The 72089-nt window shown below is 40.0% G+C and overlaps 1 non-coding gene across 1 annotated transcript; it reads left to right on the forward strand.

Annotated features, from left to right (window-relative positions):
- Positions 1-20027: 20027 nt before the first annotated feature.
- Positions 20028-20177, forward strand: LOC129406136 (U12 minor spliceosomal RNA). Its single transcript, XR_008630810.1, has one exon. It is a non-coding gene; the product is annotated as a U12 minor spliceosomal RNA (small nuclear RNA).
- The last annotated feature ends 51912 nt before the right edge of the window (positions 20178-72089 follow it).

The raw sequence follows: 72089 nt of genomic DNA on the forward strand, positions 1-72089 counted from the left end.
GATGAAAATTAGGGTGAAATTTTAATTGACATAGAAGTCTCCCATTACATGCAAACAAAGCTGACTTTTGTAACACACATTTTGCTTATTTGTAATTTACACAGGGACACATTCATTTGCTCCATTCCTTTAAATGCTGTTATCTTTAAAATATATGGAGACACTCAAGCTTCTGCATCAGGTAAATAGCCTGTGGAGGCATCCCAGGAGATATGGAGTAGGCGGTTGGATATATGGCTCCAAACCCTAGGAGAGCGATCTAGACGAGAGAGATGTATTTGGGAATCATTAAGTTTGCAGATGACAATTGAATTTATGGGGATCATTCAGGTCACCCAGAAGAGAGCAGAGAGTGAAAGAGCAGAAAGCTCGTGGCCAAGCCTAAGAGCCAGTTTTTCTTCACTTTTTAATAGGCTTCCTGCCCCATAAACAAGTCAATCGAATTTGTCTCTATGCACTATCGCACACTAACTGCCACCTCTTTTCTCGGAATTGCTGATCTGTTGCTACTTTTCAGTAGACAATATGGGATAGTGGAAAAGGCATTTGTTTCAGGTTCCCAAATCTTGAGTTTGACTCGTGGGTTGACATAACGTCACGATTCTGGTGCTGAGTAACTGGGAGTTCTATAACTTTTTAAGAGGCTGGGTTTCTCCTTTAGAATACAATAATAATTGTTGTTTTCTCTCAGAGTCATTGTATGCATTGAGTTGAACACTTGCTGGCCAGCTGCTAAATGCTGGTTACTTTTAGGTTGTCATAGTAGGAAAAAGAGCAAGAAGTTTTTCCAAGAGAGGGAGACAAAGTGGGTATCATTTGATGGTTGCGTCCATGCCTTATCCTGGGATTAATGCTCCATACTGCAAGCATCATCAACAAAGAGGGAGGCAGTGCAAAAACTGAAGCATGGAGACTTCTGAGAAAGTTTTTAACCTTTAAGTTGAATTTTCAGGAGAGACACAGAAAATACAGAAGTATAAAACTTAAAATTTGTCTAAAGTGTTGACTGGTGTTGTGTTCCATCCCTTTTCACTTTTGTGGAACTATAATTGCCCTTGTATTATTTAGCAGGTTCTTCCTGTCTATTTGAATGGAAAAAAAAACTTAATAGGAAAAGGTCTTTTTCATAGTGCTTTCATATCTGTCAGTGTTCACCAAACATGATAAAAGTTTCTCCCATCATTTTTATCATACAAGTAGCAGATTCATAATGTCGATGAGAAGCACATTTACCAAATGATTCTTAACTCACATCCATGTTAGTTTACATAAATCATAGAAGACCACGAGTGAGTGATCAAACCATGAAGACTCTTGAGGATGTGACAAGAATAGCTGTGAATCGAGAAGTTTTGAGCTGATGCTTGTACTCTCTATGAGGACTGAAAATCTCTATGGATAATTGTCCCCCAGTTTATCTTCAGCAGTAGCAGAGGGATATCATCGTATTTAAGGAGAAATAGGCTATTAAAATTTTTTTTAATTTAGAAGACTTTACAACAGGATTTTGTGTTCATAAGAGTGTTCCAGGAGAGAAGGGCAAATTGATGATGTGGAATGAAGCCGTAATACCTATGATAAGCAACTTCCCCCTTTCCTGTAAAATTTGGGATCTAAAACGGATTACCAAACTGTTTTTAGTTTATAAATTCTTCAGTGCTGAGATTACTTTCATTCCTCCCACAGGTGGACCAAGGTCACTTGCCCCCCTGTGGAAGGAGGCTACAATGCTGGACTTCAAAGGTAGAGTCTGGGACTTAGCTCAAGCAGTAGAGCACATGTTGCCCAAGTGTGAGGCACTGAGCTGGTCCCTACCCTGAGCACCTATCCTCAGACCCATGTGACCCTGATAACCAGGAATCTGACCCCCAGATAATCAAACAGAACTGCATTCCTAACAGAATATGAGCACAGCATGTAGTCAAATGTTACCCTGGTTTTAGTGGCTACATCTTTCCCAGGTCATTTCGAGCAAGACTGTGAGGCTCAATGAAATCTCTTTGGCGTATGAAATACCAAAGGCCTGAAAGAATAGATGACTTGAAGAAACTTGAAGCAGAAAGGACAGTGTTTTCAGGACTGAGCCGTAGATGATAATTCAGCAGGGTTATTTTTGCTGCTTCTTGAGGGATTCGGAGCAGCTCACCTGACAGGCTTCTTATCGCTCACAGCATGGAGTTGGTAATGCAGCCCACTTTTCAGGAACCTGCTCCACAACCTGTGACAAGGTGTCAAGACCCTTGACTTTAAGGGAGGAAGGAGGGTGAGTGTTTTCATTCCTCCACATGGAAGGTGCATACCAGCTATGGGATCTTTCAGCTCATGCATGGTCCATGTTTTTGCCTTCTATTTGACTGCAGATGTGTCTGGGTGAGCCCAGCTCTTAGCATCTTAGGAAGACACTGAGAAGGAGTACATCTGAGCTATGTGCCTTTTTTCCCTTTTTGGGGTCACACCGGTGATGCACAGGGGTTACGCCTGGCTCATGCACTCAGGAATTCCTCCTGGTGGTGCTTGGGGGACCAGATGGGATGCTGGGAATCGAACCTAGGTGAGCAGCATGCAAACACTCTACCCTCTATGCTATCGCTCCAGCACCTGAGCTTGTGCTATTTAGGTACAAAATAGAATCTACTTGATTTATAAGGAAAGCAGAGAGGACTCTGAGTTCTTTGCATACTTTGGCCTCCCTTTGACCTCTGAAAGAGTTTTGAAAACTCTGTCCGGAGTGCACTCCAAACCACACTCACCTTCACCCCAAAATTATGCCCTATGAAAGCGACCAGTACAAAGCACCATCACTAAAAATGTCTTCAAGTGATCAGTGGTTTCAATTTGGAATCTGATGCTAGTTTGTGGAAGGGATGAGAAGGGAATTTTTCCTGTCCTGGGGATTTTGTGTGTTTTTCTGTCTCATAGATTTTATTCCCCCTTAAAATGTGGTTGTGAAAAGCAGATGTTTTGTAAAGCTGGAAGTCTTGGAAATATTCATTATAGCACAGTAATTCAATACCTCAGGGTACACATTGTCTGTAGTAGCAAAATAGATATTTTTTTCTATGGTGGAATTATAGAAATAAACCGGCACAAACTATGCCCTCTAAATTTAGTCTTCATTCAGTTCCTTTATTGTTTAAAGAAATCATACAATGCCAATTAAAGGTTTTCCCCAAATCTTCCATAAATCAACTACATATTTATTTTACTGACTGGAGAAAGTCAGATAAAACACCCCAAATTAAATTTCTGCCCTAAATATCACAAAATGAATGCCAAGCTCTATATAAAAACTTAATGAGATCCCAACTGTGCTCATAATAGCAGTGCAAAATGTCTTGAACTTGGCATTATGTAGAGAAAAGTCATCTTAACTGCTACTTTGGTGTTTATGTCACAGATAACCAGAAGTGCCTAAGATATGGATCGTATCATATTGTTTTAGGGTGGTCTTGAATTCCGTTTAATGAGTTGCTCACATTCCAGTATTTTGCCGCTGAAGTACAGTCAAAACCTGGAGAGCTTGTTCAAAGTATGTTCTAGTGATGTTAATGCATTGAAGCCACTCCCTCACCCCACCCCACCCCCCGAGTTAGTCTGTGTAAGGTTTGTGATTCATTGCATGGTTTTATGGTGAAGAAATAAATTGAGATGAATAATTTGTTTCTGCAGAGCCTGATATTCATACATGGTTTCTTGAACATCACAGTGAGAAATCAGTCATGTATAGATTGACAAGTTAATCATATTTTTTGTATTCACTATGAAGTAAATAATAAAGAGACCCTTTGGCTTGGGTATCCTGTGGTATTATAATGATAGAGTGCTGGTAATGATTTCTACTGGGGAAATATAGTAGCTGTCTTTACATTCACCAAACTAATAAATAAGCAAAGTTCCTTCCAGCTTATATATACATTCTTTCTTCAGTAACTTACTTCTGAAAATTGCTTTGAAAGTTAATTCAAATCATGTAAAATATAGCCAGCATACCAATCCCTAAGGATAATACATAGTTGGTGATACTTTATTTTTTAAAAAAGCAGAATGTTTATTTCACTGGTTAGATTTGGCAGTGTTCCTTACGGCTGCAACTCAATCTTTTTTTGAGTAACCCAGGCTTCTCTTCTCCATTTACTCTTAAATTTATGCATTGAGCATTGTGGTTGTAGATGTGTGGACATAGATGTGTCTCCGAATTCAGCAGTATTACGTTGACCAGCTACATTATCCATAACAACCAAGATAACGCCTCCTCCCACAATGCATTGTGTTCCTAACCTACCTTGTTTTGCTTTTCTACTAATTTATTATTTGGTATGTTCTCTTTTTACACGGCACCTGGTGCATGGGAGAGCCTGGCAAGCTCCTCGTGGTGTATTCATATGCCAAAACCAGTAACAATGGTGGGTCTCATTCTCCTGACCCCAAAAGAGCCTCCAATGAGGCACCGTTGTGAAGGACAAGTAAAGAGAGGCTTCTAAAGCTTCAGGGCTAGGACGAATGGAGACGGTACTGAGACTGCTCGAGAAAAATCAACAATCAACGGGATGATGATAATGATGATGATGATTCTATGTTTAGTATAATCATCTAATATTGAGTCATAAATATATAGTTTTGGTCAACCCTTAAATAATACTCTTGGGTACTTACATATGGCACAGAAAAATGAGGGCCATTTTCCTCTCCCTGGCACAGCTGATGAGCACTTGAAATCTGTTATACAGAAGGGGTAGGAAGGACTGTAACCAAGGGAAAAAGGACAGAAGGAGACCCAAAGACAAAACAGTACTGCATGTGCCTGATTTCATAGATCAATCATCATCTTTTCTTTAGGTATCTTTTGAGAGAAGAATTATGTTGTGATTTTATCTTGTATGCATATACAAAATGCTGACAAAAAATTTCTAATAGCTTGTCAAAACCCCGTAAGTCTGTAAAACTCCCTACTGACAAATGGTGTGAGGGTTTCAGAGAAGAAAAAAAGGATGATGATCATTATTTTAACCTAGCAGGAATCTCTGAGATAGTAAAGACAATGATTTATTAATTAGGGAAAAACAAAAGAGTTCTTGGCAATGGAAAACATGGAGTTGAACTAATAATAATAATAGCAAGTTCAAGTGAAAAACAGAACAGCAGAGAAATGATCTGGAAAATTTGTTTTCTTACATGGCATTAAACTGTTGGGGAATGTGCCCTGAATAACTGAAACATTTCCAGAACTTACTCTGAAGGAGACATATTTTTAATGGATTTTGAGGGTTCTTGGCAAACATAGAGATGCTTGATATGACTGACTCCATCAGCATCAGCAGGGCTGTGGCAGATCTTGATAAAATAGTTTGTGAAGGAAAGAGAAGCTTCATATCACCTGGAGCTTGGGAACTACTGGAAGAGAAATTTGGGAGGTGGATTTTACACAGGTGCATGCTCAGATCATAGATGAAAACAAATAGTTGAAGAGTCTTTTCACTAACCAATGTAAAGGAATGCATGAATCGGAGGTGGGAATATCTAACTGAGCTGAAGGCAGGACATGGCGAGGTTTTAAGTTGGTGACACAAGAATCAATAGATTCAAATGCCATCTCTACATTTCCTGTGATCTCACCTAAGAACTTGAGTTGTAATCATCTTCTCTGACTCTCCTTGTTAGGAAAAAAGGCAACAGCAGTCCTCAGTAATGTCTAAGATTTTGTCGAGTCTAAAATTCTCTGGCTCCTGCAAAGAACTGTAATGAAAAGAAGAACCACATGAATCAAAAGCACTTTCTTTATTTTCAGAAACATACTTTGTTTTCACCAGCTCAGTTAGCGGCACTGTGTAGCTTAATAATTTTAGGTAGATTCGTATCCATTTCCTGAAATAAGAACAGTGGCAGTTCTCTCAGGGAAATCTTGACAATTCTGTAGTCTTGCCAATGGATGGAAAGCAGCCATGTTGGTTAACTCCTTCAGAAGTAAGTGCTACATTCACTTATTTTGTGTGCAGTATGGAAATGTACCACTTCCAGTTTCAGCCATGGAACATTCTTTAAGAAGCAGTTGTGGTCTCCAGATGAGGGCAAATGGTCAGCATTTCCCGAGGCTGCTTCCGGAACATCTGAGATATTTCAGCACTTAGCACATCCTGGAACAGTGAAGCTGTTATGATTTCTCTGGTCCTGACAGTTTGTCCCTACCTCCTTTATTACTTTCTTTTTCTGGCAGATAAGAATAAATAACTGAGAACTTGTGTGGGTTGAAAGAGCTGGTCTCAATGATCTTCTATTGGATCATTTTTGCCAAAGGAGGCAGGAAATACCACCTAGACAATCTTATTCTAATCTTGGACTTAAACAAAAATTCAGCTTCTTGTATTTTATGGCTGGATTCGGGGCTCCCATACTGCCACTTAGTTTTTCTTAGGTGGAGCCAAGATTATGCTGATAAAAAGTAAAGAATACCAATTTCATGTGTATTTAGTGTTATTAGCATGACCTATTGCTGCTCAAACCACACATTAGTTATGCAAATATTTTTTAAAAAATCCTTGGTAATTGTCTTATACCATTTAAAGTAGGAAGCAATTGTTATTGCCCAAATACTGTTTGTTTCTAGGGTGGGAACTTGGAGGAGGGAGATAGAATATCATGGTATGGCAGCTGAAGTCTTAACTCACTTGGAGGTGAAAGTGTGGATCAAACACTAAAAGTTATGTGAAACTAGACCTACACAAAAGTTCTTCATTCTATTCCACTCTGTACTGGTCAGATGCCGGTCAGTGTAGAGCTCAGCCTGGGTTATCTGGATCTCTGAGGAGTTGTAACTCCAGAGTTATATAGCATTATCTGTTACTCAGTATGCATAAGAACTAATGACTTCAGAGTGACTGAATGACAGACTTTATCAGTTCTTGAAGTAAAAGTGTTACTGCATGAAGATTCTTGTCTCTGGCTGCTAATAGTTGGAAGTAAGAGACAATGAAAATGGTTGAAACCAAGTAGATTTTTATTAGAAAGGGGAAGATAGAAATAAGGGGAAGGGAGATAAGTAGGGAGGGAGGGAGAGAAGGAAGGAAGAAAGGAAGGAAGGAAGGAAGAAAGGAAGGAAGGAAGGAAGGAAGGAAGGAAGGAAGGAAGGAAGGAAGGAAGGAAGGAAGGAAGGAAGGAAGGAAGGGAGGGAGAGAGGGAGGGAGGGAGGGAGGGAGGGAGGGAGGGAGGGAGGGAGGAAGGAAGGAAGGAAGGAAGGAAGGAAGGAAGGAAGGAAGGAAGGAAGGAAGGAAGGAAGGAAGGAAGGAAGGAAGGAAGGAAGGAAGAGAGGGAGGGAGGGAGGGATGGAGGGAGGGAGGGAGGGAGGGAGGAAGGATGAGAGGGAGGGCTATCCCCTCATAGCATGTGTGAGGGGATCTCAAGAGCGAAACTCCCACGTGAAGGGGCTCTTCTCTCTTTTTTTTATACCCAACAGGGAAGTAAGCCAGAATTTTTTCAATATTTTTTCAATATTTTTCACTAAGCCTACATGAACCTAGTCTTGTTTCTTCAAGGCCCCTCTAACCTTGTTGCCAAGAGAAATGCAGAAAGAGCATAAAGATGGGAGTCCTTTGCCTGGCCCATCATGCTATCTGGCCCAGATCCCATCCTCACATTCCACTCTCAAGGCAATTCCCTAATTTTACCTTACCCATTTTTTTTCTTGTTCTTGTTCTTTTCTATATCAGAGGGCCAATGCAATTGTTTTGTTTCAAGGAAATATAATTTTCATGACATATAGTTTCAGTTGCCATGCTTTAATTGTGTTAAAATATAGACTTTTGCTAGATAGCAAAGGCCCTGGTGTTGCCGCATTTACATTAGAACTATAGTTATTTTAATTGTCCATGCATGTCAGCGAATTGGGTCTTTTGCCTTTACTAATCCATCTGATGATAATTTTTCTAGGTGCAGAAATATCTGGGGGAATTTCCCCTCATACCCTGACAATATTTAACAACAAAAGGTGATTTCTTTTCTTATTTAAAAATGCCATAGCATTTTATCACTTGTTTTCAAGTTCATAATTTCTCTCTCTCTTTCTCCCTGTCTCTGTCTCTCTCACTCTCTATCTCTCCAAATTTGTGGGTTGGGTGTCATACTCTGTGGTGCTCAGGATTTACTCCTGACTCTGAACTCAGGAATCACTCCTGATAGGCTATGAGGTGACAGGGATTGAACTCGGGTTGGTGGCATGTAAAGCAAACACCCTACCTGCTCTACTTTCTCTCTGGACCCTCTTTTCTTTCTTTTGAGTACACACCTGGTGGTAGTCAGGGCTTATTCTTGGTTGCGCACTCAGGGATCAGTCCCAGCAGTGTTTGAGGGTCATATCTGGTGCAAGGGATCTAATGCTACTTAGGCATGTGCAAGGCAAGTGCCTTATCTGCTATACTGTCTCTCAAGACCCAAGTTCATACTTTTTTAATGACAGTTCCTGCTTACTGTTATTGTCAAATAAACCAAATATTTTCTTTATACTTTCTTCTCTTTAATTTACATGATAATTATATTTCTCTTATGAATTTCTTAAAAGTTAATCTTGATATCAAATACAGATATTACTATGTAAGCATAAATACTGCTCACAGAGATGGTTCCTTTTAAAGGAAGTTCAGCAATTTTTCTCTTTCTTTTCTGTGGTTTGTAAATGTGACATTATGAGTGAAATTGCTCTAATTCTTAAATAAAAATGTTCCCATGGTGTTATCAATTATTGAACTCTTTAATTGTAATATGAAATTCAGTTGGAAAGTTACATAATTGGGAACTGCAATGCAGGTGGGTGCTCTGATACTATCGCTTCTGGCACTACTGCTCAAATGTAATTATACAGGAGTCGCTCTCAATAGTGTGGCTGTGCCGTGAATATTCTTAGATGAGAATTTATTTCTTAATTTGCTGACTCTGATAAACCATTCAGGAGAGGACAATAGTGAGCCCAGTATGATAGTGTTTTAATGGAATAAACTCAGAAACAAAAGTTTTTGTATCATGGGAGAATTTCATGGTAAAATAGGCTTTTCTGAATGTCTATTTATTTTATTATTATTATTATTACTAATTTTTTTAATGAATCACCATGAAATGGAGCATTACAAAATAGTTCATGATTGCTTTTCAGTCACTCGATGTTCCAACACCCATTTCGCAACCAGTGTAATTTCCCCGCACCAGCGTCCCCAGTTTTCCTCCCACCTCTTCAAGCCACTCCCCACCCCAGCCTGCTTCTATGGCAGGCACATCTCTTATCTCTCTCTCTTTCTCTTTCTCTCATTTTAAGCATTATGGTTGGCAATACAGATGCTGAAAGGTTATCATGTATATCCCTTTACCTCCTTTCCACACTCTGTTCTTGTCCTGAGTGATCATTTCCAACTAGTATTGTCATAATGGACCCTCTTCTATCTTAACTACCCTCCATCTCCTATACCATTGACCAATCATTGGAATGTCAATTTCTTTAGAAGTAGATGCTGCTTCCTTGGAGGTAATAATGCTCTTGCGTCAGGGTTTAGAGTGCTTTTCAGTAGGGACCATACGACTTGACAGTGAACCCCCATGATATGCCACAGGTGAACATCACATACTGGGGGGACCTTGGTACAAGTTTAGAACCATAAACCGGTAGGATAGGGACCACAGGAAGGAAATGACATCAGAAGGTGCAACAGATGGGAAAAGACCATGAAGAACTTATCTTGAAAATGTATTTATTTGAGGATGGAATCAATCCACTAATTATTTTTTCTCTCTATTGGGTTTCATATGATGTGGAATCTCTTAATTAGAAGCCATACATAAGCTTCAAAATTGGCGGTCTTCATTTTTTATTTTAGAACATCTTTGAAATTGTTAGTTTTCCTCCACATAAACTTTGAGCAAACTATAAAACAATGCAAGGAATTGCTTCCATTTTTAAATCATTTTATAATTCTGCTTCTTCATAATTCATACTTATTTGCATAACAAGCCAAAAACACAGATGAAACAACTTATAAAGTTCTAACATGGTTCTAAATGGCAGGAATCTGGGGTTACTTCAACTAAAATTAGGCATTCTTTCTGTTACCTAGATGCATTTTCGTTTCTCAGTGCTCAGGAAATATGGTATACTTTCTATCTTTAAATTCGGTTAAAGGGATAGACCTATAATTTTGTAATGCGCCTGGCCACCCTGTGGCTTTTCCATTAAAAGACCATTGAAAGGCAATTTAATTCCGTTTAACAGCAGTTGAGCATCTTAATAGTTGTAATAAAGAAAGTCATAAGGATGCTCATAGTCTCTGCATAATCTCAATGGATCCCTCCAGAATTTTAGAGAAAAAATAATTTAAGTTAGCAGTTTGTGTTAAGGGTTTATTTTTGGTGGGGGAGATGTTATGTACACTCCACAACATGCATCTATAGCTTCAGAGAAGGATGATTGAACTGCTAAAGAATGATTAAGAGCAGAAGATCACGTACCTGAGATCTTTAAATATGTGAAATGCTTAACTTAGTGAGGTACAGAGTGAAATTGGGAAGACTTTAATGATAGCAGGGTTATTTTTAAGGAAAGTAAGTAGTGTTTTACAGTACCAGGTAGGATGAATTATAATTATAGAACCCCACTTCATGCCTTGTAACACAAGTCATTTCATCAAAAGTGCACTTCTCTGTCTAAATTGCCAACAGTAGCACCATGTTGATGTGGAATTTATACGTCCTGTTAAAAAGAGAATTCAACAGAAACAAATATATTTTTATCCCAACTAGATCTGAACTACTCATGGAGATGAAGACCTTTCGAGTCCTTTATTTGTACAGGGTATTATTTAAGATAAAAGGACCAGAGTTACCTAATGGAGACTCTGTAGATTGCTGTTTCTCACTGAGATTGTCTCTATCCCAGAGTCTCTTCCTGAGTTATGTGAATTCTGTATCTTTTTTTTAATTTATTTTTTAATAAGTGAATCACTGTGAGGGTACAGTTACAGATTTATACATTTTTGTGCTCATGTTTCCCTCATACAAAGTTTGAGAACCCATCCCTTCACCAGTGCCCATTCTCCACCGGCAAATAAACCCAGCATCCCTCCAACCCTCCCCAATCCCATCTCCCCCCCCCCCACCCCACCCTGCCACTGTGGCAGGGTATTCCCTTTTGTTCTCTCTCTCTAATTAGGTGTTGTGGTTTGCAATAAAGGTGTTGAGTGGCCATTGTGTTCAGTCTCTAGTCTACATTCAGCAAGCATCACCCATCCCCCGCATGCCTTCCAACCACATTTTTACTTGGTGTTCCCTTCTCTATCTGAGTTGCCTTCTCCCCAGAATGTGGGGCCAGCTTCCAAGCCATGGAGTCAACCTCCTGGTACTTATTTCTACTATTATTGGGTGTTAGTCTCCTACTCTGTTATTCTATATTCCACAGATGAGTGCAATCTTTCTATGTCTGTCTCTCTCTTTCTGACTCATTTCACTTAGCATGATACTTTCCATGCTGATCCACTTATATGCAAAGTTCATGACCTCATTTTTTCTAACAGCTGCATAGTATTCCATTGTATAGATGTACCAAAGTTTCTTCAACCAGTAGTCTGTTCCAGGGCATTCAGGTTTTTTCCAGATTCTGGTTATTGTAAACAGTGCTGTGATGAACATATAAGTGCAGATGTCATTTCGACTATACTTTTTTGTTTCTTTGGGATATATTCCCAGCAGTGGTATTGCTGGGTCAAATGGGAGCTCAATTTCTAATTTTTTGAGAATTGTCCATATTGTTTTCCAAAAGGGCTGAACCAGTTGGCATTCCCACCAGCAGTGTAGAAGGGTCCCTTTCTCCCCACATCTTCTCCAACAGTGGTTGGTTTTGTTCTTTTGGATGTGTGCTAGTCTCTGTGGTGTGAGGTGGTATCTCATGGTTGTTTTGATCTGCATCTCCCTGATGATTAGTGATGTAGAACATGAAGTCTGTATCTTGATGGCCAGTTTATCCTTGCTGTTCAGGAAACCAAATTCAGACAACTCTGACTTCCTGTAGAAACGTAATAACTGTCGAGCATGATGAAAATATCATGTTCTTTTCCTTTTCTTGGAGACATTGAACAAAACTCAGAAGTGTTGCATTTACTACAGAATCAGAATAGTACTGGAAAATTTTCAACCGAGATTGAATATCCATCCCAGTGACCCATCCTTCTCTGTTATAGGGAAATATTAGTTAAAGGCCCTGCAGATTCTGATGAGAAAACTAGAGTCAGTACGTCTCCAAAAATTGGTACTATCAGGGGCCAGAGAGATAGTTCAAGGAGTTGAGCAGAGGCATTGCAGGTTGGGGCCCTGGTTCAGTACCTGGTACCACATACTTCCTCTCTCCTCTGAGCATATGAGGAGGGAGCCCTGAATCCAGAGCTGGGAGTGGTCCCTGAGCCATCTCTGGATATGGCTCTAAAACCAAAATACCACCACCATCACTAACAAAAACAAGCGGATTCATTCTGATACCTTTAACCTTCTTTGCCTAGAATTTCAGGATACTGTAATAAAGCACATTTATAACATTGTATTATGATAATTTTCAAGCATTGTTGTCATCAAAAAATAATACAGCAGGAGAGCACTTGTCTTGCATTATGACAACCCAAGTTCAATCCCTGGTATCCCATATGATCCTTTGAGCCCTCTAGGAATGATTCCTGAGCACAGCAGCAGGAGTTATTCCTGAGCACTACTTATTGTGCCCCCAAAAAAACAAAAAAATCAATAAAATTTAAAGAATCTGAGAGTAATCACACTCTTCTCTGAGATTATATTTACCAACATTTTGTGATGCTGTGCTTTTTTCTCGTCTCTGTGAACTGAGATATCCCACAATTCAGGCAAACCTGTGTCACATATACTGTAGCACTGTAGCACTGTCATTCCTTTTTTCATATATTTGCTTGAGAGGGCACCAGTAATGACTCCATTGTGAGACTTGTTGTTATTGTTTTTGGCATATTGAACACACCACGGGTAGCTTGCCAGGTTCTGCCATGCTGGCGGGATACTCTTGGTAGCTTGCCGGGCTCTCCAAGAGGGACAGAGGAATCGAGCGTGGGTCAGCTGTGTGCAAGGCAAACACCCTACCTGCTGTGCTATTGCTCCATAATTTTACAACATTGGCTCTGTTTCAATTGAAGGAATTAATTACAATGGTCAGATTGATGCTAACATACAAAATCTATTTTTCTTACCTTTCTCCCTCCCACATATCTTTACTGCATCTTTCTTTCTTAAGCATTCCTTTTGCCACACTCAGACAAAGGGGCCATGCTAAAGTTACCATAACAGCTATTAATTTTAAATTTTGTTTGGGGGGCCACATCTAACTTAATGCTGCTGGGAACCAAACCCAGGAATTCCAAATGTCAAGAAATGCTCTAACTCTCTGAGCCAACTCCCCAATTGCATCATTGCCAATGTCTTTTGGTAACAATGACTTTTTCCTTGCAATTTCATTCTGATTAAACAGAAGCAAATAACCACAGTTCAATTCATATTGTTATAAAACACGTTAAAGTCAGGATTAACCTTAAATTAAAAAAGCACAAGAATATTATTATTATTATTATGAGATATAAATTATGCTGCTTGAAGAACTGACCCTACTGAACAGGCTCAACAAAAACTTGAAATCATTCTGAAAATTGTGTTTTCCTTCTTTGAGAATACCTTAAGTATGATATATTCTAAAACCTCTCATTTATTTTAAAATTTTAGAGCACATTAGGAAAAAATCTGAGCGTCAGTTATTAAATGAAGGCTTTCTGTATTACTGTGTGTTTATCTAATTAATATTCACTCATATACACTGTAGGACAGTATTTTTGTTAATTATTACAGTGTAGGCCCTGTAGGCTAGGGACCAGAGAGATAGCTCAAAGGATTGGGATCTCTGCTTTGCATGTTGGAAATCTGATGTCAGTCCCCAGCACTGAATGGCCTAGAGCACTGTACAGGGAATAGCTCCCAGATCACTGTTGGTTGTGACCCAACCACCAAAGTTTGCTAAGCTGAACTCTGATCACTGGACAAGACCAGATTGCTAAGGGGAGAAGCATTTCTGGAAGGCTCATAAGGGAACTCTTAGATCTGATACTGGGCTTGTTTCTTGGTCTAAGTATTTGGAGACAGTGGTTCAATTTCTCAAAATACATTGAAGTATATGCACACTTTGTGCAGGTTTGGCTTTTCTCTTGACTTCAACAAGTAGAAAATACAAAACTATTTTGAAGATATTAAGCTCATAAAATACAGAGATCACCAGAGAGGATGAAAACCAGACAGAAAGAGAAATCTAATATATTCTGCTTGTAAGATAAATGTTCAAAGCCAACTTAACTCTGAGAATTGAAAAGGAAGGGGTGAAATAGATGAACCAAATACTGATCAAAGGAAAATAAATCCATTGATTTTTCTAGCACTTTGTCTGGCCTATCCAAAATTTGACATTCTGAACTACATTAGCATGAGCGTGTACCCAATGTATTAAGGAAAGTTGATTAAAAACTGGTCAAGATAGTAGATAATTAAGTATTCTTAAGGAGAAAGAGAACATTTGCAGAATAATCATTTATCAGACTATCATGAAAGAAGGATCACTTTGTTACAGCAATCCCAGTAAAATGAGTAAAATGGCCAATAAACCTACTTTAAATATCTTTAAATTGTTTAACAGCTCCTATTGTGTTATAAAAATACAAATTCCATCTTTAATGTGGCTTTATTATAGTTTTCAGTGTCCTGTACCCCATTTTGGTGATGCTGTCTCATGCTTCTGAGTTTCCCTACCAGCCACACCTTGAGTTTCTGACCCAGGACCAGCAATCACCACAGAACCAGAAAGGAAAGAACTCCATTGATGCATGCCATTTTCTGCAGAACTGTTTTCTATTTTACTAGAAAAAATATTAAATTAGATACCTGATATCATCTCTCAAACTATAAAGGATCAAATTAATTACAGCATACAGATTTTCTGCTTTTATGATATGATCACATATCATAAATTTATAAATTTAAATTTATAAATTTATAAATTTAAAAATTTAAATATAAATCACATAAATTTAAAGAGTTTCAAATATTTGCTTACAGTCCACGGGATACTTGGTCACAGAAGAAGAACCTAAACTCTGAAGAGGGCTGAGGCACTCTGGGAGTTTCATTGGAAATTAAATAGCAGTAGGCATGTCATTATTGGAATAAATAGCTATGTCTTTTCAAAAAGATTTTTAACCAACTCTAAAGCTAAAACACTGGAAGATTGTGCTTCCTACTTTAAAATGACATTGTCAATCACCAACCCTTATCTCTAAATAGCCCATCTACAAATATTGGCAAGCTACCAAGAGTATCCCGCCCACACAGGCAGAGCCTGGCAAGCTACCCATCGTGTATTTGTTAGGCCAAAAACAGTAAGGATAAGTCTCATTCCCCTGACCCTAAAAGAGCCTCCAATCATTGGGAAAGACAAGTAAGGAGAGGCTGCTAAAATCTCAGGGCTCGTAGGAAGAGAGATGTTACTGGTGCCCGCTTGAGTAAATCGATGAACAACGGGATGACAGTGATTCAGTGATAAAATGTTGTACAAAACTCGGTCAACTAACTGTTTTTCTAAAGATTATGAAAATATATATATATATATGTATATATATATATATATATATATATTTGCTTTGTGGGTCACACCCAGCGATGTTCAGGGGTTACTCCTGGCTCTGCACTCAGGAATTTCTCCTGGCAGTGCTTGGGGGACCATATGGGATGCCAGGGATCGAACCCTCCCCGCTGTGCTCCAGCCCCATGAAAATATATTTTAAGCTTTGAGATCCATCAACATTTACTCAGAGATTATATGGCATAAATATCTTTCATAAAAAACAAAAATAATTATGATGTTTAACCCAATAAAATTGTAGAAAGTGATAAAATTAGCACTGGTTGGTGAGAAGCTAGCTAAGAAAAACACTTTGTTATTCATCAGTGTCCCTCTAGAAAGGAAACTATGCTGCCTTGGTCCCAGACAGTGTGGTCCCCTTTCTAAGGACATTATCCAAGCACACTTTCTCTTCGGGATGGACAGACATGTGAAACTTTGAGCATATTACCCTGCGTGGGGGACTGGAGTGCATGGGGGAATGCATGGGGCACAGTGGGTAGGGTCTTTGGCTTGCACGCGGCAGACCCGGGTTTGATTCCTCCGTCCCTCTCAGAGAGCCCAGCAAATGACCAAGAGTATCCCACCCCATGGCAGAGCCTGGCAAGCTCCCCTTGGCATGTTCGATATGCCAAAAGCAGTAACAACAAGTCTCACAATGGAGACATTACTGGTGCCTGCTCGAGCAAATCAATGAACAACGGGATGACAGTGCGGCAGTGCTACTCTGCACAGGGAAGAGAAGGCCCAGTCACCATTTTCTCTCTCCTCCTGCTATCTTGGCAGTCTCGGGCCTTTTCAGTGGAAAGGCAATTTCCCTGCCCACCTTCCCCCATGCGCACTCCTTCTACGGTTCACAACAGTCTCTTACTAGCCAAAAACCTGTGTATGTGTCAAAGGTTTTGCATTTTGTGAAATTTTGATAAAACTACTTTTTATTTTATCCCTACCCATTTTCCATAAAATCATAGGGGGAAATATATATATCAAAGAGCCTGGCAATCTACTGAGAGTATCCTGCCCACACAACAGAGCCTGGCAAGCTCTCTATGGTGTATTTGATATGCCAAATACAGTAACAATAACAGGTCTCAATTCCCTGACCCTGAAAGAGCCTCCAATTGTTGTGAAAGATGAGTTAGGAGAGGCTGCTAAAATCTCAGGGCTGGGACAAATGGAGACATTACTGGCGCCCGCTTGAATAAATCAATAAATAACGGGATGACAATGATACAGTGATTACTTTTTACTTGATTACCAACCAGTTCTAGTTCTAATTCTCTGGAGTGTCAAAAATATTAATGAAATTCATGCAAATAGAGATCATTGTAATGTGGAAGATGTTTCCTGCAAGTTTCCTCACAACCTTTTGTCTTTTATTATGTATGTTTTCTTAGCAAGAAGTTGCTGGTATTGAAAAGAGGTTATATACACCAAAGGGTGTAATTCAGACATGTTTAGAATTTGTGTCCCACAGAAACCTGGGGTAGATAGAACTACTCTTACTGAACACATTTGAATCTTAGGTCAGTTCTGCTCCTTTTTCTGTGTGTTTTGTCTTGGGGCTACACCCCGCTGTGCTCAGGGCTTACACCTGGATCTCCAGTCAGATATCACTCCTGGTTAGCTCAGAGTGCCATATGGAGTACCAGGGATCTAACCAGTGTCAACCACTCCAAGTACCCTACCTGTTATACTATCTCTCTGGCCTAGCCATGTGACTTCTGATTCTAAAGACAAATATAGAGCTTAAGTCAGGAAGAAGATTTTGATGAGGAAATAATCTTTTGAATACATTCACTGTCTTAGAGATTCTGAACGGAAATCTCTTGTCCAGACCTTGCTCATCTTGTGTTTAAGGGACATTTTATTGGAAATTATGGACACTTTGGGATGCTGGTGAGGTGTGACTTCCCAGGGAAGGTTGTATTCCCTACATTTTTTTTTTATATCTTTACTAAGAGCTTGAAGCAGGGATCTTCTTTTCCCTTGATAATTGCTTAGGAAACATGACTATAGGGCCTAGAGAAGGGATACAAAAGGGAAAGAAAAAAGATTACTTATTTTGAGAAGAGAATTTCAATCTTCGTGTGGAATTGTATAGATGACGTTATTTTCATTATTCGGTATCCACCCAGATTTCCTGAAGAGACATGTGTGCATTATCTTGGAAATGATTACTTTAGCTCATGGGCTCCTGGGAACACCAATTCTGGCTGGAATTGCCCATAAGACCAATTGTTCAATTTTCATATTGAAAACTCCATTTCATTAGGGTCTATGCAACTGGCTACTGCCAAGTAGAGCACTCTTTCTCTCTCATTTCCACAGATGTGAGATAATATCAGATGGAAGGAAAAATGACACCAAGTGGTCTCTGGAAGTGGATATGACTTTTATAAGCACATAAATTACCATATATATTTAATACTTCATTATTTCTCTGAGCTCATTTTTAAGTGTAAGCTCACATATGTGTTCAAGAGTTGGATGATGTCATTTAGCTAGAGGGGAAAATGGCAGATGTGTTCATCGACATATAAAGGTGTAAATGATAAAAATTAGACTTATTGAAAAAAATTTTTTAGAAAGCTGTTTGTCAGAACACCAGAGGGGAAAAAGCAAGATAAGTCACATCATTGTCCATTATTTTACTTATGAGACGTCTTTAGCACCCATTTTGAAGTAGACATGTCTATCTTCTAGACAGAAAATAAAACTGAAGAAAAGCAATAGATATTTTGACTAGATTTCCCATGGAGAGTTCAACTGTGATTCCATCGTGGTTTGGAGGTAAAATTACAGTGTTGGAAACAGAACACCTCAGTGACCTCTCTTGAAATTACTAAATTTTCTAAAAGGTGGTCCATGTGCCATGAAGACAAAACACTGAACAAGGTTTGATCCCTCGCATCCCATATGGTCCCCTGAGCACTGCCGGAAACCATGCCTGATACAGAGGCAGGAGTAAGCCTTGAGTAGTGCCAATTGTGGTCCCCCCCCCACCAAATACAAAATACTATGTGGTATGTAGTAGAAGGGAATTGGTAAGACCACCTACCTTCAGATTAACATTAACCATAAAAGAGATGAAACTTAGGGGCTGGAGAGATAGCACAGCGGGTAGGGCGTTTGCCTTGCACGCGGCCGACCCGGGTTCAAATCCCAGCATCCCATATGGTCCCCGGAGCACGGCCAGGGGTAATTCCTGAGTGCAGAGCCAGGAGTAACCCCTGTGCATCGCCAGGTGTGACCCAAAAAGCAAAAAAAAAAAAAAAACTAAAAAAAAAAAAGAGATGAAACTTATAGCTTTTATCTAAATACCACTGTAATGGGAGCAAAATGATGCTCTGTCTACAGAATGAGTTTTGGGATGCTCATTAGCTAGTGCTCATGCTAGTGTAGCCTATGGCTGTGTCCTCAGACTATCAGGGGCCAGATCTGAACTTCCCCACTCAAATTGTATTTCCAATGTGTTTTGGACCTGAAGTATTTTATGCAGCTACTCAACAAAATGGAAAACAAAATGTAAATTTTAAGAGCACATATAGAAATAACTTAGTTTCCACTCGTCGTTTAGCTGTTTGTCTCAATATTTATCCCTATCTACCATGTGCCACAGAACTTTCTGAACTTCCTGTACTTTCTGCTCTTACACACAGAGGATTTTATTATAACTTTTAACTAGAAAATATTAAACATCTGTGATTTCCTAATAAATTTCTTTAACAAAAGTAGGAAGTCTAGTAACTTAAGCCTATAAAATAGCTTTCACTTAATTCAAATGATCTGAGAGCTACATTGATATTAATTATTTATTCTAGAATTAATGTGCAGATTGAGACAGAGGATTGGAGAATGATGCTTTTCCTAAGTATCCCTTTTCCTGCAAACAGCTCATCCCTAGTGGCCCTGGGGGTTGAGAGACAGCCCAATAGGCAAATCTCCAGGTCAGGATTTACAGGGCTGGTTTCTGATACACACATACGTGAATAAACCTTACAAAATCCCTTTTCTTTAAATTGCAAAGCTTGACATTGGGGATTTGCCCTCCCAAACTTGAAGCTCCATGTTGAGAAGATCCTATCTCTAGAATGACTCAAAAGCAGGGTCATATGCGTGCCCTCTCCATCTCCCACCTTGGCTGCGTAATTAAAGGTTGCCTTTTCTCACACTGATTGCTCTTGGGTCAACTTAATTATTTTACAGCCAATGGACCTAAACAAGCAGAGGGAAATTAATTTCCTCCTCAACATCATCCACCTTGAGTCACATGAATTTCTTAGTTTTGCATGGTCTGCTCCAGACTGGTTCACACAGTCAAGTGCATGGTATGCCTTAAACTCATGAGTAAGGAAAATAACGATTCTGGGGGATGCCCGAATCCTCACTGCTAATGTGAGACAAATTTTTGAGCTACTAAAGTTTGCCCCTAGGGTGACCTACCTACTTTGCAGAATGCCTGAGAAGAGCAAAAAACTTTAAAAAAAAAAGGTGTACTTGGTGAAAAGTGTGCTTCCATTCATAGTTTACTTTTTGTTTTTGAGGCTGTCTTCAACAACTTTACAATAAACCAGTTTTTGCCTACCCCAGAGGAGAAATTTGGCCCATTCAAAATTCTAGGTTTAAATTTGAATGCGAAACTTTCATTGTAAATTTCATTGTTCTTATACCTCAAATACTCTGCAGTGAAATAACTGTTTGCTGGCAAGTGAATTGAAGCAGATCTCTCATTTCAACACTCTTGCCTTTTGTGGAAAACACTTAAGAATTCTTGGGAATCGTTGCCAAGATGCACTGACAAAAATTTTGCCACCTCTTTGAAGGAGATGTCTTGGCTATTAAAAAGAACGGTGCCAGTTTTCAGCAGCTCTGCCTTATGTAGGCAGGTTGATATTTAAGAACAAGTCTATTGAATAACAAAAGGAGTTTTGTCTTTTGCAGGAGCTTGAGCAACAAGGGCTAAAAATGATTCAGCATTAACTACTCTGGCTGAGATTTCTGAGACTTTCAGGCTTTCCTTGCATGTGGTAGCAATTGTACTTTAATAATGAAGCTGATGTGGTGTTTAAAGTAGAAGGAATCAGAAGTCACTGGATCTGCCTTGGCGGGGACTATGTAACCTCAGTCACGGCTTTTGCCAGTGAATGTCTCAGTTTAATTATCATCAAAATTGTGGTCTGAGAATCTCGGTTTGAGTGTTAGGTGTCAGGAGGTTTGATACTGTTTGTCTTTCTGCTGCCTTCGCATCTCACAGTCCAGAAATGGAGCTGTAGGCTCCCAAAAGCACAGGTATTGCCAGAAGTAAAGGTTTTGGCAAAAGGTTTAATCATTTCAGACAGAAGTCAGCTCTGGTGAGTTTTTATGTGGAATGCTCAAACTTGCTCTGTTACTGAGACAGTGGTCTTGGAAATAACTTGCTGGGGAAGTTTGGAATCACCCCTAGACACAGTAAAGTTTTAGCCAAAGGTTGACTCTTTGATGGTGAAGTAAGGTCACTGGGTCAAAGGAATCCTGTTTTTATTATTTATGTATCTTAGTTTAATATTTTGATGTGGTGACAGAATATTTGCTGGGGCATCTTCTTTGAGTCCCTAAGAATAGTTTTGACCATAGTTTTTACCAAAAAAGGCAGTTTCTAGGGCCTGAATAATAATACAGTGGATAGGGTGTTTGCTTTGCATGTGGCCGACCTGGGTTTGATTCCTGGCATCCCATATGTTTCCTCACCTGCTGCTCCCCACCCTCAAAACCAGGAGTAATTCCTGAATGCAGAACCAGGAGTAACCCCTGAGAATTGCATAGGTTACATGCAGTAACCTGTGAGCATGCCCCCCCAAAAAAAGCCCAAATATTTCTTATTCCTCTTCTAGGCTCTTCCTAAAAGAAATGATGCCTCCAATCTTTACTCCTGGGCCTGATTGCATGCAGCACAAAGGATTCAAAAGTCGCTTTATTCTCTCTGCTCCAGACAATTTTACCTGTTTTTAACTCCAAATACTTTCAGTATCAATGGAGCTTAAGGGGACTGTGAATTTCTCTCATGCATTTCTTATTGCAGTGACACCTGTTTCAGTTTCCTCGGCAGGATGCTTGAAGGATTTTCTGTTCCTCTATAGGAGACCCCTTGAATAATCTGGAACCCCTTCACTCCTTTGCCCTTTCATAGTACCACCCATATTCCAGTGACACACACATTTTGATCTTCACCCCAGAATCACGTCTCGTAAGCCCTGATTTTAAGAAATCTGCATATTTGTTGTCTTTGGTTTTGTTGGGTTTGGTTTGGAGTCACACTGGGAAGTACTCAGAGATTATTCCTGGCTCTGTGCTCGGGGATTCTTCTGGTTATGTTCAGGGAATGAGGTGCCAGGGATTAAACTCAGATTGATTTCATGCAAGACAAGCACCTTGTCTGCTATACTCTCTCGCTGGAACTAACTGCCTATCTGTCTGTCAGCTTGAATAATCCCTAGACATCTCAGACTGCACCAAAATAGAACTCTCACAATCCCTCCCTTACCAATACAACTGCTCCCTCCCTCTCATCCTCTCCTCTTCCTCCTCCTCCTCCTCCTCCTCCTCCTCCTCCTCCTCCTCCTCCTCCTCCTCCTCCTCCTCCTCCTCCTCCTTCTTCGCCTTATTTGGAAGTTCTATGGAAGAGGAAAGAGAGAAAAACACATTACCATCCATCTTGTTGCTCTAGTCAATCTTTCTTTCCTGAATCTTCCTCAGTAGTGACCCTTGTTACCATCTCAACCATCTCCAATCCATTGTTTTGTCTACCACTCATTTCTATCCAGTCCTTTATCTCTGTGAGAGCAATACCTGTACCTTGTTCTGGTTCCATTTCTATTCTTGCTCTCATTATACAGAAGCTGTAAGCATCTCCCTAAAATGAAACAACATGTTTCTCCACTTAAAATATTTCATTTTAACACACCTAAACCAAAACCCCATGTCTTACCATAACTAGAGGATGCTGTTTAGCTGATCCCAAAGACCTGTCTAGAAATATCTGGTAAATCCTAGGATACTGATACTGTGATCAATATCCTACAGGGGCCCTGATCTTCTGACCACTGCTGCAAATAATAGGTCCTTTCCACTTTCACGTTTTAATCCTTTTTTTTTTTTTTTTTTTTTGCTTTTTGGGTCACACCTGGCGATGCACAGGGGTTACTCCTGGCTCTGCACTCAGGAATGACTCCTAGCGGTGCTCAGGGGACCATATGGGATGCTGGGAATCGAACCCGGGTCGGCCGCGTGAAAGGCAAACGCCCTACCCGCTGTGCTATTGCTCCAGCCCTCACGTTTTAATCCTTATTGTGTTCAAGATCAAACAAATACCCCACAGTTCTTAGTGGCTGAGCCTATCCCAGCTTCCACCTTACAACTTAACTTCTCAGAGGGTCCCATCATAAAATATATTCTTACTCTGCCCAGAACAGTAATTTACAACATCCAATATGTATGTTAATTTATTTCTTTGGTTTCTTATTTGCTATTTCAACAATTTCCTACACCTCAGGACATCAGATCTGTAAGAGAAACACTTATCTTCCAATGACAGCATTATCTGAATACAGCAACAATTTAAGTTCTTTTTTACAACTAAGTGAATGAACACCATGCTTTATTCTCATTTGGACAGTTTGCTGCTCTCGCTTGGTCAGAGGTGCTGTGTGTTTAGTAGTCCATTACAGTCCATAACAGTTCCACAAATGGGTTGGGGGGGTGTTTATTGGCAGATACATATTGCCCCACAGCTGTGGAGGCTGGTATCTGAGGCTAAGGTTGGCAAGGTTGTTCCTTCCGAGAGTTGTGAGGAAGGATGTGCTCTGAGACTTAACTCTCACCTCTGCTGATTTTCTGGCATTCTCTGGCCTCTCTCAATTCCCTGGACATTCACTTGGCATTCTCCCTCTGTGTCTGCTGGAGCTCTGAGTTTCCTTTACAATGATCATATTGCTTAAGGGTTCATTGTAATTCAATAGGATCTTAATATCAATCACTGCATCTGCAGAGATTCTGTTTCAAAATGTCTGTTTCACAGTTCTGGGCACTGACATTTTGATATGCATTATTAGGGGATGTGATTCCACCTAGAATTTATTGCTTGCCAATGTAAGATTGGTCCTCATAAACCTATACCAGGTAACATCTCTCTGGGACTTAGAGCCTGAAGCAAGAAGTTGCCAAGCTCTTAATGTTATGTTATTGTTCCACGGAATCAGAGAGCACTGTTAAGGGAAGAAGACCTTGGCAGGGAGGGTATAGTGACTAATGAACGAAGCTGACATATGATGACTGTGGTTGTATTCTTTTAGCCTTTATTGCCATCATGTCTTCAAATTTATGAGTTCCCTGTAATGCATCCCATAAATTCTGTTTGACTCCAGTTAGTCAGAGTAGGTTTCTATTGTTTGGAGTACTGAAAAGTTTGTTAGATGAGCATACTTCACATTTTATTTGCATTTATAAAGCTCATTCTATATTATAAAGTGAGATAATAACACAAATGAATAGGTTTACAAAGTTCTTTAGTTGGATTTTTAATGTTAGAAAGCCATTTCAAATGAATAGATTCTTATTCGTTTATACTAGAACTAATATAGGTTTACTTCTAATTGAATTTAAATCAAATTATCTTCTAGGAAAATGAGTCCATTGTTGTTATTAAGAAAACATATATCATTTATGTTAACTCCAATTAATTTTAACTTCATGTAAAACAATTGCTCAATATGGGCCTGGAACAATAGTACAGTGGTAAGGCATTTGCCTTGCACATGGCTGACCCGGCTTGGATTCCCAGCATCCTATATTGTCCCCTGAATAATTCCTGAATGCAAAGCCAGGAGTAATCCCTGTGTATCACTGATTGTGACCCCAAAAGCCAAATAAACAACAACCAATTGTTCAATATGATTTGTTTATATTTTTTCTTATTAGAATTCAAGAATACTTTCAATTCTTTACTTAAAGATATGTATATTCTAATAATTTCTTAGTTTAAACTCCAAATAATAAAATACACTCTTTGAAAACAGCAATTATTTAAAATGTAAGTTTCTTCACATTCAGGAAAAAACTGTTATTAATAGTTAATAAGTATTAACTATTATTGTTAGAAAAAAATAAAAAGTTGAATAATTGAATTTCTACATTATTTCACAATAACATACTCTGCTCATTTAATTTAATTGCTTTTTTAATTTTCATAGATAGCCTTAGGAGGTATTGAAAAAGATTTATAGAACATTTAAAATTATACAGTAGTCATTAAAAATTAACTATTTGCATGTTAAAAGATTTTTTCCCAATGTAGAAAACTTACTGTTGTAGAAATATGCTGTCATTTCTTGCTGAGCTAGAGAAGAGAAAAAACCCATTATCTTACTAATGTTAAATTATTCTATCCCAAATATAAGGTAAGGAATTTATAAAAGGAAACACTATGTATCCTATTTCATGTCACTTCTGTGATATAAATCAGTGGCATTTATAGATTCAGAGTCAAGCTTGAAAAGTCTCAGAAGCTAAAGGCTGATGACCCTGTAAACTGTAAAATGTGTTAACGGCAATAAATTCTGTCTCTTTGGTTCAAAGGGCATTTGATTATATTCTGCGCTGTCAGGGTCACTCCCATCAGAGCTCATATTGGAATGATAAACAAGGCAGGCCTGTAATGCACTCCAGAGAGTGACAAGACACACCTGTCACTACAAGTTTTGAGACAAAACAGTAGACGCTGCAGGCAGCTGACTCATCTGTGAGCGAGTGTTCTTGCAGACTCAGCGAGCGGCAGATAGAAAGTCCCAGTCAGCTCAGCTTCCAGTGTCACATCTTGACAGTGCAGCATCTTTGATTCTTATGAGAACATTTTGAAATGAAAATTATGTCAGCTTATGTCCATATTAATCAACTCTCTTCGTATAACACACAGACTCCCAAATGACTTTCATTTGTGCATATTTTTGAAATAAATGTCATGTAAATATTAATCGTTAATTGACAGAAGAACATGAATTATGATGTAATAGCATTTTCATAACTTGCCTCATGGCTTTTCTATTAGTGTGATTTGAAGCTATTCTTAAATTCTTAAATTTGATTTATATCCCTTTAAAGGGGAAAACTTTTAGCCTTGATGGGAAATTCTCTAGTCTAGAGTGTATTACTTTTGTCATTTATGTCCAATTATGAATGTATCTTATAAAGAACCACAGCAGCAAAACAGATTGTCCTTTAAAATGTATTTCATGGTGATTAAAATACATTTTAAATTTAGATTCTTATTTTTAACACTTGGTACTTTGTGCTGTTTGCTATTCAAGGACTCCTTATTGAAAATTTGGTATTACTATTTGGAACATATGTAGGAAATAGTTTCTTCTTTCTTGTAGTTTATATTCTAAGGCTAACCTCTGCACCCTTCTTTAAAGAGTGTGGCATTTTGTTTTTAATTTTTTTTAAATATCCACCTAATAATAATAATTAATTCTTTTGAAGCAAACCTGATATTCTAAGAAGTATCCCTATGTGCATCTGATTTGCCATAATTCTAAAAAATTCACATACTAGAAAATTTCATAATCCTATCTCAAATTTTTATTTTTTTTATTTTTTATTTTTTTTGGTTTTTGGGTCACACCTGGCGATGCACAGGGATTACTCCTGGCTCTTCACTCAGGAATTACCCCTGGCGGTGCTCAGGGGACCATATGGGATGCTGGGATTAGAACCCGGGTTGGCCGCGTGCAAGGCAAATGCCCTACCCGCTGTGCTATCGCTCCAGCCCCTCAAATTTTTATTTTGAAAAAATTGTTCTTACAAGTTTCTATGTTCTGCCACTGTTATATTTTGACAAAAACTAATTTTTACCCTGTCATTTTCATCAAAAATTCTTTTTTAGAAATGACTAGTTTTGGGAGATGGGGACATTCACTAACTAGTTTATTATCAGAGTCTTTATGGAGTCAGGTATTCAATAATTATTTTGCATATTCTGTGATTCATCGCATTGTGTCTCTACACCTCTTGCTATTCTGCTTGTGTCCTATTGGAGTATTCATGACTTGGGTTAGGCATTTTCTCTAGAGGAGGATACAGTGGTATATATGTAATTGTTTTAAAGGAAAGAATATTAAAATGTCTTATAAATATGAGACATTCAACTTTCAAACTTCATCCATGTTAAAAATTTTAAATGTAAAAATACAGACCACAATTACTTTTTAAAAACCTATCAGATTGTGGGCTGGAGCAATAGCACAGTAGGTAGGGCATTTGCCTTACACACAGCAGACCCAGGTTTGATTCCCAGCATCCCATATGGTCCCCTGAGCACTGCCAGGGGTAATTCCTGAGTGCAGAGCCAGGAGTAAGGAGTAACCCCTGTGCATTGCCGGGTGTGACTCAAAAAGAAAAAAAGAAACACCTATCAGATTGTTGGGCCTGAGAGACAGTATGGCCAGTAGGGGACTAGTCCCATATGTACCCAACCTGGGCTTTGATTTCCCAGCATCCCAAATGTCCCTCGATCACTGCCAGGAGTGATTTCTGAGTGCCAGGAGCATCACCTGGTTTAACCAAAAAACAAGCAAACAACACGTATGAGATTGTCAATGAATAACAAGTAGACAGTGTGTTGCTTTGGTGAAGATGTGAGGACAGGACAGAGGCATTATGGTGGGAATGTAAATTGGCAACTACTCGAAAACAACACAGTCATCACTGTTAAAATCAGCAATGCATATTTTATCCAGTATAGGATAACATGGGGCTTGTCCTTTTAGCCTTGCTGCAGGGAACTTAGTTTACCTTAAAGCAATGGCCTTTCTCTGTGGACACAGAAAGACAGTTAATATTATGCTTTATAACTTGGGAGTTTATTGACTCCAATAATATTTACTCCCGGGCATCTGCTTTCTCAACTCATCTGCCCTTGGTTCCTAGCACCCCAAATGCAGGTTCCTGACGAGGGACGGAATGGACCTAGGGCAAGCTGTGAGCTACCCTGGCATCGAAACGGGCCAGGCCAAAGTGCCACAATACTCAACTATAAGTTGAGAGCATGGTCATAGATAAATGCTGTCATGATCCAAAAGTAACAACAAGACTAGGACCCTGCTGGGGTTAGGAAGACTAACCTGGCCTGAGGACTGTGGTCTGGAATGTATATGAGATGTCCTCAGAAAGAACCAAACTTTAAGTCTGATATATTTCTTACTGTGCTCATACAGAATGACATTGCTAGAAATATTTGAAGTAAATTTATTCTAACGATTTAAGTGGATGATTACTAGCTGAGGAAGGAAGAAAGGGACACACCCTGACACACCCTTGTTTGTACCCTACCCTTGAGCAGATCTACTAGTAATCTGGAGTAATCTCCTTAGATGAGATTTTGTTAATCTCCTCGAGAAATGGTGTTACCCTTCTTTGTTGATTTGTTAATGTTCAACCCACTTTGTGTTACTGCCCTATGTGATTGCTATATAAACTAAGACTGTAGCAGAAATAGGGAGAGACACAGACAGAGAAGACACAGAAGCGAAGGAGACAGCAAAGGCAGAAGAGGCAGCAGGACACAGACAGAGGCAGCAGGACACAGACAGAAGACACAGCAAGAGAGAAGACAGAGACAGGAGAGGAGACACAGAAGCAAAAGAGAAGACACAGAAGCAGAGATAGAGACAGAGAGAGGTTGGAAGAGACCAGAGGAGAGACTACAGAGACAGTGACAGAGAGACAGTCAGAAGAGAGCACAGTGGCACACACAGAAGCAGAGCACAAGGAGGAGTCATCCCGATGTGGTCCATGCACAGCGGCTCGAGAACACCAAACTCGAGCAGCATGTGCAAGAGAGAACTGCCCCGAGAGCCCGAGAACAACAACAACACAACACACATCACATCTCCGCCTCCCGCAAGCACACACGCCCTTTGTAATTTTTTACAATCCAGAAAGTTCATTTTGGAATTTATCTTACATCTATTCATACAAGTACAAACTAATCTATGTAGAAAGTCATTCATTGGCAAACTCCTTGTAGTGGCACATGATTATGTATCAACAGCCGTCCTTAAGACTGGAGACAAGTAATTATAGCAACGCAGTGGAATCCTCAGTGACTATTTTCAGAAAAAAATTAAAAATACTCTTTGCATTAGAAGATATAACCAAGATATGTGCTAACTGAATACTCAAGTGAGCAATGCTACTGTCATTCTCTTACCAGGCCACTCACCACCAATACATTTTGGCGGGAAGGGGTTAGTCTGCCTAGCACTGGCCAGGAGGGGCCTGGAGCTACTCCCTGTGACACTTGATCCACTGGCTCAGTCCTTCAGTGTTCAGAGCTGGCAATGCAGCACTGCTGGGTCCAGTGGTGCTCAGGAGTCTCCACAGGTATGCCCCGTAGTGCTTGGTGGGATGCAGGAGAAGCAAATGATGTCAGGGATTCAGCTTGGAGCCATGAAACTGCAAAGCGTCTGTTAGAGCCCTGCGAGCTATCTCAAGACATCAGACCCTCCATCCTCATGATGTGATGATTTCAAAGGGCTTTTAAAGAATTATAGTTTGGATAATAAGACTACGATCATGTGTACATTAACAGAATTGATGTATAAAGTTATTGCTCAATACCACCACTATCACCAGAGTATCCATGACCTCTGTTTTTATGTCACCTCTGATCTGACCCTCCTTCACCCCACCTATGCGTCTACTCTTTGCTGATTGACAGGGTTTGAGTGCATCCTGCTGCATCCCTCAGTCACACCCACGTGCTCCAGATCCTCCTTCTGTTTTCTCCTTCGAAAGGAAAACACCTTGAATAATGTGATGAGTTGCATAAGATGCAATTGTGCTGAACAAATCTGTGAATCAATTTGTTAGAGTTTTCAAAGGTTCAATAAGAGAAACAGCACTGACACATTCAATATTAAACATTGTCTAATGTTCAAATTGAATGTCAACATTATAAAGATAGCATTCTTTCTAAATTTGTCCTGGCAAAGCTAGGTCATTATTGACTCGCACATATTCACTCTCGATTATGCTGTATCCGAATCCCTGCAAAAATACTCTGAGTCTTTGTTCATTTCTTAATAAGATTTAAACTTTACCCAATATTTCAGGACATAATTTATTAAGGGTGACAGTCATAGTCTTTGTTTTACTGGAGAGTATTCACATTGGAATCAGTTCTAGTGCATGCCTAATGGTCCAAGAAAAGTTGGATCTTTTTCAATTTTGCAGAATTTACTTGTGATTTCTTACTGGATTTTCAATTGTTAGTAGAGAACTTTTGTTTGATGTTAGTATTGAATTTGATTTTCAAATGTGCCTTTTTTGTTTCTTGTCAGCAACTTCTCAAAAATCAGACCATTATGTTCCTTTGGTAGTCTTTGGAGGAGGGCGGCTGTCAGCCACGGGCAATCACCCTGCAATATTAACTTTGCCAGGTGAGAACAATTACGAACGTGTGTGTATCATATCCACATAGGAGACAGGGAGTCAGTGAGTGCTAGGGTCACTTTCCTTTCCCCCCACAAAGACTCGCTTCCTCTGTCTCACGGAAATGGTACAGTCACTACATGCTGTTTCTGTGGCATGAATGCAATACTTGCCACTTTTCGACATCCACTGGGTACTGAAAACATAATGCAGGCCTAGACTGCTTTCTCTGTCTGACTGTAATGGCTGTGCAGAAGTTTCAAATGCTCTCTCATATATGTTTGTTTGTATATCACTGTTTGGGGGGGGGATGGGGCCAGAAATTGAACCCAGGGCCTTACCCAGGCTGGGCAAGTGCTCTGCTATTGAGCACAGCCCCTTAGAACCTCCCAGAATGGATCTGAGCAGTATGATTTTTGGAAAGAACTTCAAATGTCTCATTTTGAGTCTCCACAAATAGCTTTTCATTCTGGGTATAGAGGGGACTTTTGAAAAATAGAATTTCTGTCTCCCTCCAAAATAAATGACTCTTTCAGCTCCATCCTAGCAATGTAGCAACAATCACCTGCCCGGTCACAAGGGTTTACATGGCTTACAGTACACAGCTGTGGTCTACAGATGAATTTCTCATCAAGCTCCGTCATAATAGGTGTGAAAAACCTAATTTGGGGCAATTTGTCATTGGAGAAAGTGAAAATAGTTTATATTAATAAGAGAAACTATGAAAAACTTCCCACATGTTCTGTAGACCATGAAGTTGTATGAAACTCTTGTAAAAGCAACGTGAGTGTATCCAGAACTCATGTGATGGGGCAATAAGACCCTGGCCATCAATTATTTCAAGAAAGCCTGTCTGGAGACAGTCATGCCAAGCACCTGAATTCACTTTAATGGTGGAAGCGGACACATATGTTAAGGGAGTTCAAATCCTTTATGAGTAACACTCACTTATGATATATAGACAGAACTCAAGACTGGGTTGCTCTTTCTTCAGCGATGTGTTTTTTTCTAGAGCAGGACATGCCTTATATGTTCTTTTGATTTTGTCACATTGTGACTGTCATTCAGAAAGGTTTAGAAGTCACTTTCCAGTGTGGTATTAAGTATAAGAATAGAAGGAAAGAAAGCATTGATTCTTCTTGTACTTAATGTCACACTGGAGGGGGGTGTGTGAGGAGAGAGAGAAGAGAGAAAGAGAGAGAGAGAGAGAGAGAGAGAGAGAGAGAAGAAAAGAGAAACGTGCCTGCCTTAAGGAAGGCAAAGAGTGGTTGACGGGACGGACACTGGGGTCATTGATTGGTGGGGAATGGACACTGGCAAAGGGATGGGTATTAGAACATTGTATAACTGAAATCCAATCATGAAAACTTTGTAACTATGTATCTCACTGTGATTCAATTTTTTTAAAAAAAGAATTGATGCTTATATAGAATCTAGCAGGTATAAACATTTTTGTTTTTGTGTAAGCAAAAGGGATTTAGAACCATAGAACCATCACCAGATTAATATGAAAAACTGAATTTCTCTCAACAAATGCAGTTGAAATATTTTCATTGCCTTTGGATAGACTCATTCCCAGGGACACATATATTGTCTGTCTTATATCTAATTCTATTTTTAAAAAAGAAAAACTCGATTGTGGAGTCACAGGAGTTAAAATTTAGTACTAAATTCAGATGGATGCACATACTTGTTTCATAATGGAAATATGGAAATGTACTGGTTTCCCAAGATTTTTATATTTAGAACATCTTTGAACATAAACACGTTCATATTATATTGTACATGCAATCACTTTTTCACCTTATACAATTTTAAGTAGGTTAAAATATGCAAATGGCTGTGAATGGAACCACATAATGTATGAAAATTGTCATTTGCATTTAAAATATGTATACTTTATGAGAAAATAAATGGTACTAAAGAACACCTTTTATCCTGATTTTGCTAAATTAATCACATAATTTCCCAGTCTCTCTCTCTTTCTCTCTCTCTCCCTCTCTCTCCCTCTCCCTCTATCTCTCCCCCTCTGTTAGTATATGTACTTGGATTTTTATGCCCATTTTTATAAACTAAAATTTTGAATTGAAGTACTAAGTACCCTTGTAATGCCTTAAGAACAACATAAAATGTATCTAATCTGCAACAATATTACAATAGATAAAACACAATTATTAAATTATGTTTGCTAGAAATCATTTTTTCTAAAGTTCTCAAATTTTATACAACCACCCCAATATCACCTTGAGGGGTTATTTACATTGTTTCCTCTTTCCTAGTAATATTTCCTAACCAGACAATTTTTGTCTCTCATTTGCTTTGGATGTTTGTTTATTATAACCTCCACTCTGGAAATGAAACAATAGTGAAACCTGGGAAACAAAAATTAGACCTAAGAGATTTTGGAGTCTAATATAGTTTCACTGCAGGGAATTTCACGGTGTAAATCCTCAGTGCAACAAGAGTGACAAGACCCTAAAGACTAAATATTTGTATGGCTCTCACTCTTACATTTTTGGCCACACCTGGCTGTGTTGGGTGCAGGGTCTGGATGGGGACTCGGTGCAGGATCTGGATGGGGACTCGGGGGATGGCATATGAGCTGCCAAGGATCTAACAAGGGCCCACTGCATGTAAGGCAAGTGCTTCTGTTACTGAACTTTCTCTCCAATCCCTCTGTTTTAAAAATAGCAGTTTCTTTCCCCCAGTTCTACAAATGTCTATAATGCATCCGCATCTGTATCTAGGAACAAATTAAGGGAACTGAAAATGTGAAACATAGTCCAGCTGTATATAGTTTAGACAGAGCTTATTTGCTTTCTTGATTACTCTGGGTATAATAAAGTGATAGTTGAAATTTTTCCTTTTTTTCTACTCTGCTGGAGCATCTCTAGAGAAAAAAAATTTTTGCATCTGAAGTCAAGGTGTGTCAGGGGTGGGTCCAGAGAGCTTTGGCTAAGTATTCAGAAGGTCTGTTAGTTTCCTGTGGACAGCCACAGTTCACTCTCAACCCTGTGCTCCTGGCACAGTCTCCTGTGGTCCTCGTGCACTCTGAGGGCACCAGTCTCTGCCCTCGTGGCAGAGCCTCTCAGTCACTTCCCACTGTACTGGATTTTGTATTTTCTTCCCATTCTGTTGTTTACCTATTAAAGGTATTTCAAACTAACACCTGAGAAAATCTTAAGGTACAAAATAATTTTTAAAGCAACTGAAATAAAACCTTGCTGCAGGTGAATTAAGAAAAGAGCAAAATGGCACACAAGTATATGATCAATTTTTTTACTGTAGAAAACGTGAATGAAAGAAAATGAAATTGAATTTGTTAAGGTAAGGTTTGCTCAGGACCGAATGGCAGCCAGGGGGTGAAATAGTGACATTCCCAGAATCCAAGATCACCCTGCCCCCATCGAGGAAGACAGGGCTTTGGGCCCACCCGGTGACAGGAAGCCACCTGGCTGCATTCCATGCTTCCTCAGAAGCATCCACCCCCTACAGATAACAGGCCAGACCAAGCACACCGGTTTCACTGTCTTTATTTCCTTCTCCCTTTCTCCCACCCAAGAGAACTTAAAAGACCCCCCTCCCCAGAGAGGTGGGGGGGAGGGGGGAGGTATACTGTGATTCTTGGTGGTGGAATATGTGCACTGGTGAAGGGATGGGTGTTCGATCATTGTATAACTGAGACTTAAACCTGAAAGCTTTGTAACTTTCCTCATGGTGATTCAATAAAAGAATAAATTAAAAAAAAAAACAGACCCCCCCAGTCTCTCCCAGGGTGCAGCTCTATCCCAGCCTCATCAGAAGTTCATAGAGTCCCCTCCGGGAGTGCCCCTAGTAAACTTTGTTAGGACCCACTTAACCGGAAAACTGCCATGACAGGCTTTGTGGCCTTCTGAGTGACCTAGTCTTCAATAAAAGCAGAAAAGCCAGATTCTTTTGCCAAAGATTACATCCCCAGAATAAGATTCAGTCTCTGGAATGTAACTGTTAGGGAGTGGGCTAGATGTTTAAGCCCAAACAACAACAACAACAACAAAATATACATGTACACTATAGGTAATAGAAATCTGCTGAGTAGTGCTTGCTTGTCAAAATGGAAGTATAAGAACTTGTTGAATTTAGTGCTTGAGGTCCTTGTTGAACCCTGCTGAGTCTGGCGGGTACTTGGAGCAATGAACCTCACTATGTGATTTGCGTTATCGGCTCTGTTCTCTGACCTTGAGGGGTGGTCGACTCTGGACTCTAAAAGCTTCTTCTAGTGCCTTCACTTTATTTGTCTCTGCCCCTCTGTCTGCAGTTAATGTCTGGTCCAATTGTGATTCAAACAAACAACTCTGTGCCATATCAGAGCACCAAACCAACAACATGCATGAGATATTGATAATTTTAGAAAAATTTGAGGCATTATATGGGTAATAAAGATAGAGAAGGGTTTAATATTTTTGTCTTCTGTATAGCAGAAGATGATGCAAGAGCTCTTAATAATCAGAAAAGCTGTGAATAATGTTGAAGTTATCAGACATGAGAACATTGAGCAAGTAGAGATAGTCTCTGCAGTGTTAGGAGAGATTTCCTATCCTGTTGTTCTAAGGTAAATTATTCTATTATTGAGGTAAATAGTTACCTGAATAGTGTGAAAGAGAATTAGTTCATTTTCACCATCTAGTTCATCACTTTGCTTTTATTTTCACTTTGAATCTCAAGCCAAGTCCATAAATTACTTTAAGGTTTCTATGCACGTGACAACAGAAATAAGGCTTAAAATTTTGCTAAAGAAGTCAGTCCACCCCTCCACCTTAAAAACAAACAAACAAAACTTCTTATTTTAAGATTTCACTTATACGGGATATCCAGACCATAGAAATTATTTTTTTAATTTTTTAATTTATCAACGTTGTGTGATGTCCAATACTGTTATTGGTGGATGGTTTTCCAAGCATATACTTACAACTTCCTATCCATGACCAATGTACCTATCTCCCTTCCCCAAGGGCCTCAATGCTTCAATGCCCAACCACCCCCTAGCTCAGTTGTGTGGATCAGTTCTCCCTTTGTATTGCTTCTGGCCCTTCATTGCAACCTTTTTTGTTTTAAATGTATTTTTAGGTCAATATCCTGCCCACACACACCAGGCTGTCTTCACCGGGGCCCCCTCAGAGTGGGTGGGTTGAATTTCCCTCCATGCCACAAGCAGAGCCCCAGCAACCAAAACCTCCATAACCCAACCACAGCCATGCTCAAGGCTACTCTCCACATACTCAGACGAGCCTCACCCATAAAGGAACTGACAGAGGAACCCAGGTGTGCAGGACCCGTGGCTGAGATCTCCAAGTCTGCTGGGATTGGGACTGGGCCTCCTCCACCCAGATCACCAGTTTTCCAGTAGCTTGGAAGTCACACCCACAAACTGCCCTCCCCATTGCCCCCCTCCCCCAATTATGTAATCTCATCAACAGCCAAGATCCAGAGACTATAAAACAAAGCTTCTGGAAGAGAGCGATGCAGAATCTCACACAACAAAGCCTGGCAAGATACCCTTGGCATATTCAATATGCCAAAACAGTAACAATGATGGGCTTCATTCCCCTGACCCTGATCGTGACAGGGATGAATGGAGATGTTACTGGCACCTGAGCAAATCGATGAGCTTCAGTGAGGTTCAGTTGACAATGTTAGTGACATTTTTAGGCCCCACATAGGAGTAAGATCATTCTGTATCTATACTTTTCTTTCTGACTGTCTCCACTCAGTATGATATCCTCTAGTTCTCCATGTTACTGTAGATTGTGTAATTTGTAGTCGGATATTTGAGTTGTTTCTGGACACTGGCTATTGTATTAAATGTGGTAATGAGCAGTAGGATCACAGGAATTGGTATCACTGGGTCATATGGGAGTTCTGTTCCTATTTTTTGAGAGTTCCCCATATTTCTCTAATCCTGTAAGATATCTCCCCAGTTTTTTGTTATTTCTTTCTGAGAGTTGCCTAAAATATTTTTGCCTTTCCATGTTCATGAAAATATTATCCTATATTTTCCCTTAGAAACTTTTGCTTTATGTTTAAGTCAATGAATATCTCAAGTTAATTTGGGGGTATGATATAGCAGAGAAGTCCGTGCTCAGTTTCAAATACATTTTTCCAGTTATTTCAGCATCATTTTCTGCAGATTTTCCTCTCTCCTTTGTACTGCTTTCAGCATTTTTTGGATTCAACTGTTAATAGGAAGATACATATCTAGGCACTTTGTTCTATCCCATCAACTCAGTTTTATGGAAAGTCTTCAACTTTCTTTTCCTTTTTCAAGAGTGCTTTGACTATATCAGATCTTCTCTTATATTTACTACATAAACGATATTATCAGATTGTCCTTTTATTTAAAAATTAGAACTTTTCTTGAGATTGAAATTCAGTATTAATCCTTCTGATCTATGAACATGGTATATGTCATGATCTATTTGTTTTTCAACCAGTTTTTTCTAATTAAAAAAATTGAGTGAAAGGTTTTAGAATGTCTTCTTATTATATTTGCCCCTGCTTTACAAAGTGAAAGTTTAAGCAATTGTTCAGATCTTCTGCAAGAGTAATTCATAGTCAACAGCGTGCCTTTCCACCCAAACAAACACTCACTCCAGTCGTCTTTCTTTTTGTAATATCTGCAGCTGTGTTGAATCGCATCTTGTCAACTTGGCAACTTGACTGCACTTTTTCTGAAGCTGGATACTCTATTTTCCAGAAATGATTCCTCCTAGGATTTGCAAATGAGAAAAACTCACACATGATATGGAAGATGAAAGTGGAGTGAGTGTTGTTCTGCGTGGTTCTGGCAGTCAGGCATGAGGCTTCCACTGCGATGTTAACCAGCATACGTCCGCATGGGCCCCCGACACAGGTCTCCCGTGAGTCTGTATTTATGATCATGGCAGACACAGCCATGTCTTGATCTTTCTCATGCACTCAAGCCTCTCCTACAGTCAGAGACTTTAGCTGATGTAATTCACAGTGGTTTCTCTCTCTTTTCTGGGTGTTACTTTTCCTTGTTTATGTTCTCATTAATGAAAACGCTAATTTGTGCATTAAACCTTTTATCTCCATAATTTTTTATTGGCTCTGTTTTCCTCGTTGAAATCACTGGGTTAATAGCAGTCAGTGCTGATAACTGTGCTAAACTCAGTGTTCAGTTGCAGCTTGATAAATGGGCTTATTCCTTTCCTTAATGCTACAAATACAACACCTTTTGTGTAGAGTAACTTTCCGGCATTATTTTTTTGGTTACCCTGAGGTACTATCTATAGAGAAAAGATGAGATAAGTGCTTGATTTTTTTCTTTCTTTTCACTTTTTATTGTATCAGTCACTATTTTATATACAAGTTTATTAGTGAATGAGTTGGTTTTCTAGCATCCGTCAAACTTCAACCACTATTTTTTATTGGCTTTAGGAAATGCTTATTTCACCTCAGTTTCATGAATTTCTTTTTCTTTTCAAATGTTGTATTTTTAAGATCTAAGGTTTTGGGGAAGCCAGGGTGACTGCCCCATACTCAGGGGGGGCTTGCTTTGCATGTGTCAGAACCTGAGTTTGAATCCTGATACTAACTGGCCTCCCTCCCAAGTGCTCCTAGGTAAGTCCTGGAGGCCATCCACACCACGGCACTGGCAGCTCTGCCTCATCAGTACAAGCACTGGGCTGTTTCTCTCACTTGGTTGATTATCATAGGGCATAGCCTGCAGGTCCCAGGAACGCTTGGAGGTCCTCCCTCCCACCCACCCACCCCCTGCAAAAAAAACAACAACAATCTTTTGGTGAATAGGGATTTGGGCCATACCCAGCAGTGCTCAGGGCTTACTCTTGGCTCGGAGTTCAGGGATCACTGTTGGTGGGGCTCAGAGAACACCGTATGTGGTGCAAGGGAGTGAATCCAGGTCAGGGACCAGGAAAGCAAACACCTAACTGCTTTTATATATCTGGCCCTTTATTTTCATTGTTAATCTCTATCAAATGCAATGTCTCTTTACTCATCTCTTTACTCAATCTGACTATATTTTTCTCAAATCTATATCTTCTTGAACACATTTCTTCTGGTTGCACTAAATTCCTCATACGCTAAATCCAACATCTGCATCACATTATGATATTTCATCTTGACTTGATGTTTGAATATTATAATAAATTTGTGGCTTCAAACATACCAGGTGTGCTTTGGTTTGTTAGAGCCATCGCCAGGGTTACTGAGCTCAGTTTCATTTTATGTTGCATAGCAGGTGCTTCTTCAAGTTGCCTCCTAGATTCTGTGCACATCCTCCTTTTGGGATATGAGTTCTTTGTTTTCCAGGAAGATGGGATGTTCTAGATTGATTTTGTACCTTGCCTGCCCACCATCTGAAAGCTCTCATTTCCCCCAAGGATCTCTGGTTTATTTAATGAGCTCATGAGCATACAGACATTTGGTTATGGGACAGCCATGCCTTGCTCTGATGTCAGCAGAGCTGAGTTTGATGGGAGAATGTGAGCAGGATGAGTGTAAGCAGCAGTGGATGCTAACTGCCGCTCATGTGGTCACTTAGGATGACTACAGTGGGAATGGCAAGAGAAATAAGTGTGTGTTGATTTTACCTCTCAGCCAAAGACCAATTGTGACTACAACAAAAAGCAACATCAACAACAACAAAATAAACAGAAAAGCAACAGGTGGACATTTATTCGTTGACTTTTCAAATAAGAATTTTAAAGTGAAAATTTAAGAGAGAAACAGCATTAATTCTTTGACAGTGAAGACAGATTTCTGTTTTTTGAAGAGCCAAGTCCAGCTATACTTTCTAGTTCTCCATGCTGCTTGGTAGGTAGGTAATTCTATCAGAATCCTGCAGTAGAATTATATAGGTAATTATATAGTAGAAGGGCTTGCCAGTATAAGCATGAAGGCAAAGCTATAGCAGCACACCTTTCAATAAACAGTATCACTTGTCACTTGTCATCCTGTTGATCTTTGATTTGCTCTAGTGGGCGCCAGTAACATCTCCATTTGTCCCTGTCGCGTGCTAGTGCAGCCCAATGATATCTGCTTGCTCCAGGCACAGGAAGAGCCTCAAATTGTTCATTCAGGGATTTGACAAAGAACAATAAACAGTTTATTGTATTTTTGATACAATAAACAGTCTATAGTAAAATTAAAAATCTACTGTATTTTCAAGATGGGTGGAAAGCATTAAATCTCATTATTGTTTCAGTAGTTGCTGGGATTCAAAACAGCAGGCACTTTTCCTCAGTCAGGCTCCTGGGGGAGATTGAGGTAATCCCCTGGGCAAAATAGTTTAGGTCTTGAAATCTAAGGAGTAGCAGTATGGCCAGGAAGAAATAGAATAAAATAGTTTAATGTCTTAAATACAGAATGGGATATTGTTAAGACTGTATGCTTTAAGGGAGTCTGCTTATGGCTTTGTGAAATACCCCAGCCTCTACTCTTCATGTACCTATTGAATTCTGATGTGCTTCCTAACTGTCTCTGTTAACTTAAACAATGAACTCATACTTGGGAGCCTATTGGGTGATATTGTGTTGAATAAATGTCCAGCCTGTGGGGCTGCTCAGGTGACCCTAAAACTTGGGTGGGCCTTGTATGTTTGTCTCCTTATCTCATTCTCTCTGGTCTCATTCTCTGGACCCTGGCTGGATGGAGATTGAAAGTGAAAATCTAATTGACGGTGAAGACAGATTTCTGTTTTCTGAAGAGCCAGGAGCAGGTATACCTTCTAGTTCTCTATGCTGGTTGGTAGGTAGGTAACTCTATTAGAATTGTATAGTAGAATTATATAGGTCGTTATAAAGTAGCATGAAGGCAAAGCCATAAGGGTGTTTTATCTTTGTAACCAGCTGGTGGTGGGACATTCAGACTATAGTTTGAACACCAAACAATTATAATCAAAGTTGTAAAAACATCATCTTTATGACTTCCCATGTTTAACTTCATAATACCAGTTTGCTATGCATCCTGGTCATCAGACACAGAATGATATCTTGGGTCACAAACAATTCATCAGTGCATCTTGGTACAGCTCATAATGAATGACATGAATACATACAAGACTTTCTGACCATTGCAAACTACAGTTGAAGTCAGTGGGCCCCAATGGGTGGCTTATGGGTAGGTAGCAGGGAGGAGAGAGATGGTCACCTTCCTTGATACACCTCTGCCACTCCAGGACCCAGGGTTTCGGGATCCTTGTCTTATCTCACAGAAATGAATTTCAGGAGTAGATGAGCAGTGAAGTGAAAACAGATTTTATTGGAGGGGAAGGAGGGAGAGAAAGTGAGAGAGTATAGTGCTCAAAAGAGAATGCAGAGAGGGTCTCCAAAAGCAGAGAGAGCCCTACACACATCCCAGCGTCAGACGTGAAAGTGTGAAAGTATACATCTCAACAGGGTAGATGTGGGTAGGTGCTCGGGTGCCACGTGTGCTCAGCCATGTGGGCGCAAAAAGCACAGGGGCTCAGGCAGCATATGGGTGCTCTTCCTTTGTTCAAAGTGGCTTCTATAAGTCTCTCCAACCTGCCCCCATGTAGAGCTTTCTAATGAGGTAAGAGTCCATTGCTAGGGTGTTTTCCAAGGGGGTTGTGTTGGGAGTGATTGATGTTTTTCTTTGAAATTCCTTTCCTGGCATTTTGTTCCTGCTGGAGCTTTTCTTAGGGTAGGGGTGGAGGGCCCAGCCTTCTCTGAGCCTGTTACTGATACCAGTTGAGAGTCTGATCAGGCCTTGGCCCCTGTGTTTGCAGCCTTGACTCTGTTGGCTTTATTACATCCTAGGAATTCTATTGCTCAAGGGGCCCTTCCCTGTCTAACTGCCTACATTATAGTGGCTTCCATTTATTTGTGTTTTTAGGGCTCTTAATCACTTAATATTTAATTGGAATATTAATATTAACAATATTAATATTAATCTATTCATTGATAGATTAATACTGTATATCTGATAGGTGCCACATCTACTAGCTCTGTAGTATGACAAGGTCCATGCATGGTGGAAGGACATTCAAGGAATGTTTCTTCCTGGAAAAAGACAATGGCCTCCTGCCCACGCCACCCCCACCTACCCAATTCTTGAAAGCAGTATATTCATAACATGTGCATTGTGGTTAATATGTATGTTTAGTCCTGGAAGTTCCAGAAGGGTGATGATTGGAGACTTGGCCCTTGCAGAATATGTGACAGGATATGAACTAGATGGGTCAGTAAGGAAATTTATGAATGGCTTACAGAAATTTGAATTAACATTTATACAAACACCTAACAATGCGTTCGGCAGCCAGAAAGTGGAAGACGAAATAGAAACTTAAAAGCCTCTTATGGGCCCTGAATTAGGAGAAGTGTAGTGCCCACCACAATGACTAAATATATGACATATTGAAATTTTGCCAAAAATTAAGGTACAGCAGGCCATTGTGGTGTTTGTTAAATATTAAAACGAAAGGTTGATCTCATAAGGCAAATTAGAACCTGGAATCTTTGGAGGGGAAAGAGTTAGTTACAGTTTAACGAGAAAGAATGAAGGGACCCAGACATCCTAAAAGCCTTAAAAAGCATCCTAGGATATGGAACAAAATAATATTATTGAAAGCATAGTTAGATATATACCAATGTCTAGTGAACCCTTTGTGCTTATTTGCCACAATTTATTAGTTGTGCTGTGAACCCTGCATGCTATGCTTGAGCAGCTTATTTTGAATTCTGTGCAACCACAATCGAGACAAGAAGCTTCTTGCCTAGTCTCCCACTGTAATGAAGTTGTAAGCATACGTAGAAAATGAATAAAAATATAGGCACCAAATGGAATCAAGCAGAGATATCCTTCAACACCTAAAAAAGTTTGTCCCTGTTCTTGCGCCAACTCCACGAGTCCACCTTCCGGGGTCCTGAACCTGTGCCACAGCTGGACCGTGGCAGATGGGTTAATAGTGAAATCTCAGCCTCGGGAGATGCATGGGTAGAGCCGTGTGCTTTATTATTATAAATACATAGATGTCATTTACATTCACTTATTAGAGTTACATTTAATCCCAAAAGATCAGACCCAAAATAGTTTAGTTCAGTGATTACCTGCCATTCTTTCTCCTCCCTTGAAATTTAGTTTAGAAGGTGATAGCACAGTGGTAAGGCGTTTGCCTTGCACGTGGCTGACCTGAGTTGGATTCCTCTGCCCCTCTCGGAAAGCCCAGCAAGCTACCGAGAGTCTCTCGCCCACACAGCAGAGTCTGGCAAGCTACATGTGGTGTATTCGATATGCCAGAAACAGTAACAACAGGTCTCACAGTGGAGGCGTTACTGGTGCCTGCTCAAGCAAATCGATGAGCAACGGGATGACAGTGATACAGTGATAATCAGATAAGTCATTATAGAAGAAAATATTATCTGCAAGCCTAAACTGAGGAAGACTAAGTACTGCTCTATGAAACAGGAGTTAGTTGTGTGGAAATTTTATTCACATGTGGTAGATTATCTCTGTGTTTTGGCCCACAGTGTTCTTTATGCCAGCATTCTTCAACCTTTTTATACTTGTGGACCTGGTCTACAAACTGGTCCATTGACTAGCAGTTATAACCAAGGTGGTAGAATAGTAGTTTTCAACCATTCTAGCCTGTGAACTGGCACTGGTCTGTGGAACAGTGATTGAAAACTCCTGCTTTATGCTATGGATCATGATTAGGAATTTGGGGAGTTTGGAGGAGAGACAGTGAGAGAGGCCCAGAATCTTGCTCTGTTTGGAGTTCAGAGGTGTGTTTTCCAAGATTGCTTTTCCTCTTTAAGGTGTATCTGTAAAAAACTAATAGGCACACCGACGGGCGTGTGCACTCGCCGGCTCTCCGGGTGGCTCTGTCTCATCACCTGCGTTCAGTGCTCTGGAACCGCTGTGTATGGGCTGGAGCGGGACAGCTGGTGGTCAAGGACAGGCGAAGGAAGAACGAGGACCAAGCTGGTTGCTGATTAGTTACCGTTTATTCAATCTTCCATCTTTCTCATCTTTCGTACTCCCAGCTCCGTCCTCTCTCTGGATCTACTGCAGCCTGGATTCTCATCTCTCTCCTCCTTTTTTCTCTCCCCCCTTGCCCCTAGGCTACACACAGCCAGCTGGCAAAATCATCATAAGAAAGCCCTTCCTGAGGGCCAGGATTCCAAAGCCCTTCCTGACTCTTAAGGTGTTTTTCTCCTTTCCTTAGTCCAAGCACTCATTAACATCTTAATACTAGTTATTTTTGTATGGACATAGCAAGAGATACATTGAGGCTTGCAAGGCAGCTCTCCTGGGAACATCTTGCCACAGACTCAGACTATAGCACTCAGGCCAGATTAATCATTCCTCACCCTAGCAGGGTCCAAATCTAGTTATCACTGTTTGGATCATGACAACATTTGTCCATGATCAAGCTCTTAACTTATAGTTAAGCATTAGGCACTTTGGCCAGGCCCATCTCGATGCCAGGGTAGCACACAACTCACTGCTTGCCCTGGGTCCATCCCGTCCCTCGTTGGGACCCTGCTTTAGGGGGTGCTAGGAAATAAGGGCAGCTGAGGCTTAGGTCGAGAGAACAGATGCCCAGGAGGAAAATATCATATAGAGTCAAATGACTCCCAGGTTACAAAAGCATAGCATTTGCTAAGTCTTTCTGTGTCCATACAAAAAGGACATGGCTCTGAATAAACTATGCAAAGGACTCAAGGAGAAGAGAAAAACAATATTTACAAGTCAACAGAACACTAAGAAAGAAACTACAAATAAATACAGAGGAATGGGAGCACTGTAAAGGGAGTAACCCAATAAACCTAAACTACCTGAGGCTATGTAATCCTACATGCATCTATCTAAGCATTGTTCTATTTATGTATATTGGGGTGTGTAAGCAATTTTGCAGTGCCTTCTCAGAGTGAATGGCCCAAGTTTTGGGAGTAAAGATAAAAGGCATCCCAGTTCTAGCATGAACAGTACCTGGGATCCTTTCTAACTCTCGCACCATAAATAATGTGTGGGGATAATTTAATGAGACTATAAAATGCATAATATAAAGGAGTTGCTTACCACAGTGCCCGGCACAAGGAGAGTAATTAGTATTACCTAGTATTTTGATTTTTTTTTTTGCCATTTTGCATGAACTTTTTTTTTTTTGCTAATTTTTTTTGGTCACACCCAGCAATGCACAGGGGTTAATCCTGGCTCTGCACTCAGAAATTCCCTCAGCGGTGCTCAGGGAACCATATGGGATGCTGGGAATCGAACCTGGGTCGGCCGCGTGCAAGGCAAATGCCCTACCCGCTGTGCTATTGCTCCAGCCCCTTTGCATGAAATTTTTAACAGCTTTCACCTTAAAATAAATCAACAATTTTCTTCAATTCCCTTTATAAAGCAGGAGGGAAAATAGAGTGGGTTAAAAGGGTAAAGCTTCTGAAAATTTTGATTAAATAGATTATTAATTGCTGGTATTAAGACTTTGTTACTCTAAGTTTTATGATGCTTTCCAGTGTTTCAAACAATAATTGAAAATTATTGCCAAAATCATTTGGCCGTCCTGAATGCAGTCAGATAAGTAAGCCTGAGCACTGTCTGGTGAGGCCCAAAACCAAAGAAAACAATAATTTTTAACTAAAAATCAGTAGGCAGCAAGTTGAAATCTGTGGTATACCAGTATTTGGTTTACCTTTTCTTGTCAGTATTAAGAGTAAGAGTAAAGCGGGGCCGGAGCAATAGCCAGCGGGTAGGGCGTTTGCCTTGCACGCGGCCGACCCGGGTTCGATCCCCGGCATCCCATATGGTCCCCCAAGCACTGCCAGGAGTAATTCCTGAGTGCAAAGCCAGGAGTAACCCCTGAGCATTGCTGGGTGTGACCCAAAAAGCAAAAAAAAAAAAAAAAAGAGTAAGAGTAAAGCATGTGAGCTGTGTCGTATTTTATCATAAGAAAGTTAGCTGTATAAGAGTTAAGTTGCAGGAACAATTATCCATTAGTTCATATAGTTCATCTCAGCGTACTTCTGAAAAAGCATTTACCTGAAAAATTTCTCATAATAAAAACTGTGCTTAATTTTAATCAACCTCTCTCAGACATTATAGATAAGTCTTTACTGTATATGGGTAAGTCTTAGTAATGCTATAGTCTTTGAGAGAGTTAATAAGATAAAGTCTGTGTTTTTGTACCAGGAGACCAGTATCTTTGGTGAGGTTTAAAACATTGATCTACACTTTCCATGCCCCATAATCAAAATAAGACAATTCACTTGAAAAATATACTTATAAACCAAATGATGAGTTTGTGTATACGGAGAGAGGGGGAGAAAAACACACAGGAAGTGAATTGTAAAAAATCAATCCGCACAATAATTCTTTTTAAAAAGCAGATGTTTAAAGAAGCATTTTGGCTGTTTCATTTTGTGTGCAATGTGCTTACACACATTACACTTCACTCTTTTATTATTTTATTTGCTTGTGAAGTTTAGTGGTCAGGGAGACTTTGTAAAGCACCTAGCATCTATTGTCCACACACTATGAACGGCTTCCTGCTGACCTCTGTAAAAAAAATCTGAACTAGCAACCTAAACCACAGGCAAGAAGGATGATTCCAGCTCATCTGGGAAGGAAAAGGTGCTTAGTTGCCTTTTCTCCTGCAACAGATCACAATGTACTCCTACTTTAAGAGAATGAGAAACATCATCCACAAAAGGATTGTCCATCTGTTAGCATTTTCCTTTCACTAAGGCCCTTTGACATTAACTGTGTGGGAGCAACCGAGGTGAGATGTCCTGTTTGTACTGGTAATATGGAGGGCATTTTCTGTCAGCTTAAGCAGTTTTTAGCAAAAATAAAAGAAAAAAAATCCATGAAGAAGACTTTATTATGAGATGTCTGCACTGCGTTTCATGTGCAGAAGGGATATAATGTTCTTTTAGAAAATATCTGGTTCATGCATATTAGTATGGATAAAATAGTTATTTTAACACTGATAAGGTTAAAAAGAGGGACAATGTATGGACTGACTTTAGTCTGAGGAAATGAAACAGCAGGATTGTCATCCAGCTTTGCAACAACTGGTTGTAACAAACTGACTTGCTGATTTATGTAAACATATAAACACAAAAATAAAAAACTGGGAATTAAGACTGTGGTGGAGAGGGAAAAATATAGAGGCTTCACCTTGAAAATAATTTGAAGGAAATTTTCAGCGAAGCATGGATTTTTGTGTGTGTGTTTGATTGAAAAAAAAAACATTTAAAAAATTAAGAATAGGAGCAGCATTTCAAATGGAATTAGTTAATGTAGAAAGTTCCATGACAAGCTATTGTGTTAAACAACTGAGGAAAGAAAGGAAACATCACATATGTCAGCTTCCGAGTCTGATATCCATCTTCTGGTGCTGAAAGAAGTTACTCCTTTCTTTCTTACTTGTGTGAATATTTATAAGGTCTCTGACTGGCATTTTTCGATGGGTTTCCAAAGACCATGAAGCTCACAGGAGCTGCATCTGATTTGTGTATCCCACCCCTGGGATGGGTCAGGGCTGAGCCAGCAGCTAATTAGGAGAGACTCTGAGCACTAAGGTTTTTGGAGCTATCAGGTGTTTCATTTATTCTTCTGCTAGATTTCTGGAAGACTAAGCCTGATTCTTTCTCGAGATCTTGAGATCATTTCTCTCTTGCAGAAACTGAAGAGATTCTGGGATTTTTTTTAGGTGATGAGAAAGAGAGACAGATAGACAGACAGAGACAGAGACACAGAGACACAGAGAGACACAGAGAGGAAAGAGATATTAGCATTCTTCCTTGGATACTGTTCAGACTTCCCAGAATAAAAAAAAAAACAGTCTTGAAGTGTGATGATGGCTGTTGATCCCAGAAAAAGAAGATGGGGCGGAGGTGAAGCAAATTCTGAGAATGGGATAGAATGTTCTAATGTGAGATTAGATTTGTTTGGAGCACTCCAGCTGAGTCCAGCGGGGAAAGGTCAGCTGCCATGCCAAGCTTTTGAGTATGTTTTCCTTTACCCTCGCTCCTTCCATGGGAATCTCCCTCAGATGACTGAGGGGATGACAAATTGGAGTGATTGCCCTAGGGCTTGCTCTTTGCCTCCCGGTTTCCCACTGCTTAAAAGTACAAGGCATAGGGGCCTGGCACAGAATGGCTGAATTGGATGGATGAGGGAGAAAAGAGAGGCAGAAAGTCTTTTGACACCAGCTGGCTCTGAAAAATTATCTGGGTACACACACAAAAAAGGCCTTGAGCAGCATCCAGGGGCAGGAAGCCGGCCATTCTGCCATGGAGGCCACCATACTACTTTCTGCCCTGTTCACTCAGAGGATTCTTTCGTGATGACTCCCTCTAATTGCTTTTCATTCAGGGTTTCCACTGAGGCTGAGTTTTAGATTTCACATGACTTAGAAATTTCTATAAAAAAATTATATTGCTGCGTGTCAGCCTAGGTGAGCAGACTATCACTAGACTTGTAGTTTAATGGCTAATCTTGCAATCATATTGTTATACTGCCCCAGAGTGTAAGTAGATGCGTCATTTCCTATCCCAGGGATGCTTTGAACTTTCAACCTTAACTACTGCCCTGAAATGTCACATTGGGAGGGGAAATATATGTGTGAAATATATGTGAGCACATCCTGGCTCGATTTTATTGTTATTTTCTTAACAAGAGACTTGAAAAGGCAGGCAGGAGTTAGAAATATGGGAAATAGAATGACTTTGTGCAAGGAACACTGGAATAAGATCTCATAGACTTCAATTCTATTCTCATAGACTTAAGCAAGTCATTTTGCCTTCCTGGGTTTTAATTTACCCACCTAGAAAATGTGGGGTTAAACCATGGAGACTTCCAAATGTGACTATCCTTGACTTTCTGTTCTGTTTTGTTTTGAAAAGAGCAGTTGGTCCACACCCAGCAGTGCTCATGTAGGGTTTATCCCTGGCTCTGTGCTCAAGGGACCACGTGTGGTGCCAGGGATTGAATTGGGGTCAGAGGCACCGAAGCAAGTGCCTGAACCCTTCTATTATCTCTTCAGCCCCTGTCCTTGAATATCTGAAAGGCACCTAAGGAAGGAGTAGCCTCTATCAGAGTACAGTGAGGATCTGGGCTGGCCTTTCTCTGTGCTTCTGATCTTTGTGTACTGAGGATTACTTCTCCTTCATCTAGTAAGCTAGTATCTGACAAAAGGGGAATATGTTTCTGATTTTGGTCACATTGAAAGCGGTTTTTCCTGGAAGAAAGATGATGTTTATGCTCCTGCTAAGATTTATATTCCTCTGTGACCCAAATCTAATGTTATTTTATTTATATGTGAAAACTCAGGGTTTGTTTCTTGGCATGAGTGGAATCCTTTGAGATCACAAAGGGGAAAATATCCTGAATTACCAAAAGTCATCTGAGTGAGAAAAAAAAATCATATATCCCCCCAAAGTATAGGGGACATAGAAATTGCTTGGAAATCTGATTTCAACAGATTCCATCTCTAGATTTATATTTTGCCAAAAGCTATTCTCAATAAGAGAGTCAAACTGTAAGACTCAAAGTTTAAAGCCACATTTACTTAGAAGCAGGAAGCCAAGCCAAGCCAAGACTCTGGTGCAGAATTTCAGATGTTCAGTCTCATCCAGGATCTGTACAGACTCACATTTTAGCAAATAAGATGTGCTGACTACACTTTTCTTTCCACTTTAAGATTATACTCAGAATTAAAAAAAATAAACTTAGACTAAAGAAGCTAACACTGAGGGAAGGGATCTTACAATTTGCACAGATGTGCTTTCTTAGGGTAGCAAATTTCAGTCTTACTCTGACAGACATTTATGAAGTTACATGGTTTTTGTTTACTCATAACTCCCCTATTTTACATGATTCACCGTGCACTGTAGAAAATAATTAAATTGGCATTTACGGGAACTGAGGAAATTAGCATATTTTCCACCTATGCTTTTAATTCATGAAACCCTGTGAGGTATGTCAGTTGGATCTTATAATTATGTAGTTCTTACAATTCTTTAGCAAAGAATTTTCTAATCTATAAATTGGCAAGGCAATGTCATTCTACCTTACAAAGTTGCTTTGAATGTTGAAATAATATATGATTGGAAAAAAATGTCAGAGTAGCTGGTTCTTGATTGCTGCCCCAAATTGCATATATGTATATGGATATGTTTGTTGTATGAGTTTGTGAAATGTAGGTGTTACATGTGTATGCGCATTTTCTATGGATTGTTTAGTCTTGTACATGAAATTAAGAAGCTTTTGAGTGTTCTCTGCATAACCCCCATATGGTAGCAGATGGAAGCAGAATGATCTTAATTAATTGTATTAGAACAATGCCTGAAATACTTTAATGCATACTGGAATTACATGAAGACACAACTAAATGCAGATTCTCAGGCCATTTCTCTGGGCTTACACTCAAGATTCTGTCTCCAATGGGATCTGAGGAGATGGTGATCATGGCTCACACACCATCGAGTAACTTGATGTTCCTGCCTTGATGATGCGATCAGACAGGATATGATGCAAACAGTTAGAAGAAGACAGGTAAAAACTTACATAGACACTTGAGTAAACGTGTTACATAACCAAGAAAACACACCATGAATGACTCACCACTCTCTTGACCTGAGACTTTAAGAACAAGGCTACCCTAGAACAGTAGCATACCTGACTTCTCCTGTTCATTTACTCACATTGTTTTCCACAAAAAGAATCTCAAATTCTCTTTTACTTTTATCACTTCATGTCACACGCTTTTCATCTCCTCACATCTGTCCTGATTTCTTTTCTTTTCATCATGTAGTGTCTTTATGATGTTGCTCTAACTGTTGACACTTTCATTTCTTCTAATTTTGTTTTCATCTCTGAAATGTTTTATTTCTTGCGTTTCATTAGCACCGTTTCTTATTTTCCTGATGTCCAAACGTTTCTGTTTTTCAAATTCAGCAATTATAACCAGTGTTTGATTTCCTGTCTATAATTACTTTTAAGTTAGATTTGAAATGTTGAATTATAGCTTTTATCTGTGTTGTAGGCACACTTTTCCTGATAGCTCTTTGTATTTTATAGGTCTATTTTCTTCTTCATTATTTTCAGGTTTTGTAATCATATTAGAAATTATCAGTGCTCTGCCTCTTGGAGAGCACTGAAAATTTGTCTTTTGTTCCTAATTCTCATTATTATTATTATTATTATTATTATTATTAGACTGGAGCAATAGCACAGTGGTAGGGCGTTCCCCTTTCATGCAGCTGACCCATTTTCCATTCCTCTGCCCCTTTTGGAGAGCCCCGCAAGCTACCGTGAGTATTGCGCCCGCATGGCAAAGCCTGGCAAGCTACCCGTAGCATATTGGATATGACAAAAACAGTAACAATAAGTCTCACAATGAGAGAAGTTACTGGTGCCTGCTCGAACAAATCAATGAACAACAGGATGACAGTGATTATTATTATTGCTATTATTTTGGCCATATAGACTCTGACTCTGTGGTTAGGCTGAACCAAATGTTTTTCACCAGATAGAATGCCTTATCACTTGGTTTGGATGAAAATATTTCAAATGATTTTTGTTAGTTTCTCCTTTGTTAACTCAGTGTCACTTTATTGAGTTATTCTTGGAAAGTCTAAGGTAATACAACTACTGCTAGCTAGGGACCTCTCTTTTTCCTTTTTGTTTAAATATGAAATATTTCTTGTATTGGTCCTTCATCAAGGGTATTATCTGTAGAATTCAAATATCACTTCATGTCACCTATGGGTTTTCAATGACTTTTTAAATTGAGGTATAAATTCGTTTTTTAAAATTTTAGTTTTATAGTTGTTCACAATGGGCTGGAGCAATAGCACAGTGAATAGGGTGTTTGCCTTGCATGCAGCAGACTTGGGTTTGATTCCTCCATTCCTCTTGGAGAGCCTGGCAAGCTGCAGAGAGTGTCTTGCAGAGTATCATGGCAGAGCCTGTGACATATTCGATATGCTAAAAACAGTAACAAGTCTCACAATGGAGATGTTACTGGTGCCTGTTCGAGCAAATCGATGAGCAACAGGATGACAGTGATAATACAGTGATAGTTGTTCACAATAATTTATTTCATTCAATATTTCAACACCAATTCTACCACCATTACACCTTCCCACCGCCATTATTTCTAATATAACTTCATTTTTAATTATGTCATATCATCAATCTAAATTCTGAACCTGAATCAAGTATTAAAAAATACTTTGTTAGTTTACCCAGATTAAAGCCCAGATAAACCTGACAACTCAGCAGACTAAACATTCATTCATTTTTATTTTATTTTATTTTATTTATTTTTTTATAATTTATTGATTTTTTAATTAGTGAGTCACAGTGAGGGTACAGTTACAGATTCATACATTTTCGTGCTTATTTTATTCTCATGCAATGTTCAAGAGCCCATCCCTCCACCAGTGTATTCTCCACCACTTATGAACCCATTCATTCATTTTTTTAAACTTTTCTTTATGTAACATGATAAGTTTTCTTTTACATGAAGAATTGGGGGTGGGAGGCATAATTGGTGGTGCTCAGGGCTTACTCCTAGCTCTGGGCTCAGAGATCACTCCTGGTGCTGCAGGGGATCAAAGCAGGGTCAACCTGTGCAAGGGAAATGCTTTAACTCTTTTATTCTCCAGACCAATAGCTTTAAACATCTTCCAATGTCAATCTATGGGCTAGAACAGCAGAAAAGAGGGTCTAGAGAGATAGTACAGCAGGCAGAGAAGGCACTTGTCTTACATGGGCCCCATCTGAGTTCAATCCATAGCACACTATATGGTCCCCCAAGCCCAACTAGGCATGATCCTGAGCACAGATCCAGGAGTAAGTCCTGAGCACCTCTGAGAGTTGGCCCCAAACCAAAAACCAAAACAAAATAATTTAAAAAAATCCCTAGAAGAGATAAAAAGTTTTTCAGAGATTCATAACCATATCTACTTATAATCATATAAATGAAACCCTTAAAGGGCAAAGTATCTCAACATCACTTCTAGAAGGAAACGCAAGCAGAGAGCAGCAGCATCACCATACACTAATGGGCTGATGGGTGCCTTTGGCCTGTTTGTGGGCGTTGCTGCATGTGTTCTTCCTTCCAAAGAGAGGAGAAGGCTCTGGTCCTGGTCTGTTTGAAAGTGTGATGCTTCCACAGTTAGCATTGCAGAGAGAGCAACTTCTCACCCTCAGAGAGATGCCAAGGCGATGTCCTGCCTCTACTGCAGCCTTGATCTGAATGTATCAGACTGGCATGAGGATAAAAAGAAACTTGGTCCTCTGTGGTCTCTGATTTTCTCTCGCAAAGTGACTTAGTGATATACTCTGTGTGACTCTCCATGTGCAATAAACGTTTTACTTCCACGGAGATTTGGCTGAAGAATATAGGCGACAGAGGGAAAAGCAATGCCCAGTGGCCCTCAGCACTGCTGTAATAGCACACGCTCTCTGCTTCAGTTCTAGGCCATTCAAGTCCTGGTCAGCACAATGTCTCACAAAGAGTTTGTCATCTTCATGACCTCTCATGTATATCCCCAAACTTTCATTTGACATCGATCAAATGACCAAAGTAGACAACCAGAGGATAAATGTAAATGATCCAGGAGCTCAAGGTGCTAGAAGAAATCGGTCCACTGGAGATTAAACCAGTGAGCTCATTATAGTGCAAACTGCATTTCATTTGCCTTTTAGGATGTCTCTAATAGCTGTCATTGAATTGGAACCATTGTTGTATTCTCAGTGGAGTTACTGCAGGAGAATAGGGTAGAAGCAGAGATGAAGAAAGGAGATGGAAAGGCCTGGAATACCAGCCCTTTCTCTTCACTGACCCTGGAATAAATAGGGCATTTAATTGAAAGCCCACTTCACCCTTGGCATTCCCTACAGGTCCATTTCCTTTTTCTCTATTAAGGCCACATGATTTTGGTCTGATGTCTGTGTGTGTGTGTGTGTGTGTGTGTGTGTGTGTGTGTGTGTGTCTGAGACGGGGAGGGTTAGACATGAGATCAACGCTGGTTCTGCGTGGTTTGCTACCTGGTTCTGCTTGGTTTGCTACTGTTGTTCTGAATACAAAGTGATAATTCAGATTGTTGTGGGCTGAGTGATGGATCCATAAAAATTTTTTATTATCAAGTTATGTAACAATGGTAAAAATGAAAATAATTTCCCTTCAAACAAAAATGACTTTTGGGATAAGGAGACTTCATGTGAGGACCAGAGATAAGGAGACGGAAAGGCCTGGGATACCAGCTCTTCCTTACATGGTGCCTTACTGTTTAGTCAATTACAGGACCTATTTATGACTCAAGATCCAGTTTCATGTATGAAGGACAACTAGAGAGTTTAGGTAACTTTCCCAACATCACTTAGGAAAAAGTGAGAGTGTGAGACTGGGTCCACAGCGTCTCATTCAGAAACTAAATGCTCCATTATGTCTTTCTCCAGCCTCCGCTGGAAAACTCAGGGAGTTCTGTTTATAAATGTGTTCTTTGCTCTGATCACTATTCAGGGAAATATAATAATGGTGTAATATTATTTTGATCTGAGCTTGCCATTTCTCAGAATAGATTTTAAAGATACTTAGTTTTGAATTGAATCCCATTTTTCTGAAATAAGGAAAGGTTTCCGTTAAAAACAGTAACTATAATAAGACCCAAACACTATCCCATTAGAAAAATATGCTCAGATCATTGACCAGAAACTCTGTAAGCAACTCCAAAAATAGGTTTTATTAAAAGAAAGCATGATGAAATATGTGTCTATTACTTAAAGACCCATGGTATATGGAAGGAAAAGATGAGTCTAGAAATATGACAGGTGGTTTTCTGTCAGAAGACAATTGGAAACGCTGGATAAAAATGGGATTTTGTTTTCTCCAATTCTTCTTAAAAGCATAAAAGAATAACAGTACCTGAGGTGATGGCAAAATGGGCTGGAGAGCATGCTTAGCATGCATGAAGCCTAGGTTCAAATCACAGTGTTGTGCTTGAGTTTCGGATCCCCATTTGCGGAGAGACCAAGTCCACACACAATAGTGTAAAAGCAAAGGAACTTTATTACTGGTTCGAGCCATTGCTAGCTCGAGCTAGGGCCCAAGTCTCATCCAGCGGAGTGGAGTCTCGACAAGGACCCCGACTCCAAATCACAAACAGTTTATATAGGGTTCAGAGTTAAGAAGCAATTTATATACTGGTCTATTTTTAGCATTGGCCCTATTACAATAGTGGTCAGCAATTTTTCCTCAGTAACAGTAACAGTTTCTAAGGAGGGGACAGTGACCCCTCACGACCAGCTAGACCCAACTGCCCAATTCCTTTTCTAGGCACATTACTCAACTGGGAGTTTACCAGAAACTGCAAGTCCTGCTTCGGGAAATCAGAAACTGAGGCTTAGTTGAGATTTAGTGTTAGCTGCAGTCTGTCATGGCATCAGTTTTGGCCTCAGCAGGAACCACACTGGCCCCCACAGCAGCACTGGAAGTGTTCCCCCAGCGCTGAGTTAGACTAGCTTCTGAAGGTATTCAGCTGTGGCCCCCTAAAGCCAACAACAAAAGCAAGAACAACAGTATAGGAAGACCTGAGCAAAACTCAAAGGAAGGTGGAACCCGGAGCCTTCAGTGGAGGCTCAGAGGTGGCTTTGTGAGGATTTTTGACAAACTTGGGGAATTAATGGAGTTCTGGAGGCAGAATTCAGTCTCAGACTTTTCCCAAGTTGGGCTTCCACATAAAACTCGAGTTCCATGCTCCGGAGATGAGGGTGAGAGAGAAGGACACCCCATGTCCCCAGTCCCCGGAGACAGCATGGAAAGAGGCGTGGGAGGAGCAGGAAGTACCCAGCAGAGCTGTCACCAGAAGGTGGGACCTCAGCTCCAGCTCGCTCCTGCCACATGCCCATCAAGTTATCTGGGTGTGCAAAGCACATTTATTTTTTTATTTTTATTTTTTTTAATTTTTTTTTAAATTTGCAATTTTATTTTTTTATTTATTTATTTTTTAAATTTATTTATTTTTAATTAGAGAATCACCGTGAGGGTACAGTTACAGATTTATACACTTTTGTGCTTATACTTCCCTCATACAAAGTTTGGGAACCCATCCCTTCACCAGTGCCCATTCTCCACCACCCGTAAACCCAGTGTCCCTCCCACCCTCCCCAAACCCATCTCCCCCCCACCCCACCCTGCCACTGTGGCAAGGCATTCCCTTCTGTTTTCTCTCTCTAATTAGCTGTTGTGGTTTGCAATAAAGGTGTTGAGTGGCCGCTGTGCTCAGTCTCTAGCCCTCATTCAGCCCGCAACTCCCTTCCCCCACATGGCCTTCGACTACAATGTAGTTGGTGATCGCTTCTCTGAGTTGACCTTTCCCCGGAACGTGAGGCCAGCCTCGAAGCCATGGAGTCAACCTCCTGGTACTTATTTCTACAGTTCTTGGGTGTTAGTCTCCCACTCTGTTATTCTATATACCATAGATGAGTGCAATCTTTCTATGTCTGTCTCTCCCTTTCTGACTCATTTCACTCAGCATGAAACTTTTCATGCCCATCCACTTGACTACAAAATTCTTGACCTCCTTTTTTCTAACAGCTGCATAGTATTCCATTGTATAGATGTACCAAAGTTTCCTCAACCAGTCATCCGTTCTGGGGCATTCGGGTTTTTTCCAGATTCTGGCTATTGTAAACAGTGCTGCGATGAACATACATGTGCAGATGTTGTTTCGATTGTACTTTTTTGCCTCTCTGGGATATATTCCCAGCAGTGGTATTGCTGGGTCAAATGGGAATTCAATATCTAATTTTTTGAGAGTCGTCCAAATTGTTTTCCAGAAGGGCTGAACCAGTCGGCATTCCCACCAGCAGTGAAGAAGGGTCCCTTTCTCCCCACATCCTCTCCAACAGCAGTTGCTTTTGTTCTTTTGGATGTGTGCTAGTCTCTGTGGTGTGAGGTGGTATCTCAAAGTTGTTTTGATCTGCATCTCTCTGATGATTAGTGATGCAGAGCACTTTTTCATGTGCCTTTTGGCCATTCGTATTTCTTCCTTGGTAAAGTTTCTGTTCTGGAACAAAGGCAGAGCCGTAGACCAATGGAACAGGGTGGAATATCCCTACACACAACCCCAAATGTATGACCATCTAATCTTTGATAAGGGAGCAAGAGATGTGAAGTGGAGCAAGGAAAGCCTCTTTAACAAATGGTGCTGGCACAACTGGACAACCACATGCAAAAAAATGGGTTTAGACCTTGACCTGACACCATGCACAAAAGTCAGATCAAAATGGATTAAAGACCTCAACATTAGACCACAAACCATAAGGTACATTGAAGACAAGGTCGGCGAAACCCTCCACGATATTGAAGATAAAGGTATCTTCAAAGGTGACACGGAACTAAGCAATCTAGTAAAAACAGAGATCAACAAATGGGACTACATTAAACTAAAAAGCTTCTGCACCGCAAGAGATACAGTGACCAGAATACAAAGACTATCCACAGAATGGGAAAGGATATTTACACAATACCCATCAGATAAGGGGTTGATATCAATGGTATATAAAGCACTGGTTGAACTCTACAAGAAGAAAACATCCAACCCCATCAAAAAATGGGGCGAAGAAATGTGCAAAGCACATTTAAATCAGGACCTTGACATGGTCAGGGACTAGGGGCTGCCAGAAGCAATCACGGATCTTTGTGGAGGAGCTGACCTTAACCTTGGCTTCCCCTGCAGTTATTTCACCTCAATTCATGGCACTCTTGCCCTTAGAGGCACTCTGGCATAAAGGCTCCATAAAAATTGTTTTTCCTTTTTGGGTCACACCCAGCAATACTCAGGGGTTACTCCTGGCTTTGCACTCAGGAATTACTCCTGGGAGTGCTTGGGGGACCATATGGGATGCCGGGGATCGAACCCGGGTCGGCCGCGTGCAAAGCAAACGCCCTACCCACTGTGCTATCGCTCCGGCCCATAATTCTTTTTTTTTAAAGAAATATTGATTGATTGATTGATTGATTAGTGGGCCACATCTGGCAATGTCCAGGGCTTATTCTTGGCTCTGCACTCAGGGATCACTCATCGCAGCACTTGGAGAATCAAACGGGATGTTGGGGATCAAACTTGAGTTGCCTCGTGAGAGGCAAGTGCCCTACCCTGGGTACTATTGCTCTGGTAGGTCCAAATCATTCTCTTTCTTTTCCTGTTTTTTTCTTTAATTTTTTTAAATCAAATTACCATGAGATACACAGTTACAAAGCCATTCATTATTGAGTTTCAGTCACAGTGTTCCAACACCCATCCTGTCACCTTTGTACCCACAGTTTTGCCATTCTTGACAATTTTCGGTTTCGCCAATCTCTGCTCCCACTCTAGTCTGTCAGCAATTACTCTTGACCTCGGGGCTGTTCTCCCTCTTCTCTCTGTTGGAACATTGCAGTCCTGGCTCTGCGGTGGTGGCTTTGCTTCTTTTTCTTCCTGGGAACTATTTTCAAAACAGCAGCCAGAGCAAGCCTGTGACAATGCCAGGTGTGTGAATTCCAGGGCTGGTCTCGTGTTCACTGCCTCTTACCTCACTCAGAGGACAAGCCTGTGACTTCATAATGGCCCCAACCCTCTGCCCTTACTTCCTGCTACTCTTCCTGATGCTCAGAGAGCAGACAGTCCAGCGCTGGTGCTGTGGCACATGTCCCTTCCATTGCCCTGCCTGGAACTTTCTTGCTGGTGCATCCTTATTGTCCATAGTGAAAGGGATCAGGAGAGCCCGACTCAGGGAGCAGCCCTCAGCAGGGACAGTCAGGAAGTGCTCCCATTACCCCAGGTCACTGCCCTCCCTCCATGTCCCTCTATAGAGCTTGACTTCACCCCAGTATTCGCTGACTCGAAAACACCCTTTACTAACCGCCTTCCTTTTCCTCCTTCCATCCCATCTCCCTAGCAGTGGCCCAGTGGCCCAAAGGTTGGGTTGTGTATAAGCCCAGCACATTAACTCCTGTACTCTTTTTTTTTAAAAAAAAATTTAAAATTTTACTGAATCACCGTGAGATAGTTACAAGCTTTCATGTTTGGGTTACACTCTCACAATGATCAAACACCCATCCCTCCACCAGTGCACATTCCCCACCACCAATATCCCGAACCCCTGTACTCTTTCCAGCCTGGTCCTATTTGACATTCTTCCACCACTTCATATGGCGGTGAAGTTTCTCCTGAATTCATCTGAAACAGCCCCAAATCCTCCGCCATGTGATGGAGGCATAGATTTTATAACCCTGTTTCCCTGAAATGCAATTGTTCCCAAGACTAGAAATTGTGCAGATTTGGGATAGTATAGAAAGAAAGAATGGGGTGGAGGGGATATCTACATTGGCTGGTATATTTCACTTCCTTTGGAATTGCTGAATGAGTGTTTTTGAGGAAATGTGTGTGCGTCATCTCAGTATGTGGCAGGTGGCCATCAGGGGAAAGGCTCTGAAGGAAGCAAAGTCCCCCCTCACCTCCACACTCTCCCTGTCTGAGCAGGACTCCTTGTGGTCCTTAGGAAGTAAACTGAGAGCATCAGCTCTTGGAAGGATCCAGCGTGTCTGCCCTCGGTCATAACTCTTGGCAGCAGAAAGGGAAAGAAGAGAAGAAGCAGCTCCACTGCAGAAAGGTTTCTATTCCCGCTCCACCCCTCCTCCCACTTATTTTTTTTTTTAATTTTAGTTTCCAAGAATATAAATTTCATAACCATTGCAGATTCCAGCCCTACTCTGTAGTTTATTACAATTTAATGGCTTTATTTTCTTGACCCAAATTTGTATCACTTATATCACTTGTCATCCCATTGCTCATCGATTTGCTCAAGTGGGCACCAGTAACATCTCCATTTGTCTCTGTCCTGTTCTAGTGTAGCCCAAAGCTTCTGCATGCTCCAGGAACGTGAAGAGCATCACAGCCTCTCCTTATTTGTCCTTCCCAACGCTGCTGTACTGGGGGGCTCTTTCAGGATCAGGATAATGAGACCCATTATTGTTACTTTTTTGGTATATCAAATACACCACAGGTAGCTCTGCTGAACCCAAATGTATTATCTTAAAAGGTGACAGAGACTTTAGGGTGTGAGGAAAGCATGAAAAAAAGGGGGAATGGTGGAATGTGGAATTAGTAAATGATATTGAAAAATAAACAAAATAAGACTGAAAATATGAGGCATTTCTATATGTGGCATGGAGTTTAACATTCTCCCCCTCCCCAGCCAAACTGCACTGTAGGTTTTTGAGATTCAAGCTGAGAAATCTATTTTGAAGATGATATAAATGAATGTTCAGTGTTAATTTTCTTCTTCTTTCAAAACAAAACTAGTCTTACAGACACAATATTTTGTCTTATAGACATTTTTTCTGTAAGACAATAGTATCTATGGAAAATATTTTTAGTTGGAGGACATAAACCAACCAGAACAACATATTCATTTACTCATAGTCTCCCAATGAGAATCTATTACTGGCATTTCTGCATATTTTACCCCAGACTTTATGCATATTTGTATGTTTACTAAAATAGGATAATATCACAAATGCTCTTTGATAATCTTACATCATCATGTAATAATATATAATGGTTATCATCTTATTCAGTTAACCAGGAAGCTATAATAATGTTTTAAAGACTGCAAAATATTATGCAGTATGAAAAATTTGGAGTTTTGTTTTGGGAGGCACATTCTGCAATGCTCAGAGGTTACTCCTGGCTCTGTACTCAGGGATCACTCCTGGCAGTGCTGAGACCATACGGGATGCTGGGGATTGATTGAACCCTGCGTGGCTGCATGCAAAGCAGGTGCCCTATCATTCTGGCCCAAAGTATGGATGCATTATTTAAGCAGTCACTGATGGGATTTTAGCAATGCTTCTTAATTTTTACTAATATAACTTAATGGCCATGCCATCATGTTACATACTGCCTGGCTGAATATCAGTAAACAGACTTTGTCTATAAATTCAGAAGAAATCAGAGAGAATTATGACCATAGAAGTTAATTACATAAGACAGTCTCACCAATCACAGTCATTTAATACATGCCCACTTACAAACCACCCATTTATCGTTCATCGGTTATAAAATCAGGCAGGGCTGTAGGCACCAAGGATTCATGAATATATAAAACTGTGATAATCTGGGTCTCAGAAAGTTTATACCCTACTGAGTGGAGACAATCGGTGAACATGTATCTAAGCTGGGGAGCTGGAGAAGTGACAAATGCTTTGAAGGAAACCAACAGGGTGACATGGCGGGTTTTAATTGCAGCGTTCTAGTGAGATGGTCAGGATGAAACACTTGGCAGAGTAGGTACTAATGAAAAGCCAGCAGAGAAAGAGGGAGGGAAGGAGAAAAGAGCAAGTACAAAGGCTCTGATTTCATGGATTAGGAACAAAGAGGATTGGAGCTGGGCGCAGTGGAGCAGGGAGGTGTGGCCCCCTGGGCTGTAGAAAGCTGACTTATAACTCCGAGGATCTTTTTGACTCGGCCGCAAGCTGGATTTTATTACAAGTGCTCACAAAAATCTTGGAAGGATCTTCGGCAGGGCAAATGATTTCAAGTGAGCAAACTTTTCAGAGGCTTATTCTGGCTCCTCGATGGAAAATAGATTAGGGAAAGAGAAAAGAGGCCAGGAGAATTGCTTGTGCAAGGAAACAAATATGCCTTGGATAGACATGGGCAGAGCATGTGGGGACAAAGGACCATTTATCGCTCTGTGCTAGAGGCACATGTCAACAGGCACTAAGGAGGGATTTGAGAGGAGAAACACAAGGAAGAAGGAAGAAAAGATTTTTTAAAAAATTATGCTATTTCAGCAATTGGGTACCTGGTGGAGTAATTTATTTTTGTTTATTTATTTTTTCTTTGGGGACCACACCTGGCAGTGCACAGGGCTTACTCCTGCCTCTTTTCTCACCAATCTCTCCTGGCAGTACTCAGAGGACCATATGGGATGCCAGGGATCAAACCCTGATTGATCACGTGCAAGGCAAGGTATCTGTTGTACTATCATTTCAACCACACCAGCAGAGTACTTTATTGAGAAGAGAGATCCAGGAGAGAGAGACCAGTTGGAGGATACATTTGCACTAGTCAAGGTTCTAGGGTGGGGAGAGAGGGGATGGAACTGAACTGGACTTGGAGCCAATTACAGGTGGCTTAAGAGTTAGAATGGTGTTTGCCTTAACAAAGAATAAAAACTGAGGGGGAATAAAGGGAAAGTTCCCCCCAAATCTCAAGTAATAAACTCAGTCGCATCTCAGATTTAGAAATGAGGTCATCAAAGAGATGCTCAAAGAGGTAGGGAAAGGTCAGTAAATGAAATAGGATTCCAACATTTAGGATCTGGGATAGGGGAGTTAAAGAGAAGAGGGAGTTTCACGGGAGAGTTCGGTCTGTTAGGATGGGGGGCTGGGAGAGATGGAGAGACTCACCCCTGTGATTTACATGACTGATATAGAGTAAACACCTTGCTGGTATAGCGCCTAGGTCAATGATGTATAGCACGTTCAAATTTTGAATAAAAACCAACACTGCCATAGAGAATTAAGTAGTATCTATTTAATGTAATGATACTAGCCACTTTAAAAAATAGTTCGTAGTGTTGATATTTATAAATATTATTCATCATTCATATGAATCACTGCCAAATGATGGGAAGTGGAAAAATTTCCTAAAAGTCGGTTTGGCCGCTGATCTGGGACTCGCCTGCCCCTGCTGGATACTTTCCTCCACTTTCTCATTGATTCTTTGTGGGTTGGGACCTTCAGGCGTGACTTTTCAGATATGACTTCTCAGATGCTGGGGAGGGTTGTGCAGATTCTCTGGAGTCTGCTGTGATCTCTCTCCTCAGGTTGCCCCTGTCCCCTCTAGAGATGCATGGACCTTCTGAGCAGAAAGTTTGAAGGAGAATCGGAACACTTGGAAGCCTAATGAAGCAACACAGAGGTAGCCCGATGATGAGAAAGTTTACGTCATAAACTTTACATCATAAACAAAGTTTACTATGTGTGACTGGCTGAAAACATCCAGAGAGAGGCAAAATTTCACAACAGCAAGCCAAGTGCAGAAATAGGTGGAGAAGATAATATTCTTATCATATCAGGTTTGTCTCATGTATGCAAAATGGCTCCAACTGGGATACTATTTTCCATAACACTTTCGGAGGAACATTTTTACGATTGTATTAATGGTGCAGAGAAAGCATTCATCAAAATTCTGCTTAAAACTCAACTCCAGTCCAGCGGATGGAAGCCAAATGAAACATGCATGTCCTGTGTAGTTGGAGTAACCATTTAACTCAGTATCCATCAAAAGACTGTGATGTGGTAACCTCGGGGTTCTAGACCTACTTTTTAACTGAGACATAATAAGTAACACCATATGATGTTAGTTTTGGATGCTCATCATCTTAAAAAGTGATTTAATATTTATTTGGTCTGGGGAACACACCCAGCAGTATTCAGGAGTAACTCTTGACTCTGTGCCCAGGAATCACTCCTGGCAGGGTTGGGGAATGCTAAGGGGTACTAGAGGTTCAACCCAGGTCTGCAATATGCAAGGCAAGCATCTTACCCATTATACTATCCCTCTGGCCAGTGATTGAATATTTATATAGTTTCCGAATTCTCTCCACAATAAGTCTAGTTGATGGTCTTGCCCTTTTAATGAATTATTCTTTGACTCCTCTCTTTCTTCTTGCTCTGCCCTACCCCAATCAACTTTATGCTCAGCTTTATTCTTACTCACCACAAAATTAGAGCCACTCATGGTCTACCTCTTACTTTTCTGTCTTATACTGCCACTGTGTGCTTTGTAAATTTATTTTTTATAATGTAGGAGTACTGCTATTTTTTCAGCCATAGATTAAGCTGATGAACGCCACAGTACTTTTTAAATTTTTATTTATTATTTTTTAATTTTATAAGTTAGTTCACAATGTTTGATTACATTCAACATTCAAACACCAATCCCACCACCATTATACCTTCCCACCACCAAATTTGGGATGTTTCCATCCTAAATCCCAATCCCTGTCCCAAAACACAACTGAAATAATATATTTTGTATTATCTGCTATGAAGAACTGCTGAATATGCTTACAAAAAAGTGCTCATATAGAAATCAGTGTGAAAATGGTTCAATTTTGGCAGGAGTCATTAAAACATTCTATAAGATATCACTTACGTGTTGTTAAATTTTGGGTGATGTGAACTTTGGTATAAATATCTGAACATATGTATATATGCATATATATATATCCTTCTATGATTTGTTGCCTACTATCTAAACCCCATCAAATGTGGTGTGGTAATTGTGGGGAGTGGGTAGAGAGTGTTTTATGATTTGTCATGCGGCCGCAAAAGTGGCCTCACGGTCCAGGAGTATGTTTACTCATATGTGAGGCTCGGCCAGAACATGTGGGGAGTGGCTTTGAGCGTGGCGGTGATTGGGTTGTGGAGGTGTTTGGCTGCCAGAGCTTGGTCCCTTGGGTCAGGGAGGGCTCTCAGCCACTCCCCTCTGGGGCGCCACGGTGAAGACAGCCTGGCGTGGGGTCAGGACAGTCTGCAGCGCTCTCTTTCTGGAGTTTTAGTTTACAGTCACTGGGTCTTGGCCATTGATGAGATTACATGGCGCCGGGGGCAGATTGTGGGTGTGACTGCCAAGCTACTGGAAAACTGGAGACCTGGGGGGAGGAGGCCCAGTCCTGATCCAAGCCATCCAAGCTAGCCTGGAGTAATCAGTCACAGGTTCCCGCCCACCTCTGTGCTATAGGCCCTAACTGCATTGTTTGATCTCTTTTGAGATTTATGGGTCTCTGAAATAAGGTCAATAAATGAGCTTCTATAGCTGAGCCGGAGGTGGTTTGTGGGTGTGTCTCCCACATCCCTAACTTTTGGCTATTTAATTTCTTGGTAAACTTGGCCCCAAGTTGTTGGGGTCTGGCCAAAGGCAAGCTTCAAATTGGGGGTATCTGGAAGACTAAAGGCACCATCAGGCTGCTGAAGCACTTGCCCCGCAGGTACAGGTTGGCCCGCTGGTGGCACCATATCCCTGATTTTTAAAATTTGTGTAATGAATTCTAAGCTTTTTGAAACAGAGAATATTACTTGTTTGCCTCTATACTCCTTTGGGGCTTGACTTAAAATTTGGTGTACAACAAGTATTTAAAAAATATATATTGAATTGCCCCCGATTTCTTTTCTTATCTCTAGTGCTAGATAATGATTTACTCTTAAATTAAGGTAAATTCTTACTGAGCTAAAAAAAAAAATCACTTGTATCACTTGTATCACTTCTCATCCCATTGGTCATCGATTTACTTGAGCGGGCACCAGTAACATCTCCATTTGTCCCTGTCACATGCTAGTGTAGCCCTAGTGTAGTGTAGCACTAATAGTGTAATGCTAGTGCAGTGCTAGTTGTCAGCACGCAAAAAAAAATATAGGGTACAATTTTAAAATTTCAGTACATTAAAATTTGTTGCATTTAATTGCAAAAATTTAATAACTACATGTCTCCATAGTGAAGAAAAATAACTTGAAGCCCTTGGAAGCGAGAGCTGGAATGACAGGAGCTCAGGGGAGGTACTAAATGTCTGGGACCCAAGCCTCACATTCTTAGAGCAGGCAGATCAGTGAAACTTTTTATTTCTTAGCCCTTGTAAGTGAATAGAGAGCTCCTCTATCCTGAGATAGATTTCCTTAAATGTTTTGGATTTTACAGATATATTTAAAACATGGGCATATTAAATTATGAATTCCTCTATTTCTAAAATCAAACAATACCTATAATTACCAGTAATGATATAAAATGTACATTACAAAATAAACTCTGATTTTAAGCTGGAGTTGTTTTTAAGACTCTTGCAATTATAAGTTTATTTATTTTGTTTCAAAATTTGCTCTGTGAGCAGGAGTATAGCCCAAAGAACTGGAACTCAAGCCCGACATTTGCAAGGCTCTGAGTATCATGTGATCTCCCAATACTGTGGATTATGGACTCCAGGCCCCAAAGAACCATGGACGAGGCCACTTAAACAATAGACAAACTTCTTTGGAAGTAGCACTGTCTGCACTGTAGCACTGCAGTCCCATTGTTCATCTATTTGCTCAAGCGGGCACCAGTAACATCTCATTTGTAAGACTTGTTGTTACTGTTTTTGGCATATCAAATATGGCACAGGTAGCTTACCAGGCTCTGCCGTGCAGGTGGGATACTCTCGGTAGCTTCCTGGGCTCTCTAAAAGGAGTGGAGGAATCGAACCCGGGCCCACCGCGTACAAGGCAAAAGTCTTTCTACCTGCTGTGCTACCTGCTGTGCTATGGCTGCAGTCCACAAAACACTTATAGAAGAAGTTTAAGGTTTGTCTCCAAACATAGAGAGGATGTTTGCTGTTAAAACCAACTGGGATAAAAATCCTTTAGAGAACAATGGAAATAGAAATAAACCTGAGTTACTGATGGTCTGACAGGACTGGACCACATGGTAATGTGTTATGTCCTGTTAGGATGGGAAGCTTGGAACGAGCTGGATACAGAGAGAAGAATTTAAAGGACACTGCATAAAACTTTCCAGGCTTGGTAGTGGAATATGTGCACTGGTGAAGGGATGGGTTTTTGAGCATTGTATAACTGAGACTTAAACCTGAAAGCTTTGTAACTTTCCACATGGTGATTCAATAATAATAATAATAATAACTTTTCAGGCTTGATAAAAATGATAGTCATGAGAGTAAAAGTATACTTGGCATGAATGAGTCTTTGCAAGTGAACTCCCATGATATATAGGCATATATTGGCATGCTATTTGTGAAACAGAGCCCTGATCTTAAGGATCGAATGGAAGATGTTTCATCCTTTGGAAAATCTTGATCTGGTGGGCCCCACGAGAAAGGCAAGATGTGCTCAGTGAGGGATTGGCTCTGGAATTCCTTACCACAGGGGGGACAGTTGTAATAGAAATGACAAGTGTCTTATTAGCTCAAAAGCCACAAGAAACGTTGTGTGCATCTGTTGTGGCAACGTGTAGAATCCGGAAACACATGGACACATCCATAAGAGTCATAGCATGGTTCCAGGAAAATGGAACCGAGTCTGCAGTTCAGGAGCGACAATGCCATTTTTCACTCGCACCCTTTCACCCACTGTCCTCCTTACCATGCTGTCTGGGTTTCAGAAGCAGATGGGCCAACGCAAGTGGGCAGCGGGGGCTCAGACATCTCATTTGCTCGATGGCAGAGAATGCAGGGAATATGCTGTCGACTGGAAGATTTTTTATAAAAAATAAACTCTCAACACAGAGTGGGCTTCTCAAGTCAATTGTGAGTCACGCTGATGCTCGCTTCCGATTTGCTTCCAACACTGAAAATGTGGATGGATTTTGCATATTTTCATATTTTCCGCTGAGTGAGGCCTGGAGCCTGCTTCCCTGGCGTGCTCCATACCTGACAGTGGCACCACACATTTGTTTAAAGTCATCTCCTGCGTTCCTCCGTTTCTCACTCTGTGCCAAAGGAGAGTTCAGTAGGTTATTTGCCACATGGCACTCCCCAGTCTCATGTAGCTAGATAGTGTTTCCATCCAAAGCATCAGAGATGTATGTGAGGAAATGCATAGTCTGGGAATTATGTAAACGAAATTGAACAGATTTTTAGCCTTGGTAGAAAGTACTTTGTGCATTTCAGGACATCTTAAACTCATGCTTTCCCATGTGTTCCATACCATCCATTTATTAAAAATAAGAGTTGCCCAAAAGTAGAGAGGGAGTATGGAGGAAATTGTCTGCCATGGAGGCAGGGGGAGGGTTGGAAAGCGGGGATATACTGGGGAGATTGGTGGTGGGAAATGTGCTCTGGTGGAAGGATGGGTGTTTGATCATTGTACGATTGAAACTCAAACATGAAAGCTTTGTAACTGTATCACACAGTGGTTCAATAATACATATACATATATACATATACATATATATAAACAAGAGTTGTCTACACATAGTGTCTGAATAGTTGTATATGCATTTGGTCACCAATCCCTTTTTTTCTTCGGTTATATCTTGGTCATAATCCAGAAAGTGAATTATCAAAAAATATGTTAGTGTTAAAAGTATGTCTGTGTGATGGTGCAGGAGGGTGTGTGGTGAGACCAGGGTACACTTCTGCCCACATCTGTCTGCCGGAGGGATGGATGCATTCCTGCGTTCATTTTGGTCTTGTTCCCTTTCAGCATGTCCTGGCATGGAAACCCTGAGATCTCCCGATTCTATTTAATTCAGGGCATCTCCTCTTCTTGGATCACCAGATACTGTTGTCTGACACAGCTTTGAACCTGAAGTGAGCCAGGGAATCAGAGCCCTGAGAACAGCGTCCAAGTGAAGGAACAGATTTAGTACAAGCTGCCCGGGTCCAAGTGGCACAGCACAAGCTCCACGACGTCCAGGTGAGTAAATTTTGCCAATGATCAAATCCTCTTGAAATGTAAACTCAAAACAGCCATTTCTAGGCAGATATTTTGAAGGAAAAATAGCACAAATATTTTTATGAACCAAGGATGACTAGTAGCATAAATCATCTCTTACAATTATACAGCACTTAACGTCTTTCAAGTATATGTGGACATTGATTTTTTTCATGCTTCCATCATTTAGTGGTTAGATTTGGCAATGCAGGACTTTGCTTGATTAAGGTTCATATATTCCGCACCTAAAGCTCTGGAGAAGTCCTGGTTCCATTTGTTTTTGTGCAGGCATCGGAAGTTAGATGCAATGTGAATGTATTCAGGACAGAAGAGCGTACACTGAAGTGGAAATCAGTAGGAACCAAAGGATTCTGTGACTATTACTATCTTCATCAGGATGAATGATTTGAACGTGGGGTCTGTGCCTCTTTAGGTTAATTCTGCTCCTATGAGGTCAGGCCAGGTTCAGGCACAGATGGCCACAGATTGTTGTCCTGGTGGCCTAGATGTGGTTGCAAAGGGTCTCCTGATACCGTCAGCCGGTAGAGCAGCTTTGCAGACCATGTGTCCTACAGCCCTCAGGGGAGGTCATCACATCTGCAAGCAGCAGACCCGAGACTCATGAGTGAGGACTGCCGGCTGGGCGTAACTGAGTATGATCACCTCTTTCTCCCAAACTTATCAAACTGATAAATCATGCATCCTCTCTTGGGGAGAAACAAATAAGGAAGCACAGAAAACCTGGACAACTTCTTTTGATACTAATCTCCCCACCCCCTCTCACCCCTAGAGATTGATGGGGAAATTTCCTCTAATGATGGAAATAGGACGAGAGGGAATTACATAAGCCACATTGCTCTAACAACTCCATTTGTTTGGTAACTGCATCTTCATTTACTTTAGCCAAGGTCATTTTGCTCTATGATCTTATTAGCTCTTATTAGTCAATTTCAATCATTATGTTGGAATTTAAGTTGTGTTAGTATAGCAGGAATCCAGATGAAGTTACTGGCTTTGTACAAAATATAACAGAGCCTAATGGCTGTTCAAGTCAACTTGATTTACCTTTTGTTTTGTTTCTGGAACTGAGTTTATTTATTAAATGGATTGTTTAATAAAATATAAATTAAATTAATAGAAAAATATAAACAATAATAGTATCTACTGAATATTTAACTATATGTTGATGGTGTGCATACATATAAATGTATGTATGTACACATATAAATATCTGTATATATGGATATATCAGAGCCTGGCAAGCTAGCCATGGTGTATTCAATATGCCAAAAACAATAACAACAAGTCTCACAATGGAGACGTTACTGGTGCCTGCTCGAGCAAATTGATGAACAATGGATAACAGTGATACAGTGATGTATATATATTTATCTGCCATTTGGCCCATAAAATATATTTTATTTGTTAGTGAACCTGGCAGATCTTTGCAGTGGGTTTTAAAGTTCAGTGTACCTCTGTTTTGTTAATGTCTCTATGAGCTCAAGTTTACAAAGCTGTTATTACATTAAAAAGTGCTTAAAGCTATCTAAAGACAACAATTTGTTTTTCTTCAAAGTAGAATTGTGAGCCAAACCCCATTTTACAAGCTTGTAAATTACTCTTTCACCCAGTGACAGTTTAAATAACATTCATTTTATAGAAAACAAACTATATATGTATATATTTATAATTGATTAAAATATACTGTAACATTATTGCTAGAGTATAAAATTGATACTTTCCATAGCTTTTCAACATTGAAATGAGTGTTGAGTTCTTGAATGACAAGCAACATAACATATTATAATTAGATGATATATATGAAATTAACTAAAAATATGGAAAGGGTTGAGCCAATACTATTTTTAGTATAACCTTAGGGTTTTTCTTGTTTTTTCAAGTAAGCACATGCAACCATTTATTAACATGATACCATGATGTAATGTCTGTTACTTTCTATATTCCATTCAACTTGCATTTTTGATGTGTTACTTTTATTGCTATGACTAAGAAGCAAACTTTATTGAATTTCTAAGCAAACTCCAAGGTTTTTTTTGCAGTATTTATTCACAGACTCTATTCATAAAAATCAAGGGTTTTATTTTAATCATTATGCACTAGCAATATTCTTAAATTATACTTGAGTGTCAGTTTCTGCTGTCTTTCTCTCATAGTGGATTATGTGAGAGGGATAGCTCAAAAAAATTATCTCAGCTGTATTAACTTTAGCTCTGACTTGAGTCTAAAACTTAATCTCCAAGAAGTGATACACACGGCTATCATGAAGACCTCATAGTTGAAGCTGAGGACATTTAAAATACTCAAAAAGTTGAGTTTCCTTCCTTATGGGCACAATTAAAACATGTTTGCAGTTATATAATAATTATATATATTGAGAATATACAGAATACCACTGGTGTTCACATTATGCTTGGTCAGCATGTCATGTCTATTTCACTATTTTATCTGCATGATACTTATTTTTTTAAATAAAAATTTTATTTTATTAAATCACCATGTGGAAGATTACAATGCTTTCAGGCTTAGGTCTCAGTTATACAATGCTGAAACAACCATCCCTTCACCAGCACCCATATACCACCGCCACCAAAAAAAAAAAAAACCCACACAGTACACCTCCCATCCCGCCCCCCCAACCCCTGCCTTGTAACTGATAAGTTTCATTTTACTTTCTGTTTACTTTGGTTAAATTCAATATTTCAACACAGACCTCACTATTGTTGTTAGGAGTACCCCACTAGATTCAGACCTACTGTGAAGACAAATGAGGTCACGTGGCTGCACTGTACTTTAACAACTAAGTCCAGGGAGATTTCTACCAGATATTGGATCATTGCAGGCTTGAAAATCCAATCTGTGGTCGTCATAATATGGCGGACACCGCACCCTTCATCCCCGGAGAGAAAGAGGTGAGAGAGAGAAATACCTTTCCCCTCCTGGGCGGGCACGGGGCCGAGGCTTAGTTCTCAGGCTGGAGACATTCTGCGAGGAGTTGCCCATGCCGAAAGAGGTTTTGCTGGGTCTGGATTCACACTCATCTGCATGATACTTTGAGATAGATACAAAAGTTAACTTATCTCATTTTGTAAATGGAATAGAGAGTCCTAGAAATGAAATTACTATCCCAAGCCCTCTTAATATCTGGTAAAGCCAGAGTTCAAGTATAAGCAGTGTAGTAAATAAAAGAAATGAGAAAAGGAAAGAAAATAAAATTTAAAATGCACAGTTTAGTAAGGAAGAAGAAAATGCTCTTTATTTGTAGATTCTATGATTCTAGTAGGAATCACAAAGAATTCACAAGAACTCTGAGAACAGATAAATATATCTAGCATGGTTGCAGGATGCACACTTGACATGTAAAACTTCCACTTTTTTATATCCTAATAATGAAAAATCCAAAAAGAAAAGAATTCCATCCACAACAAGTTTAAATCTAGCAAAAGTTAAGTGCAATACTATCACACCAAAAATTATAAGATTCTATTGAAATATATGAAAGAAAATCTTAATAGATGGAGAAATAATATATAAACAATAATTTGAATAGTTAGTATCACCAATATGTTACTTCTTCCAAAATGAAATGTACAAATTTGACACAATTCCTATTAAAAACTAGCAGATATTCTAGTTTGATCAAAAGAAAGTAATCAGAATATGTCTGAACATATGAAAGACATAATTTAACCAAAGTAATTTTGTAAAAGAAATAATCTTGGCAGATTAATCACTGTCAATGTCACTGTCATCCTGTTGTTCATCAATTTACCTGAGAGGGCACCAGTAACGTCTCCATTAGTCCTAGCCCTGAGATTTTAGCAGCCTCTCCTTACTCATCTTTCCCAACAATTGGAGGCTCTTTCAGGGTCAGGGGAATGAGACTGTTAACTGTATTTGGCATATCAAATCTCCACGAGGAGCTTGCCAGGCTCTTCCATGTGGCAGGATACTCTTCATACTCTTTGTAGCTTGCTGGGCTCTCCGAGAGGCATATATGTATATTATATATATATATATATATATATATATATTCCCTTTATGATGATGTGTTGTGCGTCCACTTTGTGATGGTGTGGTCCAGGAATATAGTGAAATAAGAAACTGAATTTTTAAAAACAGTGTAATAAGAGACAGTAGAATATATAACCCAAGATCTTGGTGTAGAATAATATGAAACACACAAAAAAATCAATCTCTTCAAATAGTATCCTTTAAATTGATTTATGTAACAAATATTTGGAAAAAGAAATATTAAAGCTAGTGTTTACCAATGAATATTTTGTGACTCTGAAAGTTGCTTTGCTTTAGCAAATAAGTGTAAGATCTTATAAATAATTTAAACTGGTGAAATTTATCTTCAGAATAGAATGACTTAAAACAGTTTTTAAAAAACTTACCTTAAGTCATAGTAATTAAGATCATATATAT

The sequence above is a fragment of the Sorex araneus genome, chromosome 6, assembly GCF_027595985.1.
Source record: "Sorex araneus isolate mSorAra2 chromosome 6, mSorAra2.pri, whole genome shotgun sequence".
In the NCBI taxonomy this organism is placed as follows: domain Eukaryota; kingdom Metazoa; phylum Chordata; class Mammalia; order Eulipotyphla; family Soricidae; genus Sorex; species Sorex araneus.